Source organism: Panulirus ornatus, chromosome 24 (assembly GCF_036320965.1).
Source record: "Panulirus ornatus isolate Po-2019 chromosome 24, ASM3632096v1, whole genome shotgun sequence".
Taxonomy (NCBI): domain Eukaryota; kingdom Metazoa; phylum Arthropoda; class Malacostraca; order Decapoda; family Palinuridae; genus Panulirus; species Panulirus ornatus.
This window is the reverse complement of record NC_092247.1, coordinates 9,024,970-9,097,058: the sequence shown is the minus strand read 5'-3', so window position 1 is coordinate 9,097,058 and position 72,089 is coordinate 9,024,970. Positions and strand designations below refer to the sequence as shown.

Sequence of the window (72,089 nt, the reverse complement as noted above, 5' to 3'; positions counted from 1 at the left end):
CTCTGCCTGGCTGACCTGGCTTTGTCTTTTCTTTCTACATTTTTTGTTGTTCCTCGTGATCTCATCGTCTTCTTCATTTCACTCCATCTTCTCCATATGACTTTGGTCATGTCCACGCCGCTATTACAGATAAAGTATAGCTCACTCGACCCACACCAACAGAGTGTGGCTCACTCAAATGAGCACCGTAACTTCAGAATTCTTTTCATGGTTTCCAGTATATCATGGTAACTCACGATGCGTTGTTAACGCCTCTTTTGAAAGCAGTATGGCACTACAACCGTCTTTTCGTGGCACCGAATCATACAAATCTTGATATCATTAGAAAGTTTCCTCTCAGCACAAATGCAAATATACCTGGCCTGCCATTAAATCACTCATTCATCCAATTTCATTTTAGGATAGCGTCCTCAAGATATCTAATCCGTCCTATACGAAACTCTGAAGCAAGACGAAAATATATGTAGACATCATTTCCAAGGGAACTTTTCTCAGACTGATACATCGTAAACACAACAAGGATTGCCATCGGTCTCTCGGACTTCATCCACGATCCTTCTTTCCACCTATGACACCAGAATGAATATGAAACATAATACAATTGTGATCTACGGGGTACGAATATGTGCAGACCACCCTACTGTGTCAGGAAAAACAGTGGATGACGATAGGGTTGTGCACAGCACAGGACATATATTGAGCAGAGAACTGAACCCATGATATAGAACGCTGGAGGCATGTTGTTACAAAGGACAGCAGACTTTCCAAAAGGCCTATAAAGTCTGTAAAGGAAGCCAGGAGGCGAGCAGCGTCTGAATGTCGCAAGGCATGATGGAAAAGACTCACCAAGCATGACTTCTGATGGACAACCTTGCTACGCAGAGGTGATGAAAAATTAAATGTGCGTATTTGAAACGTCGTGTGTCAAAAGTCATCACGTGTGAGATGTTGAGACTCGAAGTCTTCGATAGATCACACCGGCAGTATTTTTCGTACAACGATCACGAACAATGAGGCATTACTGGGGAAAGAAATAAAGTGATAAAAGAGCCATGCTGGTCTTGGAATGGGTGTGGCCTTGATGGTGCTGATAAGGCTTTGACCTGGTCGCTCCTGTTATCGTCTCCTGCTTTATCTCTCCCTCTTGTGTCTTCTCTTATCTTAATGTCTTGGACCAGCAACTTCTCTCATTCTCTTTGCCTTTTCCAATCATCTTGATCCCCTACTTCTGTCTCCCTCTCTCTCTCTCTCTCTCCTTCTTTCTCTCGTGTTTGTCACGTTATCTATCATCATTCTTTTTCTCTAATCTTTCCAAATTATCTTTTCTTTTACTACTTCTTACTGTCACTGTGCCACATGCCTGAGTTTTTCTCCTCATGTGATTAGTCAGAATCCTCGCTCTTACTTTATTCACAGTAAGGATCATCAGTAGCAGAAGCAGCAGTACCTGCTGCAACGGCAAACTGTAGCACCAACAGCAGTGGCAGTCTCATCTCTATCACTACCACCGTCAGCAGCAACGCCAGTAGTAACAGCAGCAGCAGCAGCAGTAAGATCATTTATCAAGTGAAGAATCAGTGAGACATTCTGTTAATCCCTTTTTCTGTAGTTCTTGAAATCCTGAACATTCTGGACTTTCAACCTGTACACTGAGGACTCTCAAGCCATAGCTTTGAACGGGAAGATGATGTGGATATCCCTATTCAGAGAAAGAAAGAGAGACGCGGAGAAATGTACGATCAATGTCTTCTTTAATCATTCTGCGAATGTTTAATCATATGATATCATCAGTGATGAGAAGACATTCCTTGATTATAGATTAATCACCATACAATTAGAGAACGGTATATGATCATTACGAATAGTCTGCTTATATTATCATCAACAAGCAGATACTTCCTTGTGTGTCGACGACACCAAACTTCATCATTACCTCTCTATGAACACACGCACACACACACACACACACACCCACACACACACACATATTTATACACATCTCCCACACATTCCATCCTCACTGATACTGAAAAAATCTCCCACAAAAGAAATTCTTCCTACTGCCAATCGTCTTCTCCCCAACTTCACGACCACACACTCCCCCACGCCTTGCTAGTTATTCTCCCCCCTGACAGACTCTCCCACATCACCATTCATTCACCCTCCCACCTCATCACTATGCACCGGGACACACACACACACACATCACGTACACTATCACCACAATACGTTGGTGCTGAAGATAAACATCAGGGTTCTCCTCTCACTGAATAATATTGTCTACGGAAATATATCCCGGGTCATTACCCAAGTCGGGAGTGACGTGGGGCTAATTACAGTCCCTATCATTAAGGTGGGCATAATTAAGATAAGGCTAGTATACCTGTAATGTCCACTGGGGAATGACAGAGGGGAAAATTGCGATTAATAGCTAGACTGTTTGTTGGACCATAAATCAAGCAGGTGTTGTAGGCTCGCGACTGATTCTTTTTTAAAGGAATAAATGTCGAGGAAAACTACTTATACGGTAAGTGTGTACTTGTAATGCTAGATGACGGGATTAACGCACCTCGTGACGCCTGAGTGTGCTATACTGGATTATATCTCTTATTCTGAACCATCAGTAATGATAGACATTGCCTCAGCATGACTTAGAAATGTGGGAAGTATTAACAATTCTATTTCGCAGAATAACAATATCATCGTTCCACGTGGCTTCAGTCGTCCCGAACAGAGAGCAGACGTCTCCACAAGTGTGCAAAACATACGTAGCATAAGTCTTACGTGCACGTAATTCAGCAAATGTTAGAGTCTATGTATTCCGAGTGAAGAGTAGATTTCCGAAAACACTATGATTGGTTGTCATAGATCGTAATCTAGCCCTTAAAATGTAAATGACTTTAGTTTCCAGACTATAAACTAATTTCAAACTGACAGAAACGACACAGGTAAATGAATGCCCTTATTAAAGTCATCTCGTTTGTGATATATATATATATATATATATATATATATATATATATATATATATATATATATATATATATATATATATATATATGTGTGTGTGTGTGTGTGTGTGTGTGTGTGTGTGTGTGTGAGGAAAAATCAGTTCATTTTAGGTCAGGATAGGTCGTGGGTGTCAGGAGGGACGTGAGATGGTGAAGAAGTTCAAAGCTTACCGTGTAGGGCAAGGTAGAGACATCATCACAACGACCCACCATTGAGTTGCCAGTGGCCACAGAGTAATCATGGAATCCAGTAGGTCACCGAGTATCGCGATGTCCAGAGCGGGGACACACAAGCAGCCAGTTTCTGGAAGGAGAAGAAAACGTAATCTTAGTTACCTCAGAACCATGTGGGACTCACTGGTGCCCTCTGGGACATGCGGATGCTACCCTAAGACACATGAACACCATCCGAGAAACACCTATACCTGAAGCAATTTAGTTCAAGCTGAGATACGCTAGAAGCGCAATGGAAGACAGCCATTCCTCTTACAACACATCAGTACAGCCCAAAGGACAGTAATATGTGGAACAAACATGTCCAGCTCCAATTCCAGGCCTTGGCTGCAGTAGTATAAGTGTATGATATCACTTAGGAAGCATCTTTAAGCCTAGGGATGAACCAGTGAACATCCTCAGTGAGTCAGTGATCTCGAAAACCTGTCAGATTCATCTATCTCATTTGGGACACACTTTTGCCATCTGCAATTCACTGTTATCATCTCCGATAGACATCCACTGCCTGAAAGACTTCAGCAACATATGGAATATACCATTAGCACCATGTGAAGCACATATAGGAACCATCAAACACCATCTAGAACAAGCCAGTAGCATTTAGAAGAGACGAGTCACATCGATCCGTAAATAAGACACCAAAGTATTTTACAGCCAAGCAGGTGTGTACGTTATCATGCAGTTATCTTCAGCACATCTTTTTCGATTTCTGTCACTAGATCTTGTTCCCTTGTTTCTGATGACTTCCAACTCACTACTCCCTGGTCTAGAGGTGCAATAGGCAGACCTTTGGCCCCCTTTGCTCAAATGATGTTTGGTTGAGAGATATCTTTTGTGAGTCTGATGCCCAGAAATTTAAAATCCAGTTGGATGTTGAAAACAAGGACCTTTGTGTCACTATTGTGATAAAGATGATATCCATTGGTCTTTAAGGTATTTGATTCTTTCCAGATAATTCGGTCACGTCCATATATCAAAATCCTGAACTAGAATAGCCGTCTTTCAAGGAAAATTGGTTTTCCATGTTGAAGGCTTCAGTCATGGACAAAAGCCCTAATTGAGGCCAGGCCGTAAGAGAAACTGAGAAAAAGAAAGAAAGAACCTAACCATAGAGGAGCCTTTGGCTTCCATTATCCCAGTCACATGTGTGCTTCTGGTATGAGTTTGGCAGCCATGCTTCTCAAAAACCTCCAACAGAAAATGACAGCTCAATAGATGGGTCACCATTTTCATTAGGTTGCGTGACTAAATCTTAATGTTATCATGACAGTTTCTCTTCCAGTGGAAAGTAGTGTCATAAATTGTCCAAATAGGTTTATTCCACGTTTATTAGACAGATTATAGCTCGTTCAACACGGCAGGTCCTGACGTACAGTACCGCCTAACTTTAAGCTGCGTCCTAGTAAAAATGTCTTGATTCTGGTGATATTGTTATCTACAATACGTGATCACTGTTTTTTGTGCCATTCCTCTATGAGTTATTAGCACGACAGGATTACGAAACACATGAAAATATTTTTTTGAAAGCCCCTAATTACGCCACCTCAATATATGATTTGCATCTTTGATCCCGTTCTTAATTGCCTCAAATACATAGATGTGATCAGCCAGTCAATGATTGGTATTATTGATAATCTGAACAGGAGTGAGAGATCAAGTGATATTGCCAGATTCATCACTTGCAAAGTTGTAAGCTGTCGGAAGCTGTTTAAAGGAACATTGAGAGTCACACATTAAGGAAACTTGACGAAATTTTGGTAAAATAGTGGAAAATCTGTCCTTAAAACATGACATTGTCTGCATGATAGACGTGGCTAACAAGGGGATGGCTTCATTGTGTTAGGGACTTACAATAAAAATGATCTCCCATCAGTGTTGAGTGATCTAGGTAGAACTGTGGTGGACATATCTAGCAGGTGATTACTTCAATGAGATGGTAAATATAGGTTGGGCGAATCCTAGTACACGGCCCTGGCTGAGAACCACACAGTGTATAGTGGGAGGAGTGTTTTTTGGCAGACCACTGCTCTGGAGAGCAATTCTCTAGTCTGCTCATTTCATGTTTGAAATGTATGAAGAATGAAAGTGAAGAACAGAGAGATGTTGATATCCTTACTTAAATGTACACAGGCAGATAAAGATACAAATCACAATTCAGGTTTAATTCCACAAATAAAAGTACCATGACCTACTTTATCAACTCTAAAGCCGTCGAAACTGCTACTGCTACAGGCACATGTGTGTCAAAGAAAATCTACGTGAATGGAAGGTCTGGAAGACTTACTGGATTCTGTGGCAAGAGGCCTCATATCACACCACTGTTGCTACCCTCCAGAATATACCGCCATTGAATTGACGACCTTCCCCGGGCGTTATCCTGGCGTCTACATCAAAATATACGAGACAGTCGGGACAGAGTGCAGCATTTCTAATTTGCACCCTCAGCCAGCACTATTCATCGTCGAAAGACAGATATCAAGACAAAATATGTAAGGCAATATACTCAGGTAATGTGGCAGAGAGAGAGAGAGAGAGAGAGAGAGAGAGAGAGAGAGAGAGAGAGAGAGAGAGAGAGAGAGAGAGAGAGAGAGAGAGATCACTGCTTTTAAAATCCCTTTCTTCTTTGTCATGGTAAATGGGTGACGGGATGTATCGTCGAGAAGCATTTATCATACTGAAGTAATATCTGAACAAGAAGCGCCACACAAAACGAACCATAAACTTTACGAACATCTGCAAGACCGTCCTCGCCTTGGACAACCGTGCGATGCCTTCCTTCCTGCCCTGAAACCTCACCCTCCGTCGCCAGCACAACGTCTGTGTACTTATCTAGTGTCAGAATCCAATAAACCATCAAATTTGCTGCCTTTGACCGACCACCGCTTCGTCTAATGAAAGAGTAACCCTGGAAATGTCACTCCAAGTCACCGGCATCCGGTTCATCAAGGAGCCCTTCCACGCAAGAGTAAGGCTACGTTACTGCATTCCTGGAAACACCTGTTCACAGAATCTGAAGTACCTGCCACTTATCACAGCTGTATCCGTCTCAACCCGAACATTCGAAAGTTTTATAGCAGCTTATCTTCAAGACGCGACCTCCAGCACATGAACCCCAAGCAGCACGGTGAGCGATGCAGAGCATTTCCATGATCCTTTCATAACCTGATATGTGTCGTGGGTTTCCCATGACACGACCAATTACTCCCCTGGCTAGCCACCTCGCATCCGCCCTGAGTGCAGAGTCTCGACAGAGTTTTAACCCGGGACTTCAGCAAGAGAACAGAGAACCAGAAAACACATAACTAGATAGCAGAGAACCAGAGAAAACAAACTCACAGAAGACAGACAAAGAGAACACAGAATCAGAGAACACAGGACCAAAGAACACAGACCTAAAGGACACAGAACCAAGGAACACGAAACCTTAGAACATATACCGTGAAAACGTAGGACCATTATCACAGGTTGCTCTAAATAGGTCAGCCAGTCAAGCGGGAGTGGCGTTACTCCTGAAGTAATGGCAGAGTCATGTGTGTCTCTCAGCAAGTGTCGTTAGACGGTGCTGTGGCCACCTGTCGTGCCCTTAGGTAGACACCTGTGGAGAATTCTGCCAACTGCTTTCAATAAACAAATAAACTGGGTCTAATCTATGTTTATCTAAGAAAGACTGTATCGCCTCAGAGTACTACAATAACTACTCAAGTACTATAAAGCTGTTAATCTGGATTACCTTAAAGGAGCAATGGAGAACGGAAGTCCAGCCCCGCGAGTAGCTGATCTGGTCACATCCAGATTATCTTCACCGTCCGCTGCCATGGCCACCACCACCTTCAGGAAAAAGAAATATAAGAACGGAATAATGAGAAATATCGACAAACGTAAGAAATCCACACAATAAAAGATAACAATGGATAACACAATACGAATTCCTTATCAATCAAGACCTCCTTTTTACCTCTTAACCTTCTTGGGGTCATCTGATCACGAACTTTATCACTTCTATCAGGGCACGTCATCCTACTGTTCCCCCTTCTCTTAATGCCGAGTTTGGCGCTGTGGGAAGGCCCAGTGGTCATGCAAGCACAGCTTTTATACTGACGTTCCTTGAAAACAATAATGTCTGGTGGCGGGTATTACCCCAGCTATAGACACATACACACATACGTATATACATGAGAATATATATACATACATACAAACCCATACATATGCACGCATGCGCGCACACAAAATGACACACACACACACACACACACACACACACACACACACACACACACACACACACTCATATCTGGAAAAAAGATTGTACAGAGTTTACCCGAGGGAGTCGAACCCTTGCACTAAAATATCGGCGGGAGCCGGTCTGTTGACTGGACCATCGACATTATCGATCTACGATTGATTTAGCAAGTAGTGAGGAGAAAGTTTTACACATAACGTGGAACACCTTGGACCAAGCTTGACGTGTTTACAACCATGAAGGCATCTCATTACCTATGTCAATATTTATCAACAATATGTCTTTAACATGAGAGGGGAAAAGAATTTGCCTTTTACCCCTCTAGTGAACTACGTAGTTAACACTAACAAGGTGATTAATAGAGTATTTGGATGAATATCGTTAATAGTTTAGGCTTGTTTTTACAAAGGAATATTCTCTCTTGGTTGTGCTTGATATATTCACAACCAAAAATACTATATCTGTAGCTATATAACTTATGTAGCAATGCGACTGCAGAGTTAACCTTAAAGAAACATTCTAATGACAGTTCCTGTGTTTATCAAATATAGTTCAATCTTGCAGGTATGGAGATGTGACATCACAGAGTGCAAGCAGTTAAGTTTCCACACAAAGGCTTGTTAATCAGATCTTCGATGAAGCTAATGAAAGACAGTAAAAGACTTTACTCACTCTTCATCATAATTATAGAAAGAAATCAAATATCCCCTCTGAGCTACCATATATTTTCTATTGTTGTTGCCTGAGATAATTTCATGTTCATGGTAATGCTACTAATCTAACCCAATCTTTATGTTAGGTCTACACACAATCATAAATCATGATTACATTAACTCAATATGAACATAATCACTACAGTGTAAAAGAAGGAAGCCAGATACGAATATGGGTACAACTATTGGATAAATTCCTATCATGAAACTAGTGAGTCACAAGACTCCATATTGACGAAGGATCTTACTGTGCAGTCCTTTTAGAAAAGAAGGATCTTCTCCTGACACATCGTAAGAACAAATCCTCTCAAAGTTCTCACAAAGACGGCTCCCAGACACGATTAATCCTACTTGTTAATTGCCCCATTTGGCAGTTACCACGGTAGACAACCCCCTCTACCTGTCAGTGTAACATAAGACTCTGTCCTGGATACGCCTCTTTACAATACACTCTCAATCCCAATAACTCTCCACTGACAAATAATTCCCGCAGTAAACAGCTCAGCGGGCAGTTCTCCGTCACACACTCCTGGACGGGACAACGCCCACAAGATAAATCACAGTTTAGCACATTCTGACACAACAACTTCTGACTGTGCTACTTAACTCCCAACTCGGTAACTTTTTATCAGACATATTCCTCTACGATCATTTCCTACTGTAGAGATCACAGCTGGAGTCACCCAACCGATAAATGATTCAGAAGACAAAAAAGAAAAACAAGCAATTGTGGACATGTTGTTCGAGAGACGAGTTGAACGTTACTTCCAGTCCTTTTCGCACAGTCACAGAATTAAGCGGTCATCCTCTACGACACGGCTTACTGAACCGATTCTTATATTTCCTGATGCAACAACTGCAATAACGAATTGGCTTCCAACACTTTCTGCAGCAACAACTTAAGCAACAACAGCAGTCTCTCTACACCAACGACTTAAGCGAGCCTCAGCAACCACGCATGTAACATAAGGAACATATGTACAAGAAAACAACAACAACAACAACAACAACAACAACACACTTCTACAACGCCTGCCTCTCCAACAAGTTGTAGCCCAAATATAAATGCAAGAAGTTGTACACGCATAGTTTCTACATGTAAACGATTTGTGCTTAAGTAGTTAAGAGGAGCTGATGTTCTTATTGAAATGAGAGGGACAAAGAAAAGGAAGGTATGAAGGAGGGAGAAAAAAATACAGAAAAATATCAGTTCACTGACGCTAACCAACTACATGACGTATAAGACTTTCGTCTCTTACCCACCAGAGCGGAGGAAAAAATCTGCCATAAATCCCATACACAATTAAGTACACACGTAGCCTCGCCAGCACCACTGTACCCGATCCTTCTCAAAGGCGTCCTCGCGACACCAGCGGTGCACTTAGTAGAGCCATAAAGGTGATTAAGACGGGCCACTTGTGTCACCTGCCACACGTCCGTGTTTACTGTGGCTCCCATACATCTTGATGGCCAGGAGTTAGTTGCCCTTCTTGGTCGCACCAGATGTGAACATACCTCGTCTGGGAGGTTTTCTCCCGTCTCTGGATACTCGCTTGATTTGCTGCTTGTCGTAAACTGCTATTCACTGACTTACAGGCTATATGCAAATGCCTAACCCCGCCAACTTATGCCCTATATGTCAGATAATTTTGCCCTTGCAAGTGTTGGTTTTAGCAGGAAAGTTTAACTTTTCCACTTATTGCTGCCTGCAGAAATCATGTAGACGTTTTGCTATATGGCAAGGCTGGGTAAGTCTTATTTCTTATTTATATAACGTAGGAAAATTGCTGAGCACACATAAGACTTTGAACCAGACACTAAACCAGCGATATTACAGACGTACAGAACAATGCAGACTTACAGATGTGTCAGTAGGGCGACGGAGGTTGTATGACTTACAATCACGAGCCACCATCAACGACATACAAACAGCAGATCAAGGTCTATATAGACTACACCTACTAGAAATAATGATATAGCAGATAGTTCGATGGATAGATCTAACAATGAAATATATATACATAAGCAGGTAAATAAAGAGTAAATATACCGAAGGATCAAATACGCAATAAAAGCGTATATGGGTTTGGAATTACCTTGAACACCTGGTGAAGGTGGGAGAGGTTTTTTTTGCGATTGGTAGTTATAACTTGAAGTTGATGACCTTACTTCAAGACCCTGGTAGTCGATAAGCCTAAAGACCAGATAACCAACCTTGCATATATGAACAGACGAATGGAAGATTGTGGACAATTAATGGTGAAAAATATTATAGTTACTACCGAGGCCCAGGATGTAGTTCGAAGAGACAAAATGGTTGCTGCGCGCGCAGGCAGGCGAGGTAGTCAATCAGACACACACCCTCGCCTCCTGTGCGTAATTCATCTTCCGTTAATACCACACATAACACGGTCATAATCGTACCCAGTAATTTTCTGTGACTGTGTGCGGAAAGGACCGCCTCCTCTCCATGTCTCTCTCCCCTCCACACCATGACATCCTTCTACCTCCCCATCCTTTCTTTACCTTCGCCAGCATGAAGTGAGACAGGGATAGAAATGTGCAAATAATTCATATATATATATATATATATATATATATATATATATATATATATATATATATATATATATATATATATATATATATTGAACCATACAAGGCTAATCACATATGCACACACATTAAAGTTTAGAAACTTGAATGACAGAGAAAGTTCAAGAAATGTGGCCCAGATGAGCGCAGAACACCCTCCACTTACAATACAAATAGACTATTGCAAAACGGTTTATTACACGTACACCACAAAGTCTTAAATACATAACTCCACTTGATGGATCCTTCTCAGTCCCCGACTGTCGCTTTACTGTTACCATAGATCAAGATGTTCCTAACTGAACCATTCAACGTAAAATACATGACAAGCAACAAGTGACCTGATACATATATCTGTCTAGAAACCCCAGATCACTGACGGAATAGATATATATGAACCCACACGTACACTGAAACATATATGTCGGCTTCAACACACCTCATCATAAACACATATACACTATCTCAAATACAGACACGCGAATACCTTCAATATGTATCGATGTTAAAGCCTCACTTTTCTTTATCGCTCTTGGAGCTACATTCACTAAATAATCAACGTGTACTGCAGGGGTATACACTCACTTGCTCACACTCTCGCGGATGATTGTGCCATGCGATGTGCCATCACTCAAGAAGACGAGGAGGAGGCGGAGGAGGAGGAGGAGGAGGAGGAGGTGGTACTACGATACTCATGGCGACAGGCAACCGTGAAAGTTCCCTGTTTCACACTGTGGTACCGGAGCCGAGAGGCCACAGGAAGACGAGACTCACGCAATTAGCCGAAGAAAATGGAGGAGCGAGTTGTGTGGGTGGTGGTGGTAGTGGTGGTAGCCGCGGTGGTGGTGGCAGGGATGGGGGATGTGGTGCCTAGGATGTTGGAGGGAGGCGGTTAGAGTGTGTGGGTTGGGTAGGGAACTGAGGGATGATGGGATGGTGGTTCGCCGTCGTCTCATGGGGCCAGGGGAAGTGAGGCTCAGGTAATGGGGAGGGGGGTGAGAGAGAAGTGAGAAATACGAGAGAAGGCAGAGGGTTGTAAGTACAAATGGGCCTCTAAATCTGTCGCATACTGCACGCTGTAATGGTAAGTTTTGTCCAGTTACATATGCATGTGCGGGGTTATTACACAGGAGTTATAGGACGTGTAATAGAGAATACATCATAACTACCTATAATTAGACAGGACGTTGGGATATCGCGTTACAGGAGGTAGCGCACCGGTGTCAGTCTGAACTATGGCTCCCAGGAGCTGTGGCGCGCACAAAAACAATGGGAAATGAACCAAGCTGTCGACTCATAAAGATATTGTGACATTTATTTCTCTAGCTTGTGTAAATCAGTGTCGCCCTGAGGGGATAACGCTATTTCCAAACCTGCGGGCTCCTGGGGTAAGGGTAAGTCTTCCATGCTCTGAAACAGTGGAAAAAATAGGACTGAAAATAGCGTGATTCTCAGGCTGTGTCGATAATCAGCCATAAGTCGAGTATTATAAGATAATCTTGAATGACACTAATGTTTTCCTCGTCCCTTCGAGTCATATAACAAGATTCTCTTGTTATCAAATGAACATATAATGAATAATGAAAGACTAAGCAAGATCCTTTAACCCGTAAAAATTTATGAAAATTAATCAGATAAGATTAATTGCACTTGTAAAAATGATATAGAGAAGATGAACCGCGTCAGACACCACATTAAAAGTCTCTATATATTTTTCTCTTCTGACGCGAAGGTTTAACAAGCATCGTCGTTAACAACAAGTTTAGTTTACAGCCTGAGAAAGCGAGCCAAATACGGCAACAACCAAACTAATGTAATTAAATCAAGCCATGGAGCCAACGGAGAAGTTATAGCCACACACACTCACCCTGACAGACACACACCCATAAATGTTCTAATAGATGGCGCGAAGAACGGGTAAGTCTTATCAAATCCATCGTAAAGTGAACTGTCGTCGTTAACCTGAGGTTCACTTGGGCAAAAATGTGGCAATTTGGACGGACTACTGTGTGGAACCCTGTGGTGTCAACATACTATATTTCTCTCGTTATGTAGGGGACTTATCAAGCGGTTATCACAAGGGTATCTTTAGTGTGGCCCCCCTGTAGATATCAGTACTGATATCTTAATGAGTGCGTGTATGTTATCTCTTATATAGAAGAGACATGTGTATCTCAAGGGTTATAATACTCAAGGGTTGCACTGTCTATAATCTTGAATTGTTAGATTTCGTTTGTCATTACCGTTTGACGACTTTATCTTAAGGATAAAAGTTCGTTTATTCAATGAACAGGATAGTTGATAAGGCAGTCGTAAAAATCAATAGTGATAAGCAAAGATCATACTATACCACCGCAAAATCTGAATATATATATTATTGACGTTCAGAAACTGATGAATGAGAAGAAGGATAAATCATTGTCAATAATTCAACTTCCAAAAAAAAGGTGGATAAATAAGCGAGACTTAAAAGCATCTTAGCTCAGAGGGTGACGGCTCACGTGAGCCAGATGACGAGCATCAACTGGTATTCCCTCTAAGCAGTGAGGGAAAGATGTCTCGCGTCTCGTGCTGGTGGGCGACTGAGAGGTATGCCTCTTGATCTGGTGGTCAATGCAGACCACCTACCCTCACGTCGTACATTGCCTGATGCCCGGTAGACATACATGCACGTACGTAAATACTTGGCAATGTCTAAATGTACACATACATACACATACTCCTCAGTTTATATGTATATACATAAGTGTACATGTATGTATAAGATTGAATGTTGGTGTACATACAGGTATATAGTTCTTTGAAATCATTGTAATTTATTTTCAATTTTTACACAGATACTGTACTCACAGATACAACAGACCACGCAAGACGAGGTTCGGAAAAGGACCCGTATTTCACCATGGATGATGCGACGTTCAAACATACAGAAACTTATCATTATCATAATCACCATCATCAGTATCATCACTATTATTATTACATTATCATTATTATGTAGTATTTAGTATTTCTTCATTTACTAAGATACACTGGCTATCAAATATATAACAAATATGAATAGAAAGCGAGTTTTATTGTACAGAACACGTACCACTTCTTCAGTCGCTTGTAAGGCGAAGCAATCAGAGGAGAGACTACCTATGCCAATTGTGTTTACTACCGCTAAAAAGTTTAGATTTTGGTGTAATAAAACATGATTAAAAGTGGTAACATTTAGCGATACCTTAGCAAACTACGCTCACATCAGTTTTCCTTTACATGACGATTTTTATTAACTTTATATCAATCTCCCTACAGCAAATTTATTGACAAATTATTCACACACTCATGATTTATTGTGGATATCATTGTTAGCGAGTACCATTCATCTCAGCTTTTTTGTGTATAAGTCATGATACTGTCTTCGTATTCACAGCGAACCTTGAATGTTGTGTGACCAACGCCTTACGGTTGCCAAAAAAATATATTCACCGTGGTCCACGCGATGACATACTTCATACTCTCGAGTGAATGATTTACTTTCTCGCAAGAGCCGACCAGGGACAGATATACGAGACGTCAACACCTTGGCAACATGAAGCCATATATCACCTCCGTCGTCCTCAAGGACTGAACTGTGCACCTATCTCTGAGAACTGATGATGATGTGTTTGATTATTCTTACAAATGTATTTGGGAGCTGCAGAGTTTGGAGGATGTGGAATTGGTGCATCGTAGATTTAGAAATGTCGATAGCTATGCGCATCAGCTGCACCAGCGGCACAGACCACAGCCACGGAAAATGTCTAGGGTCTGTCTGTGCGCGACCAACTCGTCTTACATATTCTGGTAAGGGATGGGGGAAGAGGGCGTTAACCCACACTGATTATTATTTATCCTCGAGTAATTTAGAGAATTTATTTACCTTTGTGTGAGTTAGGAAGTGCCACCAGCCGTCTGGGGCAGAGAGAGGATGATAGAGATGTTACAGAATGTCTTATGTTACGGTCGTGTGTGCTCCTCACGTAAATGCAGCGGAGGGATTCATCGTCAGGTATGCGCAGACACAGACCGAAGCTTCGTCCGGGCTCCTGCTCAGCTGAGCTCCGTTCGTCACATGTTTTGCGTTGTAAACGTGTTACATATTTCAGTGGGATGATTGTTAACACTATGGCGGTGGACACGGTGAGGTCAACGGGAAGGTTCCATAGTGAGGCGACTCACAAGAGAAGAAGGTCATATAATGAATACAGTCACGCTCATAAAAGTAACAAAGCATCATATATACAGGGTGATCTTAGGAGAGTGGCACGAACCTAAAGGTTGAGGTAATTTGATCTTCAAATCCTAACACTGCTTCAGATCCATGGTCGAGCATGAACAACTGTAACTGACTCAAAGACTAATGCGATATCAGAAGGACAAAGTGGCCTTAGTGGTATGATTCGCTATTGAAATATATTGCAGCATCAAACACATAATGTGGCTTCGAAAATATGCCTTAAAAAGTTTTGCTTTCGCGAATCTCTCGGCTAATTTAAACAAGGCGAAAACTGCTCTTTCGCAAATATGCCACCAATGCAATCGCGACCTCGTAACCGAGGCTTGAAAAAGAAGGAAATGCCATTGGAAACTATGGCTAAGATATTCTAAGTTTATGAGAATATATAGATGCATGATGTGCAATGTTGTACTGTATTGCGTGCTTATTATTCCCCCGCGTATCAGGACGCTTAACCATGAATTCAAAAGCTCAGTCGTATGGGAAACACTATGTCGCGACGGAACCTGCTTAAGTGTATATATATATATATATATATATATATATATATATATATATATATATATATATATATATATATATATATACATATATAATTCCGTGGTATTCCATATGTATTGATTCGCTGAGAAGACCCGGTGGTGGGAGGCTTTAGCAAGTGTAAAAGAGGATGGAAGGAACAGGAGTGTGGTGGATGGAGGTGGAGGAGGAAGTTCGGTTAAGTGTGACACGTCTCGCGCATATCATTAACATCCGGTGTTCCCAGACGGTAATCGTACCATCTAACTGTCACAGTAAATTTCACTGCATAGTTTGAGTGCCGGGTTCGTCAGTGAGGAGGAGCCTCCAGTTACTTCAATGCTAAGTTTAACGTGAGGTGAGGTAAGCTGGGTAACGTGTGAGTGGTGAATACTAGGAGCCTTACAAAGAGATGTGGGACGACCCTGTGCTCACCAAGTGTCCTTTAGTGTGACTGACAGCCTAACCAGACTCGTGGATGAGATGGCAACAGCAGTGAGTCAGGAATTCAGCAAGAGGGGGACCTCAGGTCACTTTGTCTACTCGTGAGTCACTCTTCCTTGCCATTCATGAATAGGTAAGGACTTGGCTCGCTTGCTTGCGTTGTGTTGCTGGCGACAAAGCCATGAAATCAGTCAGAGGTACATGGGCAATCTGGACTGATTCCAACACACATATGATTACATACAACCTCGTTGAAATAAATCCACTGATGATTCCACTGAAGAAAGACAGGAGGTCTCTAACCTAGATCCAGTTAGAGAATTCATGAAACTTGAAATGTCTTCCGCCATACAGACTTATAAGGAAATACACTGAACTTCGTGAACTAAAGAAATCGTCGAATATAGATGAATTACAGTGAGAGACTACCTGCATATCCTGGGCAGAAGACATAGCTGCTATTGAATCACTCTTTCGTTAAACGTCATTTCACTATATGAGGCAAGTAAAGCCAGCTAAGCTGAGCTAATACGGAGGTGAAGAGGGTGAAATATTCCTCAGTAAGAAACAGGTTTGCAGATTTGCATTATAACTGATAACGTCGCTGGTATTCATGGAGAATTCTGCTTGTAAACAAGTTCCTGTTAAAAGCAAAGTTCTTGCAAACGTAATGTCCCAGATGTTACTAGAGCCCAAATATCCTACCAAAAATCGACGTAATAACAATATATGAAATCTTACCGGTAACTGCCGTCACAGACAGCACTCAAGACCTTCATGTTAACTAAGATCTTGCCATTAATCAAGATAGTCTGGACAAGAGAAAGTGATGATGCAGTTGCGGTTATATATATATATATATATATATATATATATATATATATATATATATATATATATATATATATATATATATATATATATATATATATATATATATATCTTTTTCTTTCTTTTAACTATTCGCCATTTCCCGCGTTAGCGAGGTAGCGTTAAGAACAGAGGACTGGGCCTTTTTTGGAATATCCTCACCTGGCCCCCTCTGTTCCTTCTTTTGGAAAATTAAAAAAAAAAAGAGAGGGGAGGATTTCCAGCCCCCCGCTCCCATATATATATATATATATATATATATATATATATATATATATATATATATATATATATATATATATATATATGTGTGTGTGTGTGTGTGTGTGTGTGTATGTATGTATGTATATATACTTACAATAGCACCAATACCGTTAAAGCTATGCATAAGCACGTGCAAAGAAACACAAGCATAATCATCTACACATACAGAGGCACATATATCAGGGTGGAAGGTAATCAGGTGGAGGAGGAAGTCCATTCATCACAGGTAATGTCCTGGATCACCTGCTCTACATTAATCAACGAATAACATCTTAAAAAAGAAAGAAAAAAACTCAGTTTCTACGACCTGTAAATGTCTTATTTTTTTTTTTTTTCCATTTTCATTACCTTTTTAAATTCATGAATTCATTCAGGAAACCGCTGTAATATCATGGTATTATTTGTAACGGTTATGATATCATACCTTTATCATGATTAGGAATATAACTATGTATCTTTGGTATCCAATATCAAGCAGATGTAATTTTGTAGAACAGATGCTTCCCTATGTGATACGGATCAGGATTTCCTTGGAAATCTACTGCAGAGCACCTGTGTTATCTACGTACAAGATGTTTGTGGTGGAAAAAAAAAGATGGTTTTTTTTTTTGTGTTGTTGTTGGGAGGTACAGGGCATCAACCGACCTGTTAAATGTCACTGTAGAATCGTGACTTGTAAGTGTGCTGCTCCATCACTGTCATTGTCATTATATCTATCATGGTCTTCTGTGTTGTACTGGTTGGCGTTGCCGACTATGAATCACGCGCAGATCCATCAGAGTTCGAGTCCTAGACATAGCAGACGGCTACCATATGATAGTATATTAATGGTTTCATTACACATTCGTAGATGGTGAAATGAGAACAACTTTGCTGAGATTTCGGGATGGAACTTGGGTCAATACATCATCACTATATAAAGGTACACCATCATCGCTATCATACCTGCACAGAGTATTGGTAGATATCTACCAATATCTCTGTCCTATGGTGCATCGATCACCACTCCCTCCTACCCTGCCTTACCTCCTTGGGTTCAAATTACACCTTACTTTCCCCCATCTGCCATAGTTACCACTTGTTAACTTATGCTGTAAAACCTCATTACTCCATCTTTTTCTTTTTATTTACCACGGCTACCATGTCGCTTCTTTTAGACCTTTCCCACATCATCTTCACTTCTCCCTGCTCAGTGATAATTCGTGTTCCGCCTCCCTTCCCTCTGCTCCACCTTATCCTTTACCCACGTTCCCATTGATTCTTTACTAATGCTTTACGTAGGTATGATAGCGATGATTGGTGCACCTCTTGGTTGTGTGTGTGTGTGTGTGTGTGTGTGTGTGTGGTGTTGATGGACTGACCCACCCATATACCCAAATCTCCCTCTCCCTTTTATCCCTCCTGTCTCACTTAGGTAGATATCCACCTTTGTCCACCTTATCTAAAGTCATCTTCTCCCTAACGGCCTATATACTTCCTGGATCCACATCCTCGATGGATCACTGCAGCAACACGAGTGACGAATTCAACAAAAACCTTAAGATTTATCCTCCGCCTCGCAGTGTACGTTGATAAGACGAACACAGTGTACTAGCCCGGCAAACATCTGGCCCATCAGGTACACACTGAGGCGGAGCTTATTATTGACCGAACTATTTACATGTACACAAGGGATCTTAAAAGTAACGACAAACAACCAGAATTCTCTTTTTTTTTTCTTTTAGTCTAACAAATGTCCAAATACGTGACGTGAACTGGCATGCATACCCATACCGCATGCCAGTTCACGCTCTATAGTCTGAACTTTTATTGAACTCAAGGTACATAGTGAGTTCTGCCAGAGAGTCTGGACTATTGAGACAGCCTGTACATAAGATTCAGTTCGATGTGTTCCCCAACACGCGGAAAGGATCGGCAGGTGGTCGTGTGGTTCACATTAGTATGCACGGGCGAATTCGCTCGTTTAGGATAAAAAAAAAAATGTACTGTTGTCTCGCAAATATATGTGCATATTCTGGCTTTGCTTATTTGTAAATGTGATTATTCTTTTTTTCTTTATCTATTGCAGATTTTAGACGAAGTGATTAAAAGAAAATATTAATCGGTGGGTGGCGTAGTGGTTGAATGGCTCGTTATAAATGAGATATTCTAAAGTATTACTTTCACTGAATATTTGAACATCAGTTCCCTTACACGGAAAAGTAGGGTAATGGCGCATACATTATATCAGAGAGCCTCTTTCGTTTCCGAACAAAGTGACAACGAACACAGAAAAAAAAAAAAAAAAAAAAAAAAAAATATATATATATATATATATATATATATATATATATATATATATATATATATATATATATATATATATATATATATATATATATATATATATGCGAAGATTGAACGAGGAAATAGCAAATGCGGACAGCATACAGATGTTTGAAATGTATGATAGGAGAGAAGATTTGAGATCACGCCCCACAAGTGTAAAACTCCCTCCCTGTACAGAGCAAATACGTAATTACACACACACAGACACACACACACACACACACACACACACACACACATCCAAACACACACACACACACACACACACATCCAAACACACACACACATGTTGCAGTCTAAACTGTGATGAGGGCCTCAAAATCTGTGACGGTGTCGCTTCGCCACAAAAATGGGAGATGTTACAGCTTTGCGTCAACCTGCGTGAGGGAACACCTCCCTCACCGCGACGTAGAAATGTCTCTTTACACACAACCTAGCAAGGGAACTGCGACCAGGTGAGGAGAGGCTGATGAAGGCTATGTCACTATGTCGTAAGGAGGATCCTTCCATACATACGACGGGAAGAAGTCGCGACTTATCAGAATTCGCTCACCATCACCAGCCTGGGGGATAGCCCTCTTGTTGCCGAGAAGGGGGTGAGGGAGGGAGGGAGAGAGAGAGAGAGAGAGAGAGAGAGAGAGAGAGAGAGAGAGAGAGAGAGAGAGAGAGAGAGAGAGAGAGAGAGAGAGAGAGAGAGAGAGAGAGAGATGAGGGTACGATTCCTTAAGTACGAATGTCCCTCCTACATCAGTATGGCCAACATTCATCTAACTTTGAATTCTATAATAGATGTATTTTCCTGTCCTCTGACATCAGTGTATCTACACCAGTAGGAATATGAGTTCGTGTACGATAGATCTTTAATCGTTGTAGAGGTGAGTTTTGCCCTACAACCATCACTAGACTTCCAGTTTGGGGGATTTAGAGCAAGTAATCACACCAACCAACCATGGAGGCTGTTGAGTATTTGCATCTCGAACAGTCATGGCTGTTTAGTAAATGGTTAAGATGAATTTGGAGATCTTCATTATCTCATGGAAGGCCACACACACGCCGACCAGACTCAACGCTGAAATCCAAAATGTCACCTCACACTCTACGAAGTTGATAGGTAAGGGACCATCTACTTTCCATAGTCCTTGCTGATCGCAGGTCATCAGAGATACAGACACAACATGCATGTGAGGGATAAAACATGAACCCACAAACACATAAGAGTAAAATTATGGTATAAATGTACGAGGAGATGGCAGAACACGAGTATAAAACTCTTCCTCCGTAACACACACATAGTAATCATAAATTGTAATCATCACACACTCTCGTGTATGATATATTACTTCATATGATAGATGTTGTCCACAGGTAAACGTACCCTATAGTAAGAACGAGTAAATACAACAATAGTGATACGCCTGTGTAGGAAACATACAGTTTCTTCCTAAATTTGCTGTTGCTCTGTACAGTGAGAATAGCCATTTCAGATAAGTTCGCTGTACTGAGTATAGCTTAATGGAGTGGCCTTTGCTAGCCTCGAAATGGCCAACTTTCGGCAGCCTAAAACCTGACCCAGATTCTGAAGTATTTATATCCAAAATACTGGAGCCTCTAAAGTGCTACAGTTTGGTGCGCATATATATATATATATATATATATATATATATATATATATATATATATATATATATATATATATATATATATATATATATATATATATATATATATATATATTATACTGAATTCGTTAAACAAGTCAAAGTGATACCGACATTTCCATGCGACAGTAAAATATAAAGTTAAAAATGACCAATATGTAAAAATCGTTCCAAAATTAGCACACATGACGGCATATTTCATTACCTGTGTATGTAGCGAGGGGAGGAAAACTGCACGGGAGGTGTGTGGTGAATGAGATGGGTTACCTTACTGTGGTGGTGGTAGGCCTTGGCATCGATGGTAGTGGTGATGCAGTGGTGTTGATGGTGGTAGTTGTGGTGCTGGTAGTGGTAGTGGTTATAGTGGTGGTGATGGTAGTGGCTGCGGTTGGTGTGGGTGGGTGGTGGTGGTGTCGGCGGCCGTGGTGGTTGTGGTAGCTGTGGTTGTTGTGGTGGTGGTGGTGATGGTGGTAGTAGTTGGTGGTGTGCACCTGGGCGGGAGGGTGAGGGAGTGGATGATGTATGTGTCAAGTGTTACTCGCCTCTCTTTCACCTGGTCCGCCTCCAGGTTGCAGCTGTCGCCCCACACCTTATTTATAGGTTTTCCTCTCGGGTTTTTTTTTCTTTCTTTCATGGAGCTTACGCTAAACTTTTCCTGAACTTTAGGATGATTTGTTTTTTAATCTCCATGAGAGCAAGGAGTCCAAACTACGACAGCTGATGTTGGTGCTGATCGCTTATCTGTCCTTATTCTGATAATGTCGGTAGGTTCAGACAAGCTTTATGGGGTATAAGCATACGAATCAAAAAGAAAAAAAAATGCTCTGTCCTTTTACTCTACCTGTTTGGACTTTCAACCATTACCTGTTATGCTGTACGTGTTGTGGAGGACGCTGAAGACTTCCTGATGGACGAACAACAGCCCACCATATGTACCATGAGAACGCAGGTTGGCTCAGGTTGAGTTATTACCAAAGGCTGAGTCTTCGAGATGGTAACATTTTTCATCATCAGCTCCAACAGCTGCTTTCATTCCCTGCCAATCGCAAAGGAAGATTTATGACATAATTAGGAAGACAGACCTCATAAGTTAGAGCCAAGAAAAATTGTACACAAAGTATCTAAGTGGTGTTCATATGATCGAAAAAATCAATACAATTATATATATATATATATACATATATAATGTAAAGAAGAGGGACAAGTAGTATGGTAGAGATATGACTGCTTTGGCTCAACTTTTGTTCTTAAGATGAAAAAACGCACACTCGCGCGTGAGAAAGTTTGTAATTACCTGCTTGATGTTCATACCTCAGCTCACACACTAACCTAACTACAGAGCAGCTTACGGGTATAGCATGAAAACAAACATCAGTCTCCCTGACAATGTCAGAAACACATACCATTCAGATGCATACCATAGATGTTTCCTGACACACTCAGTACTCCTGGATCATATGCTTAAGGGTATAGCTCGGGGGTAAGGCCTACGACCGTGTCATGAACTTATGCTTCCCAGATGCACAAAAAAAGTTGGGGATGCGGAAGCCATGCTGGTTGCAGCGTGGGTAGTTGAACGGAGTTTTGCAAGTGGTTATCCCTGATGTTGACTTAACGCAATGAGACACAAGTGGTTATACAGATGTATTCATACGCAGGTGTTCACGATAGGCGTGGTCTTGCACAGATCATGTCCAAACTTATTTTCAGACATTGATAGCAATACGCAGGTGATCCTACACAGATGGTGAGACGTAGGGGAGTAAGGAGCAAGGAGGCTCAGACCAACTTCGAAGGAAACCTAGAGAAACTACAAACTTATAGTGAATACCTGATGAAATTTAACTGAAAAATTGATAAGGATAAGTACGTGAGAGGGATGTGAGAGTCGACGTTGTTTCTAAGCTGTTGGCAAAGCCTCGGTCAAGGAGAAATGGAGGGGATACAAGCGGGCTGGAGGCAAAATATCAGAACTGCATTCAAGTCGGTTGATAAGAAAATATTTAGCAAACTGTCCACATTCTACATCAGGTCAAGACTAGAATGTGCTTCTCAAGTTTGCTCACAACACTTAAAGAGGCATGAATAGAAAAGGTCCAGAGATGGGCAACCAAAATAGTAATGGAATTAAGAGAGATATGTTACAGTGAAAAGTTTGAGGTTATAGATTTATTCATCATGAAGTAAAGTGAGTAAGGGGTGACCAAGTGACTACCTGTCAAGTTTTTAAAAAGATCTTATGATGTAAACAGTGAAGACTTCTTTGCGAGATGAATAGACTGAACATCCATGATATGAAATCAATTCAGGAACTTGGAAAAACTTATAGAAGTCCTTTTGCAGTATGAGGAGCGGAATTAATGGTGAAATTATGAATACCAGGATAAAGGAGCTTCAAAAGTTGTAAGATGGTAGGGAAAATTCAGTACATGGGTCCACGAATATACAGCTCCCTCCTCGCATATTACAAATAGATAGCTCATGGATGGTCATAGTGCCTTTGTATTGTTTACATAGCCATACACACGTCTTTATACACATGTAGTTATACATAAGCAGTCAGACACTGGGGTTCATACGCATGTCACGAACAGGCAGACATGAAAATGTGGAAATTTGCATGGAGTCATACACACACGTGTTATAATGCACGGAGTCATACGAGTGTGGTATCTATACGTGGTCACATGCAGGTGACGATGCACTGGTGGCGATACGTATTTGTTTACATTACATGGCTACCTACAAGTGATCATACACACGGTGGTCCTACGAAAGCTACAACTGTTCCTTGTGATGTAGGACAAATCACCATACTGTGGATTTGTTTTAACTAACACTGTAGGTTCAAAATCTCACCCTTCCTTCTTCATCTGATTAACAAACCTCCCTCTTTTGGATCCTCTCTCTCTCTCTCTCTCTCTCTCTCTCTCTCTCTCTCTCTCTCTCTCTCTCTCTCTCTCTCTCTCTCTCTCTCTCTCTCTCTCTCTCTGGCCGGATTATCTTTGTAATTCCTGAAGGATCAGCCACTCCCTTTTATGCCAATAACAACCGGTATCCCACAGGATTATGTATTCCTTCCTACGGCATTCTATGCTTTTATCTACTTTAATAGAGAACCAGATGACACACGTATGATCAATGCTCATCAAAACATTCCTCCATTTCCTTCAAATCCGCTCCATCTTATTTTGATCGTCTTGTAATAATTACCTCTGTGAACTAAGCTTAAGCTGGAATTTCCCAGTAGGGTACACGAAAGTTAGCCAAGTTAAACGCCTCTAAATCATAGGATCTGTCCTTTTTTCCTTCAAAAATCTCATCAATTTCTAGTCTCTAAAATTCCAATGATCAACACAGTGAACATACCCTGTATCATCGTACCATCTCATCTGTCTTGAAAATCCCACACTTTACAGATAGCTAAGTCTACCTCTCAAGAAACTGTTCAAATGCAAGAAATCAATACGACGAATAGAAATCGTGTCTCACTGGGAAACCTTTAAGCGACCTGATAAAACTATTTCGAAGAATTTTAGTGGCATTGTTCAAGATAAGTTAATCTAACAGATGAAAATAATGTATAAAACGTATACATGTAGATGGAAATAAAGCCAGTGCATCATATAGCAAAAACAGAACTGAGAAGCAATTGCAGTTCTGCTGCAGGTGAGGTAGAGACAATACAAGTGAAGCACAGACGACCCAGATGAGATACAGATGACGCAGGTGAGGCACAGACGACGCAGGTGAGGCTCAGACGACACAGGTGAGGCATAAACCAACCAGGTGAGGCCAGACCAAGGTACTGCTAGAATATTTGCCAAACGTAACCAACAGCAATGTGTTCAAATTTTGGATGAAATTGGCTCATAGATGTTCGATGTGTGTTCCTCCGATGATGCATTAAGAAAGCTAACTTCAACCAACACTAATTGAAAACATTACCCTCAACAATATCAACTAGGGCGTGAGGGGAAGAAGGTAAGAGGAAGAAAATAGATAACTTAAGAAAGATACAATGATTCATCTTTTTTATATAGAGAGGATGCGAAGCACCAGGATGCCTTTGTGAATAAGTCCTATGGACTGCCGGATTTATCTTCACTGAAGATGTTCAACTTCTTGAAGTATCTTATTTCTCTTCTCCGCAGCCATGGAGCTAAAACATAAAGATAATAAGAGGTGACAGAAGCGAGGGGAAAACTGACCTTAGAGGGGTCGTCCTTGTGGTTAACTGCCAGGGAAGGGGAAGGACTGCGTAAAGTATAATGAAAAAAGGGGATTAAGAACCTCAGATTACCACACTGTCTTGTTTATAGTTGGTCACTACACATATCTCTTTTCAGAATGACGCTCATGTTTTGAAGATATCTGCACAATCCAAACAGACACAAATGGGTATAATTTGTATCAGATATGTATATACAAGAGAGAGAGAGAGAAGAAAGGAGCAGGGATATTTAAGGGCTAAGAGTGCCAACGCCAAAGGATCTTCTTATATGGTTCCCCTATTTCCATAGCTAGATGTCTGCTCTGGATTATCACATGGGTCCGAATATTCCATGATCTAATGAGTCTGGAGAGCAAGACTCATACCTCACTGATATCTCTACCAGACGACCAGTACATTCGTACCATAATCTTGTTAGGGATAGGACTCGTGTACTGCTATAGCCAGAAGACAATTTCCCTTGCACCATAGTTTTGAGGGGGAGGGACCCGTGACACGCTGGAGCCAGACGACTAACACAATTGTATGATATTCAGGGGAGAGGGAAGACACCTGTCGTACGACAGTTACACATGACCAACACACCTGTACAATAGACAGGGGAAAGGAGGACACTTGTTAAACCCCAGCAAGTCGAACAAACATCTGTTCATTAATCAGCTTAATTAGTTCTTCAAAATCTTTGAACAGACAGTTACGAATTACGAGAATACTTGTCAAAGTAAGACCAGACTTGCCCGAGAAAGCAGTGAGTGGAGGTCTCCCAAAATGCATGTGAAATTCACCAAGCTTGCAAAGCCATGTCAAAAGGATTATGTATATCGTACATTCAAAAGGTCCTTGAATAAAGAGAAATGATTTTACCTCTTCGTGAAATGTAATAAGTGTAATATTGTCAAAACGAATGACGATATTGAAAATGAGACAAACAATCGACAGATACCGTATCTTGTGACACTCTGAACTGCTGCTCTCGAACTCACTCCAGTAAGGAAAAGGGAACTTATTTCCCTCTGGCTTGACTTTATGGTATGATGAGCAGCCAGCTCTGGACTTGACTTGGTTTGCGACCATGAAAAGTTGATGATATTAATCTTGACGGTGCACGGGGAGAGTACCTGTAGACACATGACAAGTAAAACGTCTCGAGAACTTCCAGCTAAGTTAGGTTCAATAGGAGAGATGGAGACCTGGCAGTAGAGCACTATGTACCAGTAAACATTGCTAGAGGCAAATAACGAGAACTTCTCCCTTCTATTGTCTATCGGCAATAATTGCTGTCAGTAAGTGTCACATATATATAAATGCACGTCATTAAATGTTCGTTTGATTGACGAGAAGGCAAGTGACGTGTGTGAAAGTTGAAGCAATTTGCTTTTCTATCTGTGAATGATTACTAGAAGCGATAACTCGGTCTCATTTTTGGAAATTACTGTGTAATGGGCAGGTGAATTGAAGGCGACGTACCCTTACATCAATTATTATAGATATCTAGTAACTGTTGCTATAACAATTTTGTTGATGCAACACTTGATGAATCTGTACAAATGTAGAAGTAAATGCTTCAATGTAGATGTTGTTCGAAGTAGTGTAAGTCTTATCGAAGCTTTATCAATGTTTTCCGTTCAATCATTCTAGTCATCTGAAAATGTGACCCAACACTAGAACTAAAATTCCCATCGTGTTCTCAGGAACAATGTCTTCTACACGTCGACAACAGGACGAGTTCCATGCAACATGACAATCTTTGCCCACAACAGTAACATAGTCTTATAAAAAAAAAAGACGCATCACTTATACGAGGCAGTAACACCTCTCCAACGTGGTGACTTCACCCAGGAACGTCGACATCAACACAACTTTGTTATAACAAGATTATTTCTGGACTATATAGCGACGTCTGCACGACACGACGTGTGACCGACGTGACCAACGCAGGGGTCCTCCCAGCCTCCTCCCTCTCTCCCTTCTCGACCCCCTCCTACCCTGTCACTCAGGCCACAGCCAATATCTCTACATGTCACTAAGAGGCCGGTGATATGTGCACGTTGCCTAAATTAACTCATTACCTGAGGGTAGAGGAAGACCGTCAGACTGATGTACGCTGGACAGCTCCACCCTCCAGGCCCCTGCAGAAACGCTCCTCTTCCTCCCGTATGACCCCCAGAGGTGGACAGCACCATTCCTTCTGGTATCCAGCCTGGACAGCTTCACCCTCTCTGACCCATAAGAGAAGATCTTGATCGCTTCTCACTTGACGTCTGTAATACAGCGTACAGCCTCACATATTAGTGTACAGGCTTATCTATCCTGATCCATGCGTTGGATAGTATTATCTATCCTGTCGTCCTCCCTTTGTTTCGCTTCCCTATACTCGGCCTACTCCAGTTAAGTCATATAGTCCCCTCCATTTGGATGAACATAATGGTCTCATCTCTCCTGGCTCTCCCGGTGGACAGCCTCACTCTTCCCCATTACTCATGGAGGACAGACTTAACCCTCTTGATTTCCATCGTTAACACACCACATCACTCCTTACTCCCCACTATGGATAGCACAACCCTTCCTGTCCCCTATAGTTGATAGCTTCCCTCTCCTTCCTACAATCAACACTGGACAGTACCTCAATCAATGTCCCTACACCAGAGTTCCACCAATACTTTACCACAACAGTATAAAGCCTCATCCGTTTCGACCCCTCATGTCGACAGCTCCACCGAGCTGACTTTCTATACTGGACTGTATCACTCACAGCGGACAGCCTCTTCCTCCAAACCCCCATCATAGAGAAATGTCTCACCCCACAACGGACGACCTCACCCCGACAGAAGACAGCCACTTCTTTTCCCCGCAACAGACAACCTCAGCTTCTGACCTTCAGAGAAGGTATCCTCCCTCCTTGACCACTCCACCATAGTGGAGCACCACCCTCTCCGAACCTTCACAGTGGTCAGTCTCTTACTTCCTGATCCCAAAACTGAAAAACTGAACAACCTTTGACGTCCAGACGGGTTGCCTCACACCTACTGACCCACACAAGGGATAGTCTCACTCTGACCTCCTCTGCTACTCTCCGCAATGGAGTCTGACCTCTCTTGACTCCAATGGTAGCAAACCTGCTTGTCCTTACTTCCATAGAGGAGGTCCTCATCCCTATTGATTTCTAGAATGAATAGTCTTACTCATCCTGACGCACAGTGTGACAGCTTTTAATTCTTTAATCCTGCACTGTTTAGCACCACCTCCTTCTCTTACAATGGACAGCCTTATCCCTTTTCATCTACGTGGTGGAAAGCTTCCTCTCCCTGATGCCAAGTGTGGATTGCTTCCCCTCCTGAATACAGAGTGTTAAGTTTCCACCTTCGTACTTTAGCTATGACTCGCACGTGTCCACAGTGAAAAGAGTATTTTGATTTAAGCTGCACAGAAGTACGTCTCTCCTTCTGGTCCCCACTAAAAGTAATTGAGCTAGCAGCATCAGTGCTCGTTGGCTAAAGCTAATGCAAAGCTCCTTTTATAATTCCATAGATAAATACATTAAACACTCTTATCACAGAAAAAGAAATACACATCTACAGAAAACTGAACCCTCTCATGACAGAAAAACGATACACATTTGGTGTATGGGTCGTTTGAAAATAATTCATGATTACAACTCAGTCAACACAGAAAAAAGAGAAATTTGTATCAAGCATTCGCTATGCAAAGGCTCTACCAAGAGTATCATTCAAGATCTAAATTCGAGAACGGAGCACGACGATCTAGTCATGTATTAGTGAGTGAGTCATGCACTTTGAGTCGAGTAATATCATTCAGGTCACATGGAGCGTGGGACCAACACGCACTAGTGCAATATTTCAGTATCAGTTTTTTCATAGATGTATCCGCATACAAATGGCACACACACACACACACACACACACACACACACACACACACACACACACACACACACACACACAGGTGGGGCCTTACGAGTGTAGAATTCTCTCTCAGAACTGTACAAATAGGTATTTACGAATCTGTCATGACACTTATGAATGAGGATGGATTGTTAGTATATAAGATAAAGATCAAGGATCGAATATGGGAAAGCAATTCTAAGTTGGGTTAGACATGGAGACTAAATTTACGAAAGAGATAAGATATGACTTAATCTGTCCAGAGGGATGAATGATAAGAGGATGGGAGATAGAAGACAAAGGAGGAGGGGTACTGACTTTATGAAAATAAAGGAACATTTTGGTTTTAGGAAATATTGATGGATGGCCAGCATCAGCGGCACGTGATGGTACGAATGGCACTTGGTCGCTGCCCAAACAAGCTAAGTTGCTTTTCATGTTCAATGTTTACCTAATCCTGCACGCCACTCTTCTCTCTTAGTTCCTTCAGCTGGCCCACGATGTTGTACCTTACATTTCATTTCTATGCACCTCAGAGTAGTACAGCTTATCCAGTGATACTGGATGTTACATTTCCAGTAAGAATTTCTGACCCATGACAACCAAGATGTAAGACAAAGACCAACAGTAAATCTGAGTTAGCAGTGAAAGTCAACTCGAACTTAAAAAGTGTGTTGGCTTTGTGTAGCGGCGAGTGATAGGGGGGGGCGATGGTATTATTCAACCCACTTCGATGATATATCATCACCACAACACACAAGTGTTCCTCTGTATCACACTATTATAATGCACAATCCTCAAAAACAATTCACCATTGCCCTCGACGAGATGGTGTTACCTACGATATCTTCATTCCAAAGATCAACATTTTAGTCCACAGATCATACTTCTCCACGTATGTTAACCACACATACACACTCTCTTACTCAACAACACATTACACTTTGAGGATAATCCTTCATGACCAACTACGCTACTCCCTGAATCACCACAGGATTTCGTAACATACATAATACTTCACGAACCACTATCCTGAGCTTGCATGCAACTTCATGACTCCATGAAGCACTGTGTACTACTCTGCCATCTACAATAGCACTACCCAGTACATTACACTTGTTCATGGTACCCCGTTCTGCTCCATGCCACACCATGGGAAACATTATCAACCACATGTAAGTTATGATTTATATTCTCACTCTCTTCTACACCAGCGATATAAGGATGCATTCAAACAGTACGATGACAATCGATCCAAAAATGGAGTCACGGATTATATAAGGTATTCAGTGTATGTTACCATAAGTTCGTGTTCATAGCAAAGGGAGAATAACTTTGAGGAGATGAGTTGGGGATTAATGTATGATAAAGAGGGTTTGAGACTCTCATGAAGTTTGAGTGTAAATCTCGTCTGGATATGGGTCACAGATCTAACAGATGAGATTTTACTATTGCTAAAGATTTGCCAGGCATTTAGACTGGCGTGGATTTGTCTTTCCCTGCAGATGTGAGTTTCTATTAAGAATATAGCTCGAGTCCTCGTCTGAAGGAAATCATTTTTCCTTGCTGTTATGAGGACACAAGTGACACTCCTTGTCATAAGGAGGTGGTGGGTTCGACACTAGTTTGTGTGATGAGTTGTGACACAAATTCTCAGTTACTGTTCAGGGTAATGTGACCCCGAGCGTGACCTCGAACTTTTTCACCTCTACTGGACGTCTGGAGGATGACTGTGTGAAAATAAGAAATATCTCAAATGAAAATGAAAAAGGCGATTGGTGAATGATGTAGAGTACTGAAGAAATAGATGATAAAAGGAGGTTCTCTAACCAGATGCAGGAGAATGAATATAAATATAATTCTTTTACACTCTAAGTGTTTGGCTTGTATGACATCATGATGTGTCATGTTGACTGGAGGAAGCTAACACAGTCAAGTTATCACGTTACGTCTCACACATAGGGTCGTCGACATGGACTGAGTCATCGCATGGACCAACCATTCAGAGGACTGTAAGCAGAGGCATCATGCGCTGAGGTCATGCACTCAGCTAAAGCGGCGCTCTTTGACATCAGCATTTATATACTGATCAATCATAAATTAATCAGTCTCATGCAGATCAACATGTGTAAGCTTTCACGGCACATGTAAGCTATTAATCACTACGTCATTCATATCAAACGTGGGTTAATCAGTAAGTATTTTTGGTAACTTTAAGTCAACCAGTAAGTATTTCACGGTAAGTAGATTCATCAGATTCATGGCAAATTAACATATCTCTTTTTGTTCGTGTGGGAACAATAGTGGCAGCCACTGCCGTAACAGAAATGATCAAGATTATATTTAAAGTAATATCGACCAAATCTTTGACTGTGGGTCACCAGGAACTGATGTCAATACTCCCGCTCCCTAGTGAAGCATCGCTCAGACCGAGATTCGTCACGAACTGGCGAAGCTTTAACTTCACAACCATAAGGAAAGCTTTTAAGACAGCTTCATGAACATGCCTGCTATAATTTCAAGCTGGTTAAACAGTTTGACCTCATTCCATGGGTCAGGTTAATTTATATTGATTATTCATTAGGCCACATGCCATGTCTTGAACAAGAGGCATTACAGATACCCGACCTTATACAAATGCAGATTATTATGAAGCAGGTCGTCAGAACGTAGACTCCAGTATAGATCAGGATGGGTCAATACCCACTTATATGATCACTAGAGTAACACATGACGTAGGCTACTAAATGTGGCTTGAGCACCTTAGGTATTCAACACATGTACACGAGCTCAGTCCAGGTTCTGCAGTGTGCGATTTAACACAGGTAGCAGCAGCACCATTGACGCCGCTAATATCCTGATTAGAGATGTTCCCAAGCGCTTCACCTCAGATTATTTAGGTTAAAGTAATAATGAACATTCACATGGGCTGAGGAAAAATAGAGTAAACACACAGACCTGCATATATGCACAGGTATGTGAGTGTTTCCGCATCGGTTCATTGGCCGTTCGAAGCGCATATATTCCCAGGAAAAAAAGAACATAGAGACCAAGTGTACACAGAAAATTTCAATAGCATGTCCTGCTTCAGCAGAGCAACAGCCACACATTTGACCATCAATGAATATTTAAAAGCTACAAAATATGCATCGAATATCCAATGGGAAATACAGTCAAATTCCCCAATGGTCCAATGACACCAGAAACTAATCAGTGTCGCCGCCCAGAAGGATATTGAATTTTCCTGTTACGCCCTTGTCGTCCGCTGCCAGTTAGCCGGATCTGCTCCACCTGTACCTCGTTAGCATGCTAGATATACGGTGTTTGGGTATGTGGTGGTGTGGCAGACGGGCCTACGTGTGTGTGTGTGTGTGTGTGTGTGTGTGTGTGTGTGTGAATACTTCTGTGCAACAGAAAGATGATCAGTTAAATAATCAATATGCAGTCAAGTAGTATCTGTATATTCCACCTCCTGCGCGTCAGCAGTTGTAAGGCAAACCTCTCATATCAGAGAAGTTGTTGCACTTGTTTGCAGATAAAGGTTAAATGTTTTGATACACTGAAGAGTAACGAGTTAGCAGGATGTTATGGGAAGATTACAGGGAACAGTTCATGTGGTAACATCGAGTTATAAAGTGAGGGTGAACCTTAGATGTGCGGTGGGTTGTAGAACAGGTGGAGGTTCATGGGTTGAAAGAAGTCAGTACATATAGGTTTTGAGGTAATTACGGAAGGTGGTAACGCAATCGCGGGATAACCAACAGAAGAGACTGGAAAACAATACTGGATCAAGTGACACATGATGTGGCGTTTGGCAGTGGTAGCTGGTGACAAATGGTAGTTATAAAACAACAAGAGATCAAGGGGACGGGACGAATCGTTGGTTATTAAAAAAGATTCTGAGACACCAGCGAGTGTCTGGTCAGTAGTGGGCCAAAAGCAGCTTTCTGTACCGAGTAGTCAAACGTGAGGCAGGGTATATTGTGAGGCAAACAAGGGTCGCTCACCATCAATGAGTGAATGAAGTAATCGTGGTCATGGAAGGGTCGTGGGACACTTATGGACTGTGAGGCAGCAGTAGATGTGCGAGGAGCTGTGGGTTGTGGGAAGTGATGCGCTGCTGAACAATAGTGAATTGTGAGAAAGTAATAAATCGTGGATCAATATTGATTGTGCTGCGTAGGATCCCAGTAAAAGGCTATGTCTGTGTCCTGGGGCGGTAGTTGGTCATGGGAGGGTGGAGGTCATAAAGCCGTGGAATTTCGTGGATCAGCAATAGTTTGAGAAGTTAACATGGGAGGGGAGTCGTTCGTAAGACAAAAATACTGCAGCAGTGGGGTAGTAATGTAGGCAACTGTAAAAAGTAGGGGAACAGCACGTCAGCTGGTGGTAAAAGATCGTTAGGCAGGATTGGTTCGCGAAGCATTGGAAAACCATTGGGTTAACAAGGCGATAGTGGATCGTATGCAGTTTTAGGTTACACAGCGGTATGGGAGTAGAGATATTACTGGACCCCACGTTAGTAATGTTTGATAAGTGGGTAGTGGGGTGTAAACTTTCAGCAGTGTGTTATAGAGTAGTATGGGATGTAGGTTATTAATGGATCGCGAGGCAGCAAAGAGTAAAGGTGACGGGGAGGGGGACAGCATAGATCTATTAAAGGAAAATAGAAAGAGGAACATAAAGTAAAATTGGGTCTTGGTGCAGCAGTGAATGTTGGGGGCAGTGGTGGTGATAGGGCAACAGTAGGCAATGAGGAGGACGTGGGTGTGATGAGGCATTAGCGGATGCAGGAACGGCTTGAATGTGACTCGGAAGGAACGTCTAGCGAGGCAATTGTGAGGAAGAAGCTTTGTTCTAGGCGCAGCTGTCGGCTACGAGGCAACAACGGGCATTGCGTTGCAGAGGGCGGGGGGAGGCAAAGACCGGGTTATGAAACTGCAGTGGGCTGTCTTGCGGCAGTGGTCTGTAAGACCCGTGACAGGCCTGTCGCACCTCAACAGTAGCCGGTCGTAGTGCAGAAGCAACTCATGACGGGAGATAGTCAGTATTTATGAATCTTGGGGAAGTAGTAACCTCAAAGGTCAGAGTCACGTTGGATGGTCGTGAACGGAAGTGCGTTACGGGGTGATCATCGTGGGAGTGAAGTGATTCAAAGAGGAGGGAATGATGTATCGTGTGTCTGGGGACAGCAGCTGGTCCAGCGACTGTCGCGTCTCAAGGGGAGGCAGTAAGTCGTAGGGGTGAAGTAACTCGTAGTATCGTAGTGTGTCAAGGAACGCAGTGGGCCAGGCGACTATATAAAGGTAAGTAATACTTCTTGCGATTGTAATGCATCGAAGGTTGTGGTGTTCTGCAGGGCTGACGTATTTCACGAGCAAGTTGTGGGTTTTGAGGCAGTAGAAGTACAAGGGTCTGTATTTGGTTCTAATGCCATAGTGCCCTCAGGGTGTATAGTAGGTAGTAGGATTGTAATGTCTTGAAGAGAATTATTGTGTCTAAGGTCAGGGTTGTCTCTAGTTGAAGTAGGAGGTAATAAAGTGGTAGAGGGACTTGGAGAAGCTGCAGATCCTAGGGCGGTGGTAGGTCGTGGGGCAGTATTAAGTGGGTCTTGGAGCAATAATTGGTGGTGGGTCATGTGTGGCACCTGTGGTAGTGCGGTACAATAGGTCTGTAGCCGGGAGACAATGTGTCAAGACAAGGCTGAAGGAGGATATCTCAAGGTAATGGAGGGAACGTTGTTAGTTTTATGCTCATATGGTGTGCTTCCCATTCCATGACGAAAGACTATTCAGGTCTGGGAAGGTTCGCATATAAACCCATTTGGATGTTCGCTAGGGTCTCGCTGCAACAGGTGAACGCACATGCGCACACCATCGGGTATTTTAGGTTTAAAACTCAGGCTACAGAAGGGTGGAAATATCCTTCCCTGAACGCGACAATCCAGCCATCCTCCCTGGTGAAGCGCTACCGTCGTTTCCAGCTTGGACTAGAGCACAGCGGGCGGTCGCCGGTATGAATAGACTCCATTGCGTTCGCTTATTATTACACCGCAATTACTAACGATTTCGCTTGACATCGCACTTTAGATATGATTCTCAGAATGCATCGTTCATCGCTGTATCCGTACAGCACTTCAAAACAACTCACTCTCTTCCTCTCGCCTGTGGAAAGTCTTGCAAAAAAGCAAATTCAAAATCGACCCAAACATTTCGCAACGTGAAGCAGCCAGCATACCCCCGCCCGCGCGGATCTCGCCATGCTGCTTTGCTCCTACGGTGATGGTGTATAAATAAACAAATGAATAACGACGAGCTTCACGCCTGTTTCTGAGCGCAACCGACCATCGCGGGTGGCGCTACGGCCGACAAAAGACAACGTAAGGTGGATACGAGATATTAACGGCGGCCACGGCAGCGGCGGCCGGGGGTTTCAGGAGCCGGAGAAGCAGTTAGCGAGACAGAGTTCGTGGGGGAGGAACCGGGGTCTTGCCGCCGCCGGGGTCCAACCCTTATACAGCCAAATATGCAAATATCATGCAAAGTCCCACGAGTGTTTTCACAAGTAGCTGTCACCAGGACCCAGGCTTCATTAACGCTCACCACTTCTTTCTTCTTCTTTAAGAGAAGGTGACGCAGACACGGACGATACATGTAATATCATCACTACCTTACTGATATATTCATCTCTGTTATCATGATCAGTGATTCTCCTTTTTGATATCAATATTGCTAGCAGTATTTTTCTATCATTGATATTAATTTGACTGTAGAAATTACTTATTACCATTCCTCCCTCCCTCTTCTCCCTAGCTTAGCATTCGATGATCAATTACATTAATGTCATATAATCAACTTTTGCAAGAACAGTATAATGTCGTGCGCGACTAACATTCCCTCCCCTAAAAAATGATACGACGGTTCGTAAGTCTGTGAAAATGTTGATAATTTTTGAATAATCTCTAATACGACGGAAAATATTGCTACCGTTTCTGTTATTGATGCTGCCAATATTAAGAGTTCTACCAAACGTATTACTAGTTTTGTTCCCTCTACTGTTGCTGAACTAATATAGAAAAACAAATAATGATGATATAACAACAGTAAAATAACAATAATAAAAATACTGATAATACTACTGCTGCTTATGATACTAATGATAATGATAACTATAATGATAATTATGATAATAATGATAATGATAATAATGATAATGATGATAATAATAATTTACGAAAATCCAAAACAAACTAGCATTTCTATTAGGAGCCAGAGAGTCATTAACCACTCAATTGATTACAGAAAACGGTTATCTGGTTTACAACAACTAACTCAAGTTAAAGATCTTTGATCATTTCTTCATCCTTATTTACCGACGAAGACAGGTTATATTCCAGACCTTGTCCCATTGCTAACAGAGGAGAACATTTTACAATATATCAACACCCATGTTCAAAATATATTGCCAACAATGAGTGAAATGAAAGTGCATAGAATGGCAGATCCTGACAAGTTTTTCCGAGAAATGATATATATATATATATATATATATATATATATATATATATATATATATATATATATATATATATATATATATATACATATAAAGAGTCACAGGTTACAAATGGTGGAGCAGAACTTTCTTCCATACAGTTGTCTACTTTATGGCTTCAGGTTTACAGGTGGTAATCCGCTTACGGTCCAAGATGTGATATGAGACTGAGCTACTCAAAGAAACTCTCGCCGTTGGCCAGTTGTTTCGTAGGATCAACATATCAGCTACAGTGGACTTAATGTGTCCCTATTCTGGTATAGCTAGCGGGCTTTTGAGGTCACCAAACGTTTGTAAAGATCCCGATTTTAGCGTAGACGAGGTCACTTGCTGGTAAATGTATGACCCATACTTTCCTCGGTAGTCCTGAGCTCGACCTCGCACTGTTTCCTAAACAATTGGGTCATGCTCCGTCTCCTCTCTGCTCCGTGGACGTAGTGACAGTAAGTTTCTATCAAGGGATTTTACTCGAGGAGAGTAATGGTGTGAATAATGAAAACAAAAATGATTATTCACTTTAAAAAGAACATTTACCATCACTTTGAACATTCATTAGTCTCCTCAAAGTAAATGCACCGAGAACTTTACCTCTCATCCTCAAAGATGACGAGGTATGCACTATATCCCTTCTTGAACATTTCCAAGACCATCACCGCGCAAGACCCACACCACTCGGTCAGAGAGTCTCTGATCTTTACCTGCCAGGAAGAAGAAGAAGAAGAAGAATTTCCTTCAGCATAATCTCCTGCAGTTAAGGTCCCCCACATCTGAGGGAGTTACCGTAACAAATTAGAGGCCAGGAGAGGCTGCTATCAGCAGACACCAAATCCTTGTATGCAGAATCAGCGACAGGACAATGGAAACATGTTGAATAGCCAGACTCACCGGACGACACGCCCACTAATTCAGCATACGTCTTGGTGTGTGTGTTTGTGTGTGTGTGTGTGTGTGTGTGTGTGTGTGTGTGTGTGTGTGTGTGTGTGTGTGTGTGTGTGTGTGTCTCAATGTCTTTTCTGTAAATGAATAATTATTTTCTCGGTTATTTATTTACATCATAAGAAGCATTACATATGCAGAAATTTTATACATGTGTCAGAATCTAAGCCGTATATATTTCGAACTGCGTGTGAGAAAGTCTCGCAAAAAAGATAAGGATAAAACTTGAGTGATATTACAGAAATCTTACATTAAGCGCGGTCACCAAAGGCGGTATTTCTATTGTTTTTTTATTCTCAAAAATGAGGGTTGATCATTACTACGTCATTTAGATATCTACTGTAGGCAGAAATCGCACTTTGACAGAAGAAACAGTAGGAGGACCGAATTAGTTAAAGTCTTTTAATACATTTTCTTTCGACCAATTCTCTTTAAATATATATATCAATACCGAACATGATCACATGATTTTGCCATCGATCATTAGTACGAATATTTATTGAGGTTATGATTGTGATCACAATTACATTCTAATGGAACAGAAGAACTAAGATATAATTCTTACATGATATCAATTTCACTGTTAGTTATTTCTGTATCACTTGAGCCGCTGTGTCCTTGCTGATGTAACAAGAAGACTTGGTACCACTGATAGATAATACACATGCGTGCTATACATCTATTATACAATCCAGTGACTCACCCACTGATGGAACTGAAATATCACAAGAAGTCACTACGTCCGCCATTTTCTCTCCCCCTTTGCCTGCATGGTTGTCGAACTGGAAGAGTCTGGTTCCAGGACGGAGTCGTTTTCTGTGATATGACCTTAAGGACAGACTTATACGACGTGTGGCCATTACTGCAGATGATATTATCTAATTCCTACTGAAAGGGATTAACTTAACTCCTCCTCTCAAGTTCCTGAATCACTAACGTGATATATAAATACATGTTCCAAACGCTAGAACCTCTTCAAGACACTGCCAAAGCCTATTAAATTAACTAGGATTCTCTCCTTCACTCTCATGTCCGGGTACTTTGTGTCAATTAAATCCGCCTACCGCAATGAATCTTTGCCCAGGTCTAGCTGTGACGACACCTGCTGTGTGCTGGGTAATGTGTAGCAAACGACGAGACGACCATTTGAATAACTAGACGACAAGGACCACGACAGAGGAACGAAGTAGGAGAGAAACGACGACTTGGATGAGCATAACAGTCGTCGACGTATCAGTCCTATATCTGCTACGACTGCTATTACCAACAACTACTATTACTACTCCTATTAGTGCTACTGATACAGCCGTTTCTACATAACCAGCAACATCAGCAACCCATCAAAAAATACTGCTACTGACAATCTTCTAACGTCTCCTCAACATAAACCATTACTGTCATTATTCCTGCTATTTCGAGCATTAATGCTGTTTCATTTAAGGTACTACTACTACTACTACCATCACCGCTACTATTGCTGCTATCACAACTATGTTGCAGGACATCCTCACCTCTTGTGGTGTTAGGTGGTAAGTAAGCTGGTTTATACCGCTGCTTAAGAACAGATGGTTGATGATCAGAGTCGGGCTGCTGTGTTCGTTTCAATATCCCATGTTGAGCCAAACTAGAACAACAAAATCTGGATTAATCATTGCACATGTCTACCCTTCGTCATCCGTTTAAAAAGACAGTATACAAGAAATCATATTTCCCCCAACTACCCATGAAGAATATCTATATTCTCTATATCAAAATCAAGAGTAATTTATTCCTGTTGTATTTCTGCACCGCAAAGGACGCACGTGTGGGGGTCTAGAGTACCAGATCATCACTCGAGAGTAGGTAATAGAGTACACTGGACCTACAATGCGCAGCAAAACCTGTCAAATATCTTTCCTTACTTAAGAAATCGAAAAAGGAAAAGATTCCCTACGAATTACTTTGTCTGATTATGATGGACATTCTTCAATTCTTCGATGATAATTGATAGCATAGTTAAACAAGAGTGAAAAATTAAAGATAACTAAAGAGAAATAGTTTGTGTTGTGATATAGTAGATAAAACACTCAACCTTTTCATGTGACGCTTAGCTCTTCGTGCTGGACGCACATGCTTCACTGTGATAAATGTATCAACAAATCAAAAACTTTTACGTGGGAGCAACAGTGTGATTGGCCAATTCACGCGACATTTGTACTCCTTACTGGCCAACGTTTGTTGATGCAATGGTGCAAATTTTGAGACGGGAGCTTAGAAATGTTTTCTCGCGATGTCTACACCAACAGAATCTATGGCACAGTACATGGCCAGTATTTAACATGAACTTTTCCAAAGTCAAACGCAAACAGAGAGCTGGGACCGGGCTCTTCCCCTTCATAAAACTCGGTACAGAGTATTATGATACGCTCGTCACGATGTGGCAAGGCTTGGTTCTCAACACCCTCACCACGTCAAAGTATTATGATACTCACGCGCTTCAAAATGTGGCAGCGACGTACACCTTCCAGCTGCTGAGTCGGTTGATTAAACCATTGCTATGATTCAACCATATCCATGATTCAAACATTTTTATGATCTATTTCCATGATTCTTCAGCCATTTTCATCATCCACCAGACCACATTATTCTCTCGAATGGCTTTACATCTTCCTCACAGAAATATAAAAAAGCTTAAAAACTTTCGTTTTCGAGTGTTGATCTCCTCTCTCAGCCCTGTCGAGGACACACTACCTCTCGCTCTGAAAACTACCTCTTCCTTCCTCTCTTCCTCACCCTCTAATTCCAGTAGCAGCGACAAGGTGGAGGCAGCAGCAGCCCCAGCAGCAACACCGTGCATCAGCGAAGAGAGAGGAGACAGGTTTTACATAGTACGCAGGAAGTCATAAAGCGTCTTATGACCTTCGTCTCCTAATGACAAAGCCCCTCAGTCTTCCACCTCTGCTGTACAATGTGCGGTCATCCCATCCATCGGCGCCGCGGGAAAGGCGCACTACCAGACCTCCCACTCGCGTCGAACACGGCCTTTCCTCCTCGAAACGTACGTTTTCAACTATTTCTATCCATCATGTCTCCTAAATTCTGTCTAGATAACCTATACCTGCTGATAGTCAGTCAGTCTAACAATATACACACATATACACCATCTCCTTGTCTGAGTTACACGGATATAAGACCATCAACATAATACTCTTCTCTTCAGTATATATTTGTCCATTGTTTCGTGCGCCCTGCTCATCGCACCTACTTCCCTCTGTCCCTCCACACTGCCCCAAGTTCACATCCCATACCTAAGCAGCGCAATCGACCCTCAATTCTCTCTGAAAATAAATGCATTATTCCGATAATCATCAAAATTACCCCTTATATCAATGACTTATAGTATGATTTATTTCTTTAAGGGTATCTCTATCATCGCGATAAATTCAGAGGTTCTGGAGCGGCCGAAAAAGTTTAATGTAAGGGAAGGATGAATATTTAAATAATTGTAGGTGTGAACAATAGCAACTAGACAGCGAATTGAATTTACGTTTGCTGCAGTGGTGTGTGTGTGTGTGTGTGTGTGTGTGTGTGTGTGTGTGTGTGTGTGTGTGTGTGTGTGTGTGTGTGTGTGTGTGTGTTAAATGGTACATTTTGCATTCTGGATTATTTGCGGTACGAGTTATGTCATATAATTATTATCATTAATTAATTAATTATGTTATTATTGCACAAGCGCACTCATAAAAGGCAATGCTGATGGTAAACCAATCATTCTAATTATTGCTTTAATATCTTCAAGTGAAATTTGAAAGACTTTTCGAGAATTTTCAAACCCCTGAGAAACACCAAGGAAAAGTTGTTTTGTGGACCTGACCCAAGTTATAATACAAGATGATTTCTGTGACGTGTAGAAGCCAACCTTACTTGCAGCTTGAAAATCTGAAATGGTTTTCATACGAGCCAAATGGATGTCGACTTCGTGATAAATTCAATAACACGTTTATGACCTAAATACTAACATCTAAAGGCCTGATCGAAGCTGGTCCAGCGAAGGTCTGGAATACAACGAAGGTATAAATATTCATATCAACTATGCTTTTGTGTTCCCTATATTTGATAAGCTCTATCGTGATACATGAATACCGCTTTTATGAAAGTGCGAGCGCGTATGTGTGAGCGTGTGTGTGTGTGTGTGTGTGTGTGTGTGTGTAATATTGATAAATGTTTTAAACCCTTGACCATTATTTCATACCTCCCTCACGATGCTCGCCATGCATGCGTTACCCTTCGGCTCTAAACAACAATCATGTGTTGAGATAAAAGGAAATGCAATCGAGTGTGGTACAGTATAATTGTGACCGCCAGACACCAGCCAAGATCACCAGGAAGGATAAGGAAAGTGTCGAGTGCACCTGTAATTTTCTTGTGCATACCTTGATGATGCATGGGAGGCTAACCTATATCCTATAGGCGTCCCTGGGAATGTATAACAACTCCCATGTCGACCTAGGGCTACGGTAGGAGAAGAGGATGGGACTTGTGTGACACGACGCTGTACGTAGAGGTGTATGTGGGGGAACTGAGTCTCTCTTCTCTGGACGAGTACACTATCTATTGTACTAGTGGTACGTACAGTTAACTCGAAGAATAAATCGTTTGTACAAGATTGTACTGACCTACAGAATGTATTCCAGTAATGATAATCTTAGAATGAATCCCAGCAGCAAATCACCGTAAAATTGTACAACTTTCCAGGGAAATATCAGTGTTGCCTGGATATCATCAGAAATATAATAGAGTCAGAAAGGAAAACGAAATGAGAGATGCTTATTGGTTTCTTTAGGCAAGACTACATGAGAAGGCTTGAGTGGTGTATAGGGTACGTGAGTAACCTACTTGCCTACGACAGGTATAGCCAGGGAACATCATATTCCTCCTAAAACATCCTCGAACTCTGGAAAGTTATGGTGACAACAACTTCTACTTGTACAAGATTGAATATCATGTATCAGTTTTATATCCAGTTGCTGTGCGATCTGTCATGATTTTTATAAAGTAATTATAGATCTGCAGTTACATGATTTCTCGTAGACATGGTTCAGAAAAATCTATAAATACCGCTATCATATATATATATATATATATATATATATATATATATATATATATATATATATATATACATATATATATATATATATATATATATATATATATATATATATATATATATATATATATATATATATATATATATATATATATATATATATACAACGCATGCATATCATTATGGTAATTTTCGAGTGTGTGTAGCCTGGCCAGCAGTCTATATGGAAGGCATTACCAGGCGGTCACGGTGCTAATTACCTATACAAGACTGGTCTCAGCGGGACAAATTCATTATGACATTTACTAGGGTTAATAACGCAATTAAAATTACCTTTTGTTCTCCCTCAACGTGGCGATCAGTGAGGCGGATGTATAAACTAGTGGAACATAATTAGTCAACTCTCCTTAACTTTTACCCTAGCACTGTATGATATGGTTAGCCTGGTTATGAATGTGTGTGTGTGTGTGTGTGTGTAGTCATGGTGAGACGAGGAACATGACCCAATATGAGGTTTCCTCAGTGATTCACTCGCCTTAACTAATGTGTCATTCAAACAAAAATACAATATAAAGATAAATGATTGCATACATAATGTCTCGTACGAATAGATAATGGGATATTTGAATTACGATTTGTATGACGAGTGAAAAGAAAAGACAAAGTAATATTTCTTTCTTCAATTACGCGCTATAACAGATATCTGTCTAGATATTGTAATGACCGAGAAAAGTATAGTGATTTAGTATTGATGAGATAACAACCTGTACATGTAATTGTTACGTGTCTGTACGAACTGTAATGGTGCTATATAATCATGAAGACATTATCAAACTTATCAACGTAAAATGTAATTCATCTACAATAACTACATAACAAACGTGTAGTATAATACGAATCAAATAACAGAACAATACCCTCACATGATAATAGAATCTCAATTTCTTGTGTAGATAATGTCAATAACTCAAAAGACAGTTACAAAATAAATATATGACAAGCTCTCATATCAGAAACAAAATTATTGGCTCTTACTACATGCTTCCCCCACTGCAAAAGACCTCAACAACACATGAACTGAAATACAGAGGTTACAGTATAGTCAAGTATGATTGGTGTATGTCATGATTAAGGTTACGAGTGTAACGAGGAGTTACAACAAGGGGTATATGGATTGGGTGCATAACTGTGTATGGATTACGTAGTAGCAAGATGTGTTCAGCACACTACGTTACTGTTGTCTTATGTTATGTTCAGGTCTTCAATAAAGCACGACGGGATCGAAGGATGTTTTAGAGGTTAATTCATTCTGGATGAAAATGAAAAACATCATAGACGTAACTACTTAGTAGTACAAATAAGTTCCCCACCAGCATGTGTTCTGAGTCCTTAAAGGCACTGAATCCTCTCCTGGTGGAGGTGTTGAATCTATAGGTTTGTGTCAGTCGTTCTTCTTGTGTCATCCAGTACTGGACGATGCTGACCAAAACCAGAGACGCGTCGCTCCGATGATTTTTGTTTTCTTCATGTTATCAACTTTGTTTAGAACACCTCCACCAGGATTTGTTGTGGAAGTAACTCTCGGTGTTTACCCAAATAAAAATAAATATGTCTAAAAATGAGCAAGTATAAAGATGACATTTTAGGAGAGTTGTCTGTAGGGGAAAGAATGCGTGCAGTAAAGCGAGGGACATGTGATAAACGAGTTCCATGCGTTAAGCGAAGGACGTATGATCAAGGGAGGTTGCGCACGTTAGAACGAAAGACAAATCGCGAAGCGAGTCGCGTATGATTGAGCAAAGAAGTAAGCAAGGAATACCGAATCCAGAGTAAACAATATCGTGAAGTTTACCGACATAGGCGGTATTGTGAGTAAGCTGCGATATTGCAACGTTTGTATGTTGCACTTTCATAGCGCGGGGTGTTCGTTGTAAATGAAGTCTACGGTACTGCGAAACGTGTTCCGTATGGTAAATTGTGTTGATAACCCAAGACATAAGTGTTTAGATACACAGTGGTGTTTGGTAGAAAGACATCAGCAGAAATGTGGAAAAGGATGCAGCAATATGCGATGAATACACCTTATTTAGATGGTACGTAGCGGTACATGTACCACAACGACACTATATATATATATATATATATATATATATATATATATATATATATATATATATATATATATATATATATATAATATATATATGATATGCAGAACCTTCATTTCAATGTGATTGTTCTCAGACATACATAAATATATACAAGCACACGTAAACAAAAGCACGAATAAACCTTTACATAGTTTGTGCATACAAAGACGTTCTGATACATATGCAAATTAAATCTTACACACACACACACACACACACACACACACACACACACACACACACACACACGGAAACACCTGCCTGGCACACTTGTCTTATAAATACCCTTTGTTTCCTGGGTTGAAAAGAATACTTTTCAATTCTTTTTTTATGTTTCATTTCTTGCCAAGATTTCATCACGGCACATTTATCATGGGGGAACACCCGCTCACGGAACACAGTTCATCATGATGCAAACCTGACTTATCAGGAAATGAGACTAAAACTCATCGGATAATGAAATACACCTGAATTTAAGTCACTTATGATCTAGTCGTAGAGAAGAGATACAGAGAGTACCCACGTACCTGCCTATGCATACCTACGATGAGATTTCCTAAAAATTAAAATAGATATAAAAGAAGGACTAACTGGTAGTGCTCACCGCTGGAAAATCTGCATTTAAGAAGTCATGTGTATTACATATTGCTAAATATCATGTACGACTTGGAGAGAGTGTGTGTTAATAGAATGAACACCAGCAACTTGCGAGTGAGGAAGACAGAAAGAAAGATTAACCTAGGCCAAGGAAGGGAGCTCGAGAGCCGCTGCAGACCTGTGCTGGATCACTGCGCCGCTATCACTAACCCTTCCGATACCCAAGCGGTAGTGCCTTAGATAGATAGACACTCAGATAGATAGATAGAGAGATACAGACATGCATAGGAGAGAGAGAGAGAGAGAGAGAGAGAGAGAGAGAGAGAGAGAGAGAGAGAGAGAGAGAGAGAGAGAGAGAGAGAGAGAGAGAGAGAGAGAGAGAGAGAGAGAGAGAGAGAGAGAGAGAGAGAGAGAGAGAGAGAGAGAGAGAGAGAGAGAGAGAGAGAGAGAGAGAGAGAGAGAGAGAGAGAGAGAGAGAGAGAGAGAGAGAGAGAGAGAGAGAGAGAGAGAGAGAGAGAGAGAGAGAGAGAGAGAGAGAGAGAGAGAGAGAGAGAGAGAGAGAGAGAGAGAGAGAGAGAGAGAGAGAGAGAGAGAGAGAGAGAGAGAGAGAGAGAGAGAGAGAGAGAGAGAGAGAGAGAGAGAGAGAGAGAGAGAGAGAGAGAGAGAGAGAGAGAGAGAGAGAGAGAGAGAGAGAGAGAGAGAGAGAGAGAGAGAGAGAGAGAGAGAGAGAGAGAGAGAGAGAGAGAGAGAGAGAGAGAGAGAGAGAGAGAGAGAGAGAGAGAGAGAGAGAGAGAGAGAGAGAGAGAGAGAGAGAGTACGACGAGACTGGGCTGGGGAAAGGAGTTAGAGAGGAAAGGAGAGATGTGACACTAAGGAAACAGAGAGGAGCAGCGAACTGCTCGGGTTTGTAAGTAAAGAGTACGACACAGACAGGTTCTTTATAGTAGGAATAGTATATAGGAAAACCATCATTCAGTACGTGATGTGTGACCAACAGACAACCGCTATATAAGATATATGCAGTGATTACACATGTAGGAACACATATATTTGACCTGGATAGAGAAAGCTCATGTTTTCACATAAACACATATACGAGCATGCTTTTATTTTGCATCTCTAGATGCACGAAAGGTGTCACTATACTTGCATATATTCAAACTAGTGGTTTCCTAGTGGGTGCCAAACACATCTAGTGGTGCACAGATGGTTAACATAATGCAGTAACATATTTACATTTTTACATTCTAGCAGGAACAAGGCAGCTTTTGAAATAGACTAACTGTCAGTTCGGTTTTTCGTATTGTATGAATAGCGCAAATCATATATAAAATTTAAGGAGCATGATATGGGATAGGAGTGTTACGAAATATAAGAAAAATGTGGGATAGGTATGTCGTGAAATATGATACATATATGGCAGTGGGATAGACAGATATTGGATAGGGGTGCTGGAAAATATAGTACAGGTAAATCTAGGATGATACGAAATATGATTAATGAATTAAGAGTCCCCTTCAATGCAAAGAGGTTTGAAAACCACATATCTAAAAATAGGAACAGCTGTAGCACTCACATTAGTACACAAGCATATACGTAACATCTGACAAGAAATTTTGTGATTGCTAAAGAACATATTAGGAATAGATCATAGGATATATACTAAATTATAGAGAAACAAATATGTCGGCATCAATACATTCAATTTTCTTTTTCAATTAAGCAGCCTACCATTTTTACCTCATGAAGGCAAATTTGTTATGGTAGCATATTAGTAGATGTGTGTGTGTGTGTGTGTGTGTGTGTGTGTGTGTGTGTGTGTGTGCAAGTAAATCAGTAGGTTCTATCTATTCGCATATATTTACATGATACATACAGGTGTCCCTGTATAAACTATAACCTCGTTACAACCAAGATGGAATATCTGAAATTTCATTAATTCACTCACACGTACAGTCCGCAGAGTTATAGACGATAAAAACTTGTCTTGAGAACTGTAACTCATTTACCATCATATCAAACACCAATGACACGAAGATCGTCTCTTCTTGTCTATGTCGATTCATGCTGATTTATATCATTGTTTCAATACTCTTCATGAAACTGTAGTGTCTGTGATTAGATATCGCCCCGTCTTAAGTACTTTATAGACACAGAATGTTGTTAAACTTAGTGAAGATTTCCTCACATGTAGTAGTGAAGTCTTTGTACATATGTATAAAGTTAAAAACACAAGCCAACACAAGTTCAACACTCATTGTGACCCTTGTAATCCTTTTGCGCCACCGCTCTCAGGAGGAACATGGGGTGCACACGAAATTTGTCAGGGTTACCGGCACAAATCAAAATTGGAACTCTGCTGCAACACACAAATAGTAATCATATACAGACACACACGCACCTGGCATAGACTTAGGTGTGTGCATACACACATAAGAGTAAAGAGGTGGTACGTAAATACATGGTTAAGAGACGAGGTAATAAGAATGTAAAACACAAATTGAAATCACACACTACATCCAAAACAGTGGAGGAAGAATTAGAAAGAGTTAGACGAAGGAATAACAAATGAATTGCTGGTGTATGGTCGATAGTCGGCAACACAACGAAGATGAAATTTTGATATATGTTCCATAAATCCGTCTTATTGAGATTGTCTCACTTCCTTTGTTTGCTTTTAACTATGCAAGATTCTCCATGAGAACAAACGCACCGTACATCATAGTGGAGACTCATGCGAGTTGTAACAAGTTGGAAAATCATGGTCAAATCAGTTATGCATCGAGACATTTGAATTACGTGTTTGAGACTTGCCAGGATGGTGGTGAAGTTGATCCTGTGTATTCCATTATATTTCCCTCATCCCTCTGTAAGCACAGATGATTGTCTTCTTTGTTGCACTCGCCGAGGCTATGCTGGGAACGGACCCTTGTCTTTCGACAGCCTATTTCTCTGTTTTGGGTACAGTGGGACACTGTTTCAGCAAAGGTAGAGCAGCGAAAGATGTCTTGAAAGACGAAACAAGCTCTGTAAATAATTCACGAACCTCCATCAGTTATTGTATAGGCACACAAACTCACTTTCTTTTGTGGGAAACTTCCGCCGTACACAAAATTCAACTTTCCTATACCGAAACAGCAGTTTTCTTGATAACACAAGCATGCAACATAGTTCTCGTTTGTTGGTACATGACAAAAAGTGGAGGAGGTGATCTCGGGGGAAAGTGATATAAGTGAAATGGAGATAAACTTCATTAAATAAAGAGAGGGATGATGTCCGTGCAGGTCATCCATTACCTGGCCGCGTCGGCCTGATCACCATGATACCGCAGACAAACACCCAATTATGTTACCGGATCCGGACGGAGGGAGTCCACACCCCCCCAGCCTCACGCTGCTCCCGTAACACGGCCACCACCGCTGCTGCTGCCGTAGCATGGCTAACACTACTGCTACAGCTGCACCACCACCATCAGCGGTACTGTAGTGCTACAATACTGTAACTACTACTCTACTGCTCTGCTCGTAGGTGTTGGGCCATCTTCGTGGATCTTCCCAGTTCTCGATTGTAGCGCCACTCCCACTTGCTGTTGTAACACAATGCCAACTTGTGCTGTAACCCCATTCATCCCAAATGCTGTAACGCCACCCTTGCTGTTACTTTAGTAACGTTAACACTGCTGTCGTAACACTATTTTTCGCTTCTACTGTTTCTCAATGCGTTATTATTTTCTCAAACTTGCTCGCCGTTTACCGCCTCAGAGTATCAGCATCATGAACAGGCGTATGAACCTTCCAGGAAAATTGCTACTGATGAAAAGAAAGAAAAAAATCCCAGAAGCTTCAGTTATCCATCACATTGAAACTGTAAAACCCCAAATTAGCAATAAACTAACATGCCATAATCTACCACAATCTACCACTTAACCCACCCTTAGTGTCAACCATTAAACTCTCACCTTACACTCTCCTAAAGAACCCGCTCTACACATTCTCCCAGTTCTTCCTCAGGTTTGGTCATATGCAATCCACACTCTCCTAATTAACCTACCTCTGACTCCCCCAGTTAGCATCGTTTCCACTATCTAACCCATAAAACTGAGGACACGATAGATTTTTACGTGCTAATCTTTGGCTATATATACGGATTCCGTGAATAATCAAAACATTCCTTAAGATTTAGTCAATGAGATACGAAGTCTTGAGAGACTGTAGGTTTTTGTGGAGAATCGGAACAGTAGAAATCAGTAATCCCTCATGTAACAGTGGGAACATTTGAGGAATTCTTCTCTGAGTAGACACGAACCTTCTGAAGTAAAATCAAATCTAGAAAATAACTAAATTTTGCAATATCGTTGAACGGAAATTTTTCAGGAACTATGTTGTAGTTACTGGGTTCCTGAATGTCTGTAAGTCTGTTATGCTGTCCGCTACCCACCACCTGCAATGGTTATCACCTCGTCACTCCTTCATACACTGGTCAATACTTGTTTCTACGTTAGGTAGTTTAGGCTTAAGATTCGAAAGATAAACTTAATTTAGAATATTTTTGAAAGGTGTTTGCAATGGTGAATTAAATTTATGGTCAATAAATTTATGGTAAATAAATTTATGGTCAAGAGGATTTCCTTTGCTGTATTAATAAAATTATGTCTCTCAGTCGTCAAAAATTGTCTGCTGATGTTATCTTACTGCAGACTTTATGGACTGAACTTCTTTGGTGTTTTTACTTTTTACTAATAAGATGCTTTTGAAAGCCGGGAAAACATATGAGGCCATGACCGGTAAGGTTGAAGAGAGTGACATCTGGTGAGACTTCAATCTATGAAACTTGCCTTGCTGACACACACACACACACACACACACACACACACACACACACACACACACACAATGAAAATTGTTTATAAAAAACACAGCGACAAAGTAAAACAATGATATTCGTTTTTGCAGTAAAATGCTCGAAAGGTACGTGCATGATTATGAGGGTTTTTGCCACATACAAGGTTACACAGGGTTATACATTGGGAAATGATGTTCATTCGTCTTTCGTGTGTATATTGATGGATCTGACGATGGCGCGTAGATACAGTGGAAGATTGTAGGCTCTTGTCTTTATCCTGAACACCCTATCGGTAATTGGTGATTAGAAAATAACTGCGTCATACTTAATGACCCTGAAAATCGATAGGGGTAAAGCTCTAATAACCAACCAATCAAATGGATCTGATGGCTATCAACAACCAATGATCAAGCCAGAAGCAGTAGCGGCCCTCACTCACAAATTTACAAATCATACAGCAGCTCTTCATACTATCATATATGTGGCGAAAACTCAGTTCTGTAGGGAAACGTGTTTTACCATAAGTACAGAAAGCTAAGTAATCTTTTGATGGGTCTTGTTCAGTTTGTGTTGGCCTTATTCTTAAAGTAATTTTCCGCTTATATATATATATATATGTGACTACCATGGACATTTAAGCTATCTGGACCCAATAAGGCTCCTTTGATGATATGCGTATATATACTCAGTGTTCGAGTAAGTAATGTAAATCAACACAATTGCATTTTAATTGGTCATGAAGATTTTAGCGTCATACGTAATAACTTCCAATTAAGGCAAATGATGCAACAAGTACAGTCTCTGGTAATTTCAGTACTCATAAAACGTGTTGTAACTTAAGAACTTAAGGAAAGTTCTAAAAGAGTGAGGCATATTCAACAAGGAGCCCGTATATACTTGGCTATTTGCATTAAGATATAATTCTGAGATATAACATAAGCTCTTAATATAGTTATAAGACTCATTTATATGTTAAAGAGGTGCACTCCATATAAGTTTTGAACAGAAAACGGGCCTGTCAAAAGAGATGAGACCTGCTACAAGCGAAGACCTGAAAAGTCTAAAATGTATTTTATGCTGTAAAAAAGAAAAGGATAAAATGCGTTGCGGATTCGGCAATAGTTAAGACGAAACTACGCCCGGAAAATAATAAAGCCAGTAGGACGGTGTACACCTTCCCTCAATTGCTGTCATTTCCGTTGCAGCTATAAAAGAAAAAAATTTATTGCCACCCCGCTCGGAGGGGGTAAAGGAACCATGCTACCTTGCTTTTAATTTTCAGCTGGTCTTCAATACCGTCATGTTGCTGGTCTTATTCTATATTTCACTTTGAGTGAGACGTAAATGAGCCTTATGTCTGCACTGCTGTAAGTATGAAGGCAGTGGAGTTCAGACGTGGAGGTCAAATAGCCTTATATGCAGGGAGAGAATTGTGTGGTCTTTGAATTATCTTGAACACCTGAACGTGCTTAGGATTCTTATCATAATGATCATTAAAGGAAGTGAACGGCCATGATAACCCCGGCAGTCAATAGGCCCCAAACCGAGATAACCAACCAACAAACCAAGCCTTAAGCCTACTTCAGATGAGTTGCTAAATATAGCAAGTTATCCTCCTTACGGATGACCTGCTGGGCGAGATCACTTGGATAACTCAGGGTTGCACTCCGGCGTTATGAAACCTGTCAAGTAATAGGTTTCTGGACACTGCTTAACTTCCAAGCTTTTTCTCTGTGTGCTATAATTGTACATCTTAATAATTGACACTAAAACAAGACGTTTAAAAGCTTTAATGCTAATTCACGTTTATATTTTCTCCTTCCCTCTGACAAGACAAACGTATTTGCCCTCCTAGATGACATTGATAGTAATAATCATCATACTTTCATTACTATTATCAAGGTAATTATCAAAATAGAATAAACATATAAACAATAATGAAAAAGATTATATAGGATTCTTAACCGTTGTCAAGATTATTTGCCAGTGCTCTTGAATTGAGAAAAGATATGTATATATATATATATATATATATATATATATATATATATATATATATATATATATATATATATACATATATATATATATATATATATATATATATATATATATGTGTGTGTGTGTGTGTGTGTGTGTGTGTGTGTGTATTTTCTGACTGGTTGTATGTCTGTCTGTCTTTTTTCTTGTGTTGTGTTGACATATGTATATGCATTGTGTCTATGTGTATTCATGTAATCATGTGTGACTAAAAACAAGCACTTACATAAAGGAATATACGAAAAAAATCAATATCCTTAAAAGAAAAAATAAAACGAGAGCTGCAATTTCTATACAGGAAAAATTAAGGGAAGAAAATGTAAAGTGTGAGAAGTAAACATATCTTTCGTACCGCCATGTATACTGGTCTGTATATTGTACTGGGCAGACTTCGACACTGTCATGTAGTCTTTCATTCGAGTAACTTAAGGACCACAGTTACCCAAGGTTATGGGGAAGGGGGACTCCCAGGCTCCTATGATTTTGAAAAAGAGGGTCTAAATGACGTGAGATATCTAGATTTCTAGGACATTGAATATCTGGATGTATAGGTATTCAAAATGCTGTAATTTCGATATCTAGAAGGCTAACTAATAGGATTAAACGCGGGATATCTAGATATCTAGTACGATGGGGGTCTGGATTTTCAGACCTCTGGGACGCCAGATATCTATGTATATAGTACGCTGGGGCTCAGAAATTCTAGTTATCTAGGTCGCTGCATATCTGGATTTCTAGGTATGTAGGATATCCAAATTCTGGGACGCAGGATATCTAGGTATTTTGAACGCTGGATATGCACACATGTGGAAATTTAGGACCCGTACACATCAAAGTCAGATCAGCGTATCTTGTGTGAGTGATAACGTTAGTGCAAATATATTGACGAAAGAAATTTTGCCAGGACGTCGAAAATAACCTGTGACAGGAAGAATATGGGAGTAGATTCATCGATGTGTGTGTGTGTGTGTGTGTGTGTGTGTGTGTGGTTGAAATTTTACGTGGTAGGAAGTGTGCGTTCCCGCGACAAATGACACGCCAATAAATTGCCATAAACGATCGAGCGAGCCTATCCATCATTGGCAGTGACATTGCGAGGTAATTACGCCAACAAGGCCTCTCATTGGCTACTTGCTTACACCACGCCCTCTTTTTCCCTGGAGGAGGGTCGTGATTGGTTGACAAATTGTGGTAGAGTCATGCGAAATCCCGCTTTGTCACTGTTCATTATCTATGGAAACTCCAGATTACTGTCGCCCATTCAGAGGTAAATATAATCAAGAAGACTCAGGTACGACCGTGGTAAATAAACATGCCAAGCTAAGGCTGAGGGAAAACATATATACAAGGGTTTTAGTTACATCTTAATGGTTAATTATTTGACAAGGATTAGAGTTGTTTAGTTTAATTAGCGGTGGATGGTTAGATATGTAGCGTGTAAGGCTGGAACGTCTTTGGACCCCCGGATAGTAGAATATACATGCAGAATTACGAACACACACACACACACACACACACACACCCACACACACACACACACACACACACACACACACACAAATTCTTCTCATATCTGGTCATCAAACCGGAACAAGCACAAGGAATTAGTAGAAAAGGTCCAGAGCAGAGCAACAAAGATGATGCCAGAATTAATAGAGTCGAGTTACAGAAGAAAAGGTTCGAGGACTTAGATTTGTCCTTTATGAGAGAGAGGAGTGTTGGCTGAACTGATCGTAGTCTTTAAGTTTTTAAGATCACGTGGATGACGGAGACAGTGAACGGTTCCTCGAAAGATGTAGGAATGAGACAAGCATAGGACATTATTACTATCATTACTGTTATCATTATCATCATTATTGTTAGTTGTTAATCATAATCATCATTATTATATGTACTATCATCATTATTGTCATTATCATCATTATTACTAGTACTATCATTAATATCATTATCATCATCATCATTATCATTATTCTCTATTCATGATTCTCACTATTACGTTGATAGATAGTTAAAATAATTTATGTGTGTGTGTGTGTGTGTGTGTGTGTGTGTGTGTGTGTGTGTGTGTGTGTGTGTGACCGATTCCGTGTTCTCTGTCTCTAGCGGGAGTGTAAAGAACCAGTGAAATAATGGTTTCCATGGGCGAAGACTTATGTGATTTTTCCGATAGGACCTGAGCGTGACGGGCACATATACAGATCCCCTGCTTGTGTGTGTGTGTGAGGACGTTGTTGTATGAGATATACTCATGATTTCTATATAATATAGTGATGTGTCTTTTGTAAGTGTAACGTGTACATCGTGGTTCTGTAATGGTTTTGTTGAGTTTCATTGGCGGTGGATTGCTGGTGCTGTGTATGTGTAAAAGAGGCTGTATTGTTTTGTCTTCTGATGGAGTCTTGAAGGTCCTGGAACGGTGGTGTGACGAAGACTTTGATGGAAGTAGTGTAGCTGGCTACCTTAGAGCAAGAGGCAGAAATGGATGCTTTGAGGAAGGTTTACTTTATCAGAAACATGAGATGCTACACACACACACACACACACACACACACACACACACACACACACACACGCAACGACTATCCGTCACTTGTCATATATCTTGTTATATATCGCATTACTCCAGTGTATACGTGATGATTTGTACATAACTCGCAAAATCCTAGAGATATAGGCCACAGACATGCTATGTATGACATTGTGAGATATCTCTAATGTGAGAGACAATAAGAGATGTGAAGAGACAGTGGGGCTACGAGACACATCATGTCACAGGCTAAAATACAACCCTCTCCTCTCGACGGAAATACAAGAAAATGAGGGATAATTTGCATATCACAGAGGAAAAAGAAAAAAAAAAAGAGAAGGCGTCCCCACAAAACCTACGATGGAGGTTGAAAATTATACAGGACTGTGATCAGGGCGGAAAAACCACCTCCCCACAAACCACCCCTGAGTCCAACCCACTCACAATACTCGTCACCCACCGCAAGTCTCCTCAACGATGACTGAAATTTGAAAATAATTCAGTCTGATAATGAAAATAAAAGCTATACATTTAAAGATTAAGGTAGGGATTAAACCTTGTATTAGTGACAAAAAAATAAGGATTTGAAAATAGGTTAGTGAGGATTGCGTAGATTTGCATCCTGTACTTATGAAAGTAAGGATTACATCAAACCAATGTATAGGTGTAGGACGAAATGGATTACGATGTGGTGTAATGGAAATAACTAAGAACTTCACGATGCAGCTGTGAACGAAGGGTAAGCAATGCTTTACGCAGGAGAACATAGGAATTACGCTCTGCATGTCTGAGAAAGTCCAGGTTTTACAACCAAGCAAAAGTGAGGGAAGGGTAATGAAAAAAGAATTACATATGTGGAAGGAAGTGGGGTCTGTTAATGCCGTAATAAGAAAAAGATACAAAAGCAATCCACATGGATGAGAAAAACGTCTGTGGTGACTTTGAGGAAGTATATGTGAAGTACAAGACACATTGAAGCCATGAAATACGAGTTATATTACGTGGTAGTCAATGCAACCAGGTATTACGCCTTGTGTTAGTAGGACACAAACAATTAAATCTAGCGTCAGTGCGAGAAGCTAGGGGTTGGGTACGGCATGGATCGAGAAAACAAGGGGATTACGCCTTACATTAGCCAGAGAAAGATTGGGCAAGATTGTCCCCCGACGCTGCTCGAGAGCAGCGGGTGCATGACATTAATATCAGGGTGGGGAGCCCCCCCGACGCTGGGGTCCTGCCTGGGGAACTCGCCATGAATCATCCCCCTGACACTTGACTCCTCCGAGGCGTTACGGCAGGTCAGGCGAGCTTCGCTGCCTTCTGGGAACTCCTGTTGAGGCTACTGCTGCTGCTGCTGCTGGCAGGGGTCGGTGAGGGGGTGGGATGAAGGGCGCAGGAGGGGGGAAGATAAACGAATGTCGAGGGGGAGGAATGGGGAAAATGAGAGAAAATGAAGAAGTGGGAGTTGAGTAAAATGAAGGATGGCGAAAGGGGGAGGAGGAGGAGGGCCATTGGGTGGGAACACGAAAGGAGGGAAGTGGTCAGAGGAAAGAGGGAAGGGAGGCAAGGAAGACAAGGCACCAAATGAAATTCAATAGGAGATGTGTGAAGAAAAGATAGATGGTGTTGAGGGAAAAGAGAGGTGGATGATGAAGGAAAAGGTTGGGTAGTGATGGAGGATGTGTGTACACTGGAGTATATGGGAAAGGATGATAAAGGGAAACCTGATGGCCAATTACCAGGTTTTCTGCTGAAGAGCCGTAACAGCATCCTATATTCCTCATCTATATAGATGGAAGCAGGATAATAAAACAGATAGAAGAAAGAGACAGAAAGGGGAAGAAGGAAGGAAGAAAGAAGAAAGAGAGGATAGCAAAAAGGGGTGGAAATGAAGAGTATGGAGAGTTTAAGAGCTGGAAATTACATTATATAGATTCAGGGAAATATTGAAGCCACGCCAAAATATACAAGAGAGACAAAGGAATGAATGAGTAGAACAGGATGATAACTAGGTCAGTGGGAGGTGGGATGGGAATAGTAGAAAGTGATCATAACTAGAGAGAGAAAGAGAGAAGTCAGAGAAAAGATAAAGATGATAATGAAAATAATAATATGGTTTATGTCGCTGGTGTGATGTTGACGTAGATCATGATAAAGGTGGGAAAATTGAGATGAAGGACATTCGGGAGGCAAATTTACAGTAAAATTGGGGAAACTTAATGATTACAAAGTACACAAATTACGCCACAGTCAAACTAATGAACACGTTTTGAATAAATATAGCGAGCCAGTACTGCCTCCGGACATCTCGAAACTGGAGCAACCAATCTATTTCTATCATCTTCATAATATCAAAATATGCATCCAGTCACGTGTATATATTATGGGCCATTTTTTTTTTTTTTTTTCAAATTTAGACTCAATTTAAAAAGTTCGCTTTGAGCGATGGCATACACCGTAAAGCATGATTATTTCCTTTGGTATATCAAGGACGATATGGGATAGTAGAGCACATGGGAGTACATGGGAAGAACAGATAACAGAAGACCTGATGGTCTATGACGAGAGTATCCTCTAGAGCACAGTACATGTGAAAGAATATCTATTGAAGACCTGATGGTCTATGACATTGTTATTTGCTGGAGGATGGTACATGGCGAGAACATATCAATGAATACCTGAAGTTCTATGACGAAAGTTATTTGGTGAAGGATAGTAACAGGATCTCTACGTACATATTCCTTATCTGCTTAGATGTAGACATGATAGTAAGGGAGAGGGAGAGAGAAACAAAGGCCGACCTAGAATGCTAAACATCGTCTCCGTCGCTGGATCACAAGGTACGTGGGGGAGGCCAGACGAAGGAGCCAACGAAGAGGAATGTATGAGGATGGTCGAGGTCATCTCGCAGGTTTTGATTAATCATATGTCACAAGTACGGAACAAAAACGCGACACCGTTCCTGGGTTTCTCAGCGGCCAGGACCCACAAGGGTATATTGCGTGAGGCTGCCCATCCGTTCGACTATCTTTCTTTCCATCTATCCATAAATTAAGCATGGCTGAGCATCAATTGCTGGTTCGCTCATCAATCATAATTTGGAGTCAATTAATAACATGGATCCATCTGAGCTATTAGGTTTTTATACGTCCAGAACGTCAGCAGCTGCTCCGGCCGTGTCCCTGCTTGGCCTCGCCTAGCTACACCTGCGCACGTCAATTTGCTCTCTGAAGACCACGTCCCAGGTTCCGAAATGCTGTCTGGAGTGCACGGTCCAGGGAGGAGAAAATATGTGCGACTGAATCCGAGACTAAGGAGAAGGTGTGCCCGAACCGCCGCCAGTCAAAATCCCCCGTGGGTGGCACAACCCTCCTGAAGGAGTGTATGGTCCACATAAGTTAAAAAGAAATAATTCATAAGTATTGACGCATGAGTCTGGATCATACAAATGATATCTCCATTGTACTTTGCATGTTTTTTAACTATGCTTCTCTTATGTCTTCCCTTAAATACCCACGAAACATAAGGTTTCAAACCTATTCGTTTGGAAGTCTTTAACCTGTTTCCCAAATTCCTTTGACTCATTTTCTCTTCATGCTATTTCTAGGTTCTGGTATGTAAACACAGACTACAGCTCTTGGTGGAAATGTTCGTCTCTGTGGAACAACATCATTTAATCTCCTGCACACAAATTCCAGTATTTTCGCATAGCATTTCGCCCAGACAAAGACCATGTTAGCCCGACAAACAAATCCCAGCTTCCGACACATCTAACCCTCTAACAAAAAGCACTGTGTCCATGACAAACAGCTTCTAACCTCCTAACAAACAACTTTCGGTGTATAACACAATACTTTCAGACTACAGCGTAAATCCTGTAATTCCCGAGAAACAACTTATGAGTTCCAAACATTCCTCTCAGTTATTAACTAAACTTTCGATATCCATAAGACGAAGTCTCCGTCTCCCGACACGCAGAACTTGCACCTCCCTACACCCCACAATGAATGCCGGCCACAGAGCTTCCAGCTCAGAGAAATAGCTCCTCTTTCGTATGATATAATCTTCGGAGAAGAAACTCAGGATGCAAAAGTGACGCAAAGATTCCAACCTCAACATACAGACTCATTAGAAAACCTCTGGACCGTCGTATCACTGCAGGCCAGATGTGACGTTTAGAACAACTACACAGAGTCAGCCCTTGACATATAACCTTCAACATCAACCACACATCTTTTTCAATCTTTGACACAACAGCTCCAGCTCTTGGCTCGGCTCCTCTAATTCAAGATATAGTGCTTCCAACTCTCGACACAACACACTTCCTGACCCAACACTTCTATCCCTTGACGAGACATCACCAACACGTCCAACCCTTGACACAGCCCTTCAAGCCCTTGACAAATAACTCTCACCCTGCCTCAACACATAGCTTTGGGATTCCATTCCACAACTTCAATCTCACAGCACAAAACTTTTATGCAGCAACGCTACCAGCAAACACCAGCAGTCAAATATATTCCTTCCCATGATATAGAATGTTTACTTTTCGACACACACACGCACACACATACACACACACGAGCGCGCGCAATTACACACAAGCTGCAACCCATGACACATAGCTTTTAACCCCACATAGAAAACTTCAAGCCCTTGACCCAACTTCCTGTTACACAGCAAATCATGTCCAACCCGCGAGACACAACTTCCAGCCTTAAAAGACTTCTTCCATTCCTGAACAAGGAAAATTCAGCCTACAATCAATAGACAAAAACTAAATGAACATGTCAGGCCGGGTGCAATTGCAACCTTTTAATACCGGAACTTTTGAAGTCGATTTTATCTGAACTCCAACCGCGAAGAGTGAGTTCCAGCCGACACTTCCAGCTCCAGAGGCACAGCCACCACCCCAGCTGGCGGCAGCGAAGGTTCTGCAGGAGAGGCGGCGACGAGGGCGGGGGACAACGATGACAGTAGTGAAGGATGATTGTGATGGTGACACTGGCATTGGGTGATGGTGGAGGTGAGGGCAGCAGTGATCAGCAGCAGGTGATGATAATGGCCACTACACAATAAAGACGGCAAATGTGATGCGACCATAGTGGCGAGGAAGATGCCATGAAGGATATACAGATGACGGTAGCGAACGATGACAATAACAGTAAAGATACCATATATATATATATATATATATATATATATATATATATATATATATATATATATATATATATATATATATATATATATATATATATACCATCTTCATGCTTAAGGTTTTTCACAAGACAGAAGTGTTCTCATTAGAAGAAAAAAAAATCATTGATATCTGAGACTAGTTTAGTTTTTGCCACTACCAGAGGATAATTTAGTGTGCCACTCATGCCCATCCTGTCAGCGGTACCGCAAAAGGATTACAAAGGTCATACCGGGTCCTTGTCAGACCCCAGAGGCCAGATGATCATACCATTACATTTTACAAATTGGTGCATCACATAAGCTTACAATTTATCTTTAAAGTATATTAGACTTATAAACGAAGCGACAAAAGTGGGTGCAATCTAAAAAAGATCATTATCTTACCTTAACAACAACACGGTGTTGTGTCGTCCCGTGCATCCAGCAGTCCAGCTTGACCCTGACCATGCACTCTCAAAGGCCCTCAAGATATAGGTTCTCTTGATGATGCATCCAAGGAGTCTTCTGGGTCTGACTATTTACGTCATGCAGCAACACCAGGCCTGTGAAGGAGATAACAAAATATTTTACTATGTTTTCGACACCTGGACCTAATATTTGTATATTAGTGAATATTAGTAGCCTCTACGAGGATCCTACAAACAGATGACCTCTGATACGTTCATGATCAGTGTCTGCTTCATCAGCAGTACAAATATAGAAAGCTATTACCGGCGTTACTGATAACTGAACTACAGGTTAGAGTCAGTGTCTTACAGCTAACTCGTTTGAGACCAGCAACTATGCTAAGGTGACCCAAAAGAAAGTATTATCAAGGTGGGTAGACACACCGTAACTCCTTTAACGGTTAGTTTGTAACCCTGAACATAAACCTTCAAACCATTTACATATACTCCCCAATGTTCGACCCTGGAATAAACTTATAATCTCGAATAAGATCCAGTCCAGGTAGAGATAAATTCCATCATTCACATGTTACATGCAACCATCGTTATAAAATCTGTTACCAGAAAACCAAATTCTGTTCCCAGCATAAAATTTACCCTTTAACATAATCCCAGCTCCCTGGAAAACAAAACTCCAGTCAAGGTACAAATAAGAAAAAAATATGCCTTTCAACATTGTGTAAAATTGAATAAAAATAACTTCGTCATTAAGCTGTCAACTTTGACACACAATATCCAGCCACGAACGAACAGCTTTTACCCTGAAGAAAACAAAAAGAGACTTGTGCCACAAAGCTTCCTGCATCTTACATATCCCGTCCACCCTACTATATATGTCCTGCATCGCCTTACATACAACTTTTATCTTCGGAAAAAAAATAAGGAAAAATCTGGCTCTTGACACACACACACACACACACACACACACACACACACACACACACACACACACACACACACTGTTTCCTTTCCCGCGTATGGAATGAAGATATGAAATATAACACTGAACCTCCGAGACACAACATGTAGCTCTCAGTAAACTTGAATCCACAACACAGCGTCACTCACAATAAGTAACTTCTATACCGGAAAAAAAATCAGCACTCATCCCCCAGATTGCAATATACAAGCTCCAGAAGACAAATTTTGGTGTTTAACTAGTTACTCACACGTTGCAATGCAAAACCACACACAAATACCAGCTACCAATAAACATCATAAACTCGCTAACACATTTCCAGACCCTTGGCCGCTCACAAATACCTCTCTCTGAAACAAAGATGTTAACATAAAGATGTTAACATGTCACACATATCTCCCAACCACTTCACGTCACACATCATCCAGGTACTTATACCACACATTCTAGCCACCGACACATACATTCCAGTCCTCGGCAACGAAACTTCCAAAAGCCGTTCATAAAACCCTCAAATCCATTACAGTTTTCCAGCTTTGTACATTTATCTTGTAGCCGGCGACGTAGTATTTCCTACCCCGACTTATATCATCTAATTCTCGAGCATATATACATAACTTGCTGGATTTAACGCAAATTTTTCAATCCTTGACAAGCAACATCTTGCCCTTGACATATATTGTACAGCTTAGACAAGCAGCGTCTAGCATCGGACAGGCGACTTCCAGCTCCCGAAGCGCTGTTTCCATTACACCAACTGGAAAATATAATTTTCGACGCTCGACACACAGTGCTCGTGTCTGTGGCACACATATAACTCCGTCACAACATAGAACATCCAGCATCGAGGAATAGTTCACAACTTCTATATAGAATACCTAATTCCATGCACACAACTTTCACCATCATGTAAGACAACATTTCGGTATTTATACCATGATCAGAACCCATAATGACTAGGTAATATACAATATAAGTTTTTGTACAAAGCAATAAGTCTTAAGAATTGTAAGAATGTTACTTGAATAGTATGTAGATGAGTCATAAAAACCTAACGTGGAATGAATAATGAAGAATGAAAATAGAAAGCCAAGCAAGATCTATCATGAGTAACCTAATCTAGCCTTACCTACAATAGTCAAACTTGACTTGTATGAATAAACAGAAGCAATATTTCCCAGTCAAGATTAAAATCTTCCAATTCACAGTTAAATATATTAACGTTACAACGTGCATTTAAAACAACTAGACAGTTCTATTGTAAATCTGATAAAACTTATCGTAAAACACAATAACTGTGTTCGTACCTCATAGTATCTAAAAGTGGATTTGTTCCTGTAGGACAAGATGGAGCACAGTATTGACAGCACGCTGTCAGGCGACCTACTGGGCAGCAGGCACTGGCCACTGGGCATCACAGAGAAGCAAGCTTTCTTCACTGGGCAGTCATTGTTGTGAGGGCGCGCCCGTATTTACAGGAACGGTAGTTTGACAATTAGGCAATAGTTCGTATCCATCGTCCTGAGTTGCCGCTTCTCCTTGCCAGTATACAAAGCATTACAGGTGTTACGCTTATATGTTAACTGAGTATAGACTGCTGCTCTGCAGGAATATCGTCCTCGAATTTAAGAAATGATTAGGTTATATTGTTGGCTCTGAAAACTGCTCACGTAACAAACTAGCAGTTCTCTTAACGAGTGCACTACCGCCCTCCGCAGTTGACAGGATTGGAAGATATGTTGCATCTCAAGATATGGTTGATGGTTTCACTGAAAAGAATAATAATTTGTTGTTATGTCGAGAGTTTAGATAATTTAGAAATAAAGAATTATCGTCTGCGAACGTAAAAATCCAAAATGGATCGCCTACATATCGTATATAAAGCAGAGGTTTGAAATGGGATGACTACCCTTCTAACCACCTAACCGCAAGTTGACGTAAAAATTAATTAGCTAATGTTGACCTAATGGGAAACCCATCATTACACCATCCCCTTGCCTAACGTAGAACGACTGAAGAAAAAAAAAAAATCACGAAATGAAAAGAAAATATCTGAAATTCGAACATACCAACCCGTGAACTATGTATGTGTCGTTCGATAGTTTGCACCTCAGTTACTGATTACATCCTCGTGTGGAATGTTTGTAAACAAAGATATTTACGTCGAAGCTGTAGCCATAACACAACCACTGAAAGCCAATTTATAGATTTCTTTTACACGTGAATAAAGAATAGTTTATTGCATATTCATTATTAGTTATTGGTGAGGTGATGGAGACTAATGATTTGACCAGACTGTAACTAGAGGTAACGATTGCCGAACGATTGGCTGCAGGGGACATTCCCCCTTATGTATTTTAGGCAGACCGTACATAAGGTCGACTTGGGACCCAGATACAAATAAATATGAGCAGGTTTGGTTATCAGCAACACGACTCGTTTATACCTCTCTTAAGGCTCATTCAGTTTTCGCTTCATATTGGGCTTTTATGATAAGCTTATATCGTATTCAGGTAACATTCTTTTTTTTAAACTATATTAGACTTGATACTTTGTACAGGAACTCGTGATGTAGGTATGACAGGCATGATATCTTCTGTGTAGGTTTTTTATAGCCAGTAAAACCAAAGACGTTTATCCAAGCCTCGGTGATCCTTATCATGACTTCGTTTTCCAGTCAATAAATCCATTGTTGATATATATATATATATATATATATATATATATATATATATATATATATATATATATATATATATATATATATATATATATATATATATATATATATATATATATATGATACTAACCCCATCTACCGACCTCAGTACCTGACTCTTCCCATGAATATCGACCATTGGCCCACAAGTAAGAAACAGAGAACAAAACCAATAACAAGACAAGAAAGGATGGCGATCCATCACATAACCATGGCTGCCTCAAGGACGCTAGATGGAACAGCAACGTTTGCTTCCATCGTCTGTAATATAGATCTACAGCTCCACGCAGAAGTAGCAGCAAGTGCTATGGATTAACCATTAGGAAAGAATAAGAGAGTATAAATGTAACGAAAGCCTGTTGACTTATGGCTGGAGCGTTTCATTAGCGTAAGGTGGACGATGGCCACAGACGAACGTCACGGGTTCAAGTTCAACCTGATAGTTGGACCTAAATTCTTCCATCCGTTTTCTTCTCCTCAACTGCTAGAGCAATTTCGCTCCAGTATATCCATTGGTTAAATTCCCCGTGACCACGATCCATTTATCTATATCCTCCACTATTAGCGAGCTAAAGTCAAAGACCCACACTGTTGATCCTCCGGTTCCCTCCCTCACCCCGGCCACCACATCCCTTGGGCGTCCCTGTCGGCTCACGGAGGAGGAAGGCGCTCAACATGCAATTACTCCGCCGTCAGTCAGTGCCCGCCGTAGCCCTGGCTCCTGGGGAGACAGATAATGCACTCCTTCCCTACGTGAGCGATCACCCGCGCCAGAGGTCTTCATCCCCACCATGCCACAACCACCTCCCCGCCGCCTCAACCCTGGGTAAGTGGTCCGTGGTTCTTAGCTCCGGCCTCTTGGCTGAGTTAAGATGGTCCACACAGAAAGGATGGGGCAAGATACAACGTAATTCATGTGGAGTACATGGTGGTGAACAGATGGATTCCTGCTGGACAGAGAGCACATATGAGTAAGGTAGGGTGTGTACATGAAAAGGTTCTTATGTATATAGGAATATTATTTCTTTCGTAGATACCATTGTAGTTCAGCTGCCTGTATGAATTACTGAATTTCTCCTGAATTTCTGGTGTTGTAGTGAATATTTCTGGCCGTCTTTAACTGAAGATTTTCAGGATACGAAAGCCATAATGGCAGCATTTTGCCCTCTTCCATTCGCGAATCTCTTTTGCTCCAGTCTTTTGAAAATTGCACCAATGGTCCCTCGACGCAAATAATGCGCCAGACCCCGAGCAAATTTCGGAACGACTTTGGGAAAAAAAAAGGGGAAAAAAAAGAAAGAAGGTTCAGGTCAAGCGTTGTCTGTACAGAGTTAAGTTCTGTGATGGATTACCTTTCTGACGAGATGCTCATTCTCAAGACCTCCCACGCACTTGATCGTCGGAGATACTCAGAAAAAAATAAATTGCCAATATGTGGAAATCACATTCTACTCTTCTGAAGAATTGTTTACCCCCACTTACGATTTGGATAATGCGTTATACATAAAAAAAAAAAAAAATGATATAGGTCGGTCGTCTCGTACGATTCCACGTTCGTAACTTGATAGAAAAACAGAGATCTTATTCCGCCATTTTGAGTCAAAGTTTGTGGGAATAAGGAACACCTGAGTGAGAGTTCACATTCGCCTTGCATCGCCTGCCTTTGTGGCTGGACCATTCATCCCCCACATGCATACCACAGCTAATTACCTCGACACATCATACATGATGAAAAAATTCCATTGATGAAACAGAAAAGTGAAGAGGTAATAAGCGAAAAGAATCATTCCTCTTTTGCAATCAAGAAATCTCAGTATATAGACTTGTATTTTTGACGTTAAGGAAATGAAAGGATATTACACTCAACTAGACATGATCATCTTATATGAATTACTGTAATCGTTAAGGCACGTGACAGAATGAACCGTCAGATACCTTCTTTTACGAAGGATTGAAACTATCGTGTACCATCTCCATAAACCTTTCAAATTCTTTTGTGGTAGAACAACCATTAGCAACTTTAGGTTAATTGGCTAAGCTCAAGTTAACTCTGCGTGTCATAAGGAACCGAGGTCTCACCAAACCTGTTTTAGTGGATAACATGTCGAACTTAACCTTGTATTCGGCAACTGGAAAATTGGCCTTCATTTCTCCTGAACTAAACTCAGTGAAGTGAGTTACGTGAATTACGTCATAACTCTTGACTGATTTGAAGTTGAAGATACAGCAAAGCAATCTCGAAAGAAATGAACAAATCAGGATATATCATAATGAAATCTATTTTTCCCCCTTTTTTTGTAATGTTGACTCAAACTGGATATTGCTCAAGACTCTTACATAATACAGCATGACAGTATCTTCTTGTCTCGTCAATTCATGATTAACTGATAAGTTAGGAGTGGCTCTTACAACTATATATATGACAGACCAGTAAAGATCCTAAGGTTGGATAAGAAAAGAGTGTTATGCCTTTATTATAAGCAAAGTTTGGCATGATATCGCATGTTTGATAACATTCTCTTTAAGGTTATGGCACATGAAAATTACATTCAGATAAAGTGATGGTTATATGAATTACATTTATGTTGTCTGAAAATTATGTTCTGTTCTTTCTAGGAATTTCGAAGTTTAGCTTTGGCAATATAATCATTCTTCTTTTTCCTTGGACTGATTTCTGTAATCTATGCTTAAAGGTTAATTGCATTGTTTTCTTCATTCACCTGTATATATAATCTGAAAAAAAATATCATTTATCAGGCTTGAAACTGTATCATTGATAAACGTTTTGAATCTTGTTCATTCTATGGTTACATGAACCAATAATCATGGAAAATTATTCTAGATCACTGTAAAACAGGAAAAGCACCTTTATTTAAATCTTGAACTTATTATCAGTGTTATCATTATCATTATAATTATCATTCAAATCAGTATATGTTGGAATAGTTCTTCTCACTCGTGAAAATCAGCGGTTCTTTCTGTGTTCTAATGTCTCGTCAGGGAGAAGTGAGTTGTTCCAAGCCCAGGCGTCCTCTTGAGATACCAAGGAACTTGCCTCGGCTTTTAATCTCGATGGACTAAAGTCTTTAGCGATGGTCCGGGTTTTCCGGTCGTCTGTATCTTGAGCTTTCTATTTACAGCATTATCATACTTCTGCTATTTTAAGGACAACATTATTTTGCCAAATCATTTCTATTGGTGTATACTTTTCATGGGATATTTTTCTATTTACAGATTGATTTATCTGATCTGACATTGCTGCTTCGATGGGTGCCATTTACATAGCATCATTGCATCTCTAATCACTGTCAATTCTATCCTTTTATCGTTGCTTTAAACATCAGAGGATCTGTTATTGATGCTATGGCCCCTTAAATCATATGTTACATCACTGAATTCAATATGTCTGCGATCTTCCATTCACTTTTGTTAATAAATGATTGGTCAATAAGCATTAAGTTCAGTTACTTCGTCCTCTTCATGATAAATCTCTATCACGTTCTTCTCTTTCAAAGTCGTCGCTGTTACGTTAGTCTTTACGACATGGGTAGTTGTTACTTTAGCTCCTTAAGAATTACGTCTTTGTTACGCTGGTTGTCACATAATGGGTCGTTGTTACATTAGTCGCTACATAATGAGTCGTTCTTACATTAGTCAGCACGTCATTGATGCCCGTTACATTGATCATGCCTGAGGCAACCTTCTACAAGGAAGAGAAGCACCAACTCAAACAACTTCTTAAAACAAACGAAATTCTACGTTCTGGTATATGATGAATACACTGGGTACTGGAGTCACACAAGGCGTCCTCAGTATCCCCGTACATGACGTACAAAACACCTGTGGTCCAGGTGGACAGACATGACGGATTATGAGCACGACAGACCTAAGCTGAGGGTTGTGTGTGGTGCTGGGAGTTCACTTGCCTGATAACGACTGTGAGTCGGCAAGGTAGGATATACATACATATATATATATATATATATATATATATATATATATATATATATATATATATATACATATGATATAGTTGATGCTAACCTCCAATATCATAGAAAAAGCACCAAAAGTTGGGTTTTCTGCTTTATGTGTTTTCGTGTTATGAATGATAATGCTCTCGGAGCTTTCGCTGTTACACATTCTCCAAAAAAATATTCTCACTGGCTGTCCACCAATCATGTATTTGTATAATATACTTCAAAATACACCTCTTATATCAGAATAATACTGGCTGCAGTTGTATTTGTCAGAGTACGAAAGATACAAAGTACATTGCAGGAGGTGTATCATGGAGGAAGCCAGCATCCCTGGCCCAGGTGATGGATCACCCAGGGGTAAGGGAAGGGTGGAGGACCTGGCCCAGGTCATGACAGGAGCAGGTGACCCCGACTCACCTGAGCGATCACCTGACGCAGGAACCCCGGGAGGTCCGCAGGCCAGGGATGTCTTCATCATCTTGTTGCAGCAGCAGCGACGACGAATGACGACCTACTACTTTGTCAGCAAGTCACTGGCTGGTCGTTCTGTTTCTCCTCAGGTCACACCAGTATACCCCTAGCAGCTGGGATATATATATATATATATATATATATATATATATATATATATATATATATATATATATATATATATATATATATATATATATATATATATATATATACATATATATATATATATATATATATATATTCATATATTCGTAGACAGAGAGGATTATTCTCCTCCCTTTCCCCAGTAGTTATCATGTCAGTTCGTTGTTCCATCTCGGGCGTCGGTTATCACGCTATATGGTGATTCCCTGACCAAAATTGCAGTATCCTGGCTGGTCACAAGCCCCTTCCTGGCTAGTTACATGTATTCCTGGCAACGGATGATCCGCTCCTTAATGAGGTCTGTCTAATTCCCTCCTTCCTCACCCTCCTTCTCTTGGTATGTCTCCATCCAAAATTTCCTCTCATTGTTCGGGGTAAAGCGAAGGTTAATAACTGAAGTAATCAGACTCTCTTGTCCTTACGAGTATCCTTCCTGAAGTGAGCGCACACCTCACGGCAATTGTGGAGAAGGACACCGGACTATTCCCAAGGTATGTGAGTGCCTTGGTTCCAGCCTAAGTGCTGGGCACGCTCGTCCCCAACACAGGTGGCGCTGAAATAGTTTCTTTGATCACGGCTGAATTAACCACAGTGGAACCTCCGTCCCCTCGCTTGTACGGGTAAGCCTACAATTACGAAAGGAATATGGCAAGTGTTGGGGTGTAGGTGATGATGTTCATTTCATGGTGAGAGAGAGAGTATTGGTGATGCCAGACAACGCCGCTCCTCAACGAACCTCGTGAATTAACTTGCTGTGTTGGTAAGAGGCAGAAATTCTCTCTGCACACCATTCATGGCTGTATGTGAATCCTCAGTGACCACAAAGGTAAGAGGAAAATCACCTTACGCTCATCTATATCAAAGTATAAAGAATCCTATACACATTTATACACAAGAATAAAAAATCCTATACACATTTATACACAAGGTGATTCTTATTATCTCCTCATTGCCGAACTGTGAAAGATTATCACATAACAGGACATGACACCAATCAAAACTTTTTCTCACAGAAAATTATTTATGTAATAAGACAGAAGACAGATGAGGTTCATCATTAAACGAAAAGTTCAGAGGCGATATTCTTTTGGGAAATAAAGTTCTTGTAGACATCTGGGAAGAATTATGATAAGTGCAGGACGTACAAGGCAAATTACAGAATTTCTTGTCACTCTATCTATCTATCTCTATATATATATATCTAAATATATATATATATATATATATATATATATATATATATATATATATATATATATATATATATATATATATATATATATATATATATATATATATAAATATATATATATATATATATATATATATATATATATATATATATATATATATATATATATATATATATATATATATATATATATATACATATATAATCATAAGTGGAAAACTCTCTTCCTCTGACAAACATAGTTATCACACACACAAAAAATAAACGTTCACTTATACAAAAACATACAAACACACACGCACGCGAACGCATTCAAAGTCTAATCTTTGAATCGTATTCAAATTCTAAAGGTTCTGGTAAAAGCCCCAAACCTTCGATAGTATTACTTTAATCAACTGATGTTCAGGATGTAATGAATATGAATTGATCAGAGTAATAGTATTAATGAGATCAGTAATAGGGAGGTCATGAAAAACTCCAGATGAAAAAGGAAATGAGAAAAAAAGATACTGAAATTATAGGGAGATTCATGGTTCATCATATATATATATATATATATATATATATATATATATATATATATATATATATATATATTTCAGTGCGTGACGAGAAAACGATAAATCATCGTAGCATGACATCTCATAACCCAGAGAGAGTCTGAGGGAACCTTTCAGTATTGACGAGCTTCGAGGGACACTTGTGACCAAATAGACTTGTGCTAAATGTAGATATGATGGCCAGGCGTGGCCAAAACATTTAATTAAACCGGGTTTATGAAAAAGAAAGCCATTAATACTCTCATGATAGCCACAAAACAGTTTAAGTTGAAATATCAAAATATGATTTACGAAGAATATGATATATATATATATATATATATATATATATATATATATATATATATATATATATATATATATATATATATATATATATATATATATATATATATATATATATATATATATATATACATAAGAGCTCTTGCGATATAGTATGCAAGCGATGAGGTAACTATGGGTATACAGACAGCAGATAACAATGGCGAAAGTGTGCAAAATGGTTTCGAGTATCCCAGCCAAATGTGGTGTGGGACCGCCTCGCACAACACAGTGGATCATTCCTGGACAACATTGTCTACAAGAATTCATTTGTTACACCGATCTTGCGCCTCGCCGTTTCTTCAGTCTGGATATCTACAATCTACTTGATGGCGGGGTGATTGTATTTCTCCGGCATATCGACCACTCTGGCGTTAAGACACTTTAAGGGTCTCCCAGGGAAGGGCCTTCCTCAGCTAGGGCTATCCCCTGGCAGGCTCTGCAGGGTTAGGGCTCTGGGAGGTGGGGTGAGAATACTTCTCATTACCCACCTGTCCATCACGACTGTCCGCCCACAGCGAGGGGCGTGGGAGGATCCTAGTGGGGGCGTTCCGATGCCCACACTGACCTGGCAGAATCGGAAATGTTATTCTGCTTCTTAAGGCGCCCTCGTAGTCGACATAATATAGAGTATTCCAATACAAGATTTTCTACATGCGGATCAAATGTGTTTCATATAGTGATCTTTTTTCTCGCTTTTACTCTAAACTTTATGAGTCACAACACGAACTCTATTGCTTCACTCATTTCAGATTCACCTGGCCATATTGGATGTAAATTGCTGGAGCTGCTAATCATAATCTTATTTCGTGTGCAGACTGAGTGATGGTCGTTCTACCCGTTTTGGCTTCACTGTCGTACTTTGGTAAAGAAACCTTGTATATGTCACACCCTAGTGCACCTTCCTTGTACATGTACACTCCTTTTGATAACAACGTCAGCGTTGTACATTTAACGCACTGCTGCATCTTCCAGGTTACCAATAAAAGGAAAAATAATACCAACGAAATATAAGTTAAGTCTGATACCAAATCCTCTCGAAAGGAGATGACTGACTATGGACTGTTTACAACTATCAATGTGCTGATTAGGTAGTTCAACCAGCGACAGTG

At 40.7% G+C, this 72,089-nt stretch overlaps 1 long non-coding RNA gene across 1 annotated transcript; it reads right to left on the bottom strand.

Moving 5' to 3' along the window:
* Nucleotides 1-36,904: 36,904 nt before the first annotated feature.
* On the bottom strand, nucleotides 36,905-62,986 carry LOC139756979 (uncharacterized). The gene is made up of 4 exons (XR_011714474.1): nucleotides 62,892-62,986; nucleotides 60,604-60,761; nucleotides 39,281-39,393; nucleotides 36,905-37,531 (listed from the first exon to the last, which is right to left on the bottom strand). It is a non-coding gene; the product is annotated as an uncharacterized lncRNA (long non-coding RNA).
* Nucleotides 62,987-72,089: the final 9,103 nt, after the last annotated feature.